General features: G+C 42.2%; 1 protein-coding gene across 4 annotated transcripts; it reads right to left on the reverse strand.

Moving 5' to 3' along the window:
- Window positions 1-39,067: 39,067 nt before the first annotated feature.
- On the reverse strand, window positions 39,068-51,553 carry PPP1R3B (protein phosphatase 1 regulatory subunit 3B). Of its 4 annotated transcripts, XM_074329700.2 has the most exons (4): window positions 51,413-51,553; window positions 50,359-50,476; window positions 49,685-50,161; window positions 39,068-43,705 (listed from the first exon to the last, which is right to left on the reverse strand). In XM_074329700.2, the coding sequence occupies exons 3-4, from the start codon at window positions 50,110-50,112 to the stop codon at window positions 42,823-42,825; spliced, it is 1,311 nt and encodes a 436-aa protein (XP_074185801.1). In that variant the 5' UTR covers window positions 50,113-50,161; window positions 50,359-50,476; window positions 51,413-51,553; the 3' UTR covers window positions 39,068-42,822. The 4 variants fall into 4 exon arrangements, with proteins under 4 accessions (XP_074185801.1, XP_019606108.1, XP_088649538.1 ...); XM_019750549.3 differs by lacking the exons at window positions 50,359-50,476; window positions 51,413-51,553 and adding an exon at window positions 48,864-48,966 and having other exon boundaries at window positions 49,685-49,922; XM_088793412.1 differs by lacking the exons at window positions 50,359-50,476; window positions 51,413-51,553 and having other exon boundaries at window positions 49,685-50,308.
- Window positions 51,554-72,089: the final 20,536 nt, after the last annotated feature.

Below are 72,089 nucleotides of genomic sequence, written 5' to 3' on the forward strand. Positions count from 1 at the left end.
GTTTATGCATCAGACTGCAGTCTTCTAGAAGCCAGAGACTAGGTTATTTTCATCTTTTCATATAAATGCACATTCTCAGGCCAACCCCAAACCACCTGAATCAGTGACTCCAGCAGTCTGTGCTGACAAGCCCTCCAGGTATTCTGATGCGTGCTCAAGTCTGAGAACCAAATCTGTAAGAGAAGATTATCCTTTTTTGTGGGGCCCTTGTACTTCAGAGGCTACAGGAGCATTATCGGATCATTAGCAAGTACACAAACCTAAATTCTCAGAGGAGAAGATGGCTTATAGTGCTGAGTGAGCAAAGATTTTATCGGTGATAAAAAAAATAAATAAATAAAGACCGAACTGGCAAGATTATGAGCTCTAAAGGGTGTTGTCTTACCTGGAAGGCAGGTGTCAACTAAAGCTTTAAGTGGAGGAGGTAAGACAGGACTTTGAAAGGAAAATTCTTCATGGGTGTCAGAAAAGCCATGGGGAGGGGAAAAAAGATTTATTATGGACTTTGGATTTGGAAAACAAACGACATTAAAAAAACAGTTTGTTTTTTTTTGTAAACTGCTGACAATAGGCCTTTGCTAAAAGGGTGGAACAATGCCAGCGGATCTCCAAGTGTAGACAGCACGTATGAAGTATCCAAGCACAAGGTTAAGCCCTTAGTCTGGACTGTGACCATTTCATTTTGGAAACACTAATGTGAGTTCAGGTATAGACTGTTTTTTTCCCCCCTAAACAATGATTGTTCTAAAGAGGAAAAAAAATAAAACTGTAAAAGTTTCCTGGTTTCCTTAAGCTATTTTGAATAATGCAAAATGTTGGCTGTTACTCTCATTTTGAATTGTGTACAGAATTAGCTAAAAAGTGGAGCTTGCTGCAAGTTCGAATGACTGTCTAATCCAAGTAGTCTCTGCCACCCGAGTGGATGTGCCCTGCACTTCAGGAGCCTTCTGGTGTGAATTTTCATTTAATGTCCAACAATAGCACAGCCCAGAATAGGCTACTATGTAAAGTTGAATGCTATACTAAAATGTTTACCAATGAAGTATGATGTCTGGAATTTCCTTCAAAATAATTTATGTGGGGGAGGGGGTGAGTTGGTGCATTTTGGGTGAAACAAGATTGGCTCTGAGTTCCTTATTGAAGCTGGGCATGGTACATGGAGGTTCATTATACTAGTCTGTTTACTTTGGTATATACTTAAAATTTTCCATACTACATCAATTTTTTTGAAAGTGGATGCTAGATATCACAGTCTTAGAATCCCTCAGCCATCCCGGCATGGGCAGTTTCTCTCTGGCCATCCTTTCCTCTATGGCTCTGCTTTGTGATATTTCTGCTTGGATCCCCTTGCCCCTCTGCCACCCATTGCTTCACCTCTCCTCTCCCTTTCTATTACCCACTAAAACCCTGCCTTCCCTACCTAAGGAGAATGCTAAAAAGTAAGAATCCTGTTCTGTGCAAAGCAAACCATTTAATTCTTCTTTGTTGAGACTTCTCATCAGCCTATGCTGGAAGTATCTACTGTTTTATAACTGAACATATCCATTCATATTGTTTTTCTGAACAAAAGCAGTTCTAACCTCATGAAGAATTCTGTTTTCCTCCTAGTCTACCTGGATCCTGCAGCCAGCTTTTAAAAATCACTGTATTTTCCCCACTGGATCTCTAAAATGTTTCACCTATGATTCCAGGAAGGGGAATTTACTCTGTCTAGAAACTTCCATCAGGAAAGGTCCAGCCATGAGACTTGATTGACTCTTCATTTGTCTCTGATTTAGAGGAGTTGGAGAATAGAAATTCCCATAATCTTCCAAAACTCTTGTTTTTTCTACATCTTCCTCTTCCTTTAAACTCCTCTTACTCCTTTTACCAGAACTTCTGGCAAGTAACATGTTGACTCATGATATTTTATCACTTCTTCCTCTGTCTCACTTCCAGTGGAGATGCTAATGAGTTGTCAAATGACCAATAGGCAGGGCGAGACAAGAGGGCCTTCCCTGCTACAAAAACTGTGCGATGTGGAGCTGGCAATGACAAACTGAGACAGTTAGTTTGGGTGAGGAGATATCTCCTGCCTTCCAGCATGAAATCACTCTTTCTTTGCTTCCTTTGAAGTTCAGAGTCTATGGTACCCCTCTGGATGTATAAAGGTTGCAGCAGCAGGAATGACCCATACATCTCAGGGATCTTCATCTCAAACACGTTGGAAGGATATTGAAAGGAACTCGTGGGATAGTTAAATCTGGCTTCCTCATCTTAGAGAGATAGCATTTGCTTGGGAACATCTAGACAAATGACTTCTCTCCTTCCCACTTCTCCTCAAGGGACAGAAGGTCAGGCTGGCAGTCCAGCTTGAACTTGTCTAGGATTGGAAAGAATGCCTTTATAAGAATATAAGGAAAGTTAATGGTGAAATACCTGGAGACTCATAATTATAGGAGTCGAATCTAGTCAGTTTGGAGAGAGGTAAGGTATAGCGTGAATTGGAGAAGGGTAGGGAAGAGGGAATCTCCTCATTGTATAAGCCTTAGAAGTAGAGTTGCCAGATAAAATATGAGACACCTATTTGAGTTTGAATTTTAGATAAAATATGGGATACCCACTTAAATTTGAACATCAGATAAACAATAAATACATTTTTGGTACAAGCGTGTACCAAATGTTGCATGGGACATACGTATGCTAAAAAATGTATTTACTGTCTATCTGAAATTCAAATTTAACTGGGGCCCTGCAATTTTATTTGCTGGTGACCCTATATAGTAGTCTAGTCATTCTGACCTGTTTTTTGCTCCATTGAATATAACATGGTGTATTTTTGTCAGGGTGAAACAAACTGGGGTAATGATGGCTTGTATTGACCTACTTTCAGCGAAAACGTCTTTTTTTTTCCTTTGAAAATGTTAAAACAATGATTGTACTATGAAAATAACTCCTACCCAAAGGTCTTTTATTACATCCTACATGCTCTTTGGAGAGAACATACCATTAAGAGTTCAGAAATTGCTGCTTAATTCCATTCTTTCTTTTTACTTCTGATGGCTTTTTAAGTTTTATTTTTTATTATGAAAAATTTTAAACATACACGAAAGAAGAAAGAACAGCACAGCGAACCTCCATGTACCCCTCACCCAGGCTCAACAGTCATCTACTCATACCCAGCACTGCCTCATGTAGACACCCATATTCGTTCCATCATAACCCATTATTTTGAAACAAATCCCAGATAGGTGGAGCTTTATTCTTTTATGACTTCCTGTTTCTCACTTTACCTTTCTTTCCCAGTAATGGAATTGTATGCATAATGGCTATCCCAAATCTTCTGAACACTGCTCTGTTTTCGTAATTCTCTAGTTGCCTGCCTTCCCAAATATAAAATCCAAAAAAATCTACATTTTCCAGCCTCCCTTACCCCCCAAGGCCCATACATGAGACCTGAGTTTGAAAATCAGACCTTGGGGGGACTCGAGCTATGGGAATAAACAGGTAGGAGGGTGGTAGTACTGCTCTGCAGTACTGTTCTGGGAGCTGTTTCTGGAGGCTAATCTGAGGGTACATTCCTCCATTTTTCCAATGAGTCTGTGAGCTCTCTAACATACTTTAATACATCCTTCCTTCATACATCTGCTAGAGAGGATTCCATTGAATTTAATTTGGTAGCCTGACTGATACCAAGTAAGAATGATGAAAGCTAATCATTCTTACTTTCAAAGAAGCAAGAGAAGAGGGCACACTGAAGAATTTAAGTCACTCAGAAGGAAAATGTGATGATTCGTGTGAGTTTAATAATTTATTCAACACTTTCGGCTTATGGGACTATCCTAGAGCAGATGGTCTCCAAGCGTGGCCTCCGACCAACAGCATCAGCATACTTACAGACTTTAAAATTCAAATTTTTGGGTCCACTCCCAAGATCTAGTGAGTCAGAAACCTTGAGGGTGGAGGGAGCCCAGCAATCTGTGTTTTAACCAGCTCTAGATGATTTATATCTGGAGTCAGCAACCCACTTTCCACTCCCTCACTAAATGAGCCCTGGGGTAATACTCAGGAAGCTGTTTTCTGGGTACCACTGATCCTGAGCAAGTGTTTTTCCTCCCTGGTCCTCCTAGTTGTCTCATCTGGAAAATGATGGGGTGAAACCAGAGGATCTCTGAGATTCTTTGTAGTAATAAAATGCAATCATTGCTATGCAAATGGTCTAATGCTTCTTCTTGCTCTAATTATAGTTTCTGAGATATGTCTTAGAGACCATGCAGTACTCAAACTTAAGCTCTTCATGGAATAAGGAAATAGTTATTCTTATACAGTGCTGGTGTGATAACTTTTCTGGAAGATGTACTTATAATGTATGTCAGAAGACGTAAAAACAATGCAATTACTTTGACCCAGCAATTTCACTTTGAAGAATTTATTCTAAGAAAATAAGAAAGAATGAGTTTAATGATATAGCAACAAGTATGTTGGTTTCAGCACTGTGCATAACAATGAAAAGTTGAAAGCAGCCTAAATGTCCTATCTAATCAATTTGGTTGAGTAATCTTTGGTGTAAACATATTATGGAATATTATGAGACTGTTGAAAATAATGTTGTAAAAATATACCTATTGTCATGTTGATGATTCCTCATACTGTTGAGTGAATGACAGCTTCAAAGCATCATTTTTTGTTACTACATTTTTCTGGACTGGACTTGCTATTATTTATACCTATCTGTATGCCTACATTATCATTTACAAGGATACACATGAAAATTCTTAACACAGTTAGTGTTGGGTGGTAGTATTATGAATACTTTTGATCCCCTTGTCTTATCTTTGTTTAAATTTTTCTACAGTGACAATATATTACTTGTTGGTGTATGTTAATGCACACATATGCATATGCATGTACGTACACACATCTCAGTTCAGAGAAGTGACAGAAAATTTAAATGGATAAATTTGGACACCCTATCCTCTGCCCCAGTTACCATGACTGCCCTCCCCATGCAGCTAGAGGGGGACCGCAGGCCCCACCAGGGTTACAGGTTGCTCTGCTTTTTGTAGAGAGGGAAAGAGGCAAAGTCTGGCAGGTATGACACTTGCTCCTCCCTCATTTCCTGGCTCTCCCAGTTTGCTGGGACTGAGAGATTTCCCAGGATGCGAGACTTTTGTGCTAAACTGTCAAAGTCCCCAGGCAAACTGGGACAAGTTAGTCAGCCTATGCCTGGCAGACTTGGGAAGAATAGCTAGTCACTCCATGGTATGTGGTCTCTCCAGCGATTACTGACGAAGCTGTTGCTGACCTCTGGGTCTCCTGGCCTGGACAGGCTATGAACTCAGCAGGGCGGGGTGAGTACTTAGAAGAGGCTTTCTGACCCTGAAGAAAGCAGAACTCATTTCAGGTGACACCTTCTCTTCTCTGCATTTATCCTAGTATATACATCTGCTCTGTGTCTGAGCCCTGTAAGTAAAATGTAGTGTTATCTGGATAATTTAGGCCAAATTAGCCATTCAGTGACTTAATTTCCCACTTCAATTATTATTAAACATTGAACTAATTAATGTTGCTGAAGCTGCATTTATTTTATTGCAATAGCCCAATTGTGCCCATTCTGCTAAGGCTCTCAATATCCTTTTTATGAAAGTGAAAGAGGAAACGAAGGGGTCAGGAGTGGAGACCAGCAAACCACAACTGGTGTGGAAAGGAAATGTGACCTGTGATGAAAAGGGAAGTCTGTGTAAACGGATGGGAGATTAGTGTTGAATATCTCTCTCCGTGTCGCACATGCACACATCTGTAGGTGGGCGAGATGGTGCCGAGTGGGACCAAGGCCTGTTCCATAAATGGAAATTGTCGTCTCCTCTTGCTACCTATCACCCTTTATTTGGAAGTAACACACCTTTTCTAGCAGCTGAGTCAGGAGACATTCCTGGGTAACTTCAGGGAACCTGTCTCATTGCTCATATTCACATCATTCTTTTTGGGTCTTACTGTGCTAGAGTGCTCTGCTGGGGACGTGTGAGGGGGAGCGTCTCCACAAAGCAGACTGGGCACATTCCCGGGCCTGGTCATGCCGTGAGTTAACAGGTGTTCCCCTTGTCTTCTCCCCCGAGGCAAAAAGTACGTTATTTCCACACAGTCAGTGCGTAGAGTGGGGTGGAGCAGCCCAGACTGTGGAATTAGCCAGACTTAGGACTGACCTACAGCTCAACCACTTATCAATGATGTGACATTTGGCAAGTTATTTAACATGACTAAGTCTGTTTCCTTCAATGTACAATGGGAAAAATATATTTCCTACCTCATTTTCATTTTTCTCCTCCGCTGATTTTCTCTGATTCGTGCCCCTTTTGATACATGTAAAACACACAGAAAGAGGGTTATTCCTCCTTATTCTTATCTTCTGGCACACAGGGGCCGTCGGCATGGAGCCTGGATCTTACCCACAGGGGGCTTTGGAGTCTTCTTTCCTTTCTGAGAAAGACTTGGATGCAGGAGTTTATAAAGTGTGTTACATGGACCATTGGTGGGTCACTGTGATTCTCCAGGTGTTGTGAAATTCAGGCTGAGAAAGCTCACATTTCCCTACAAGGAAGAAACATAGAGAAGCCCCTCTGTCTCTGGGTGGGACTCCTGGGTCTACTTTCAGAGCTCTGGGAAGATCAGACTTTTTCTTCTCCCAGTCACCATCTAAGTCCTACCAAGAGCCCACGTCATCGAATCCTTTGTTGTTCTCTGCACCTCTTCTTAACCAGCAGCACAAAATGACAAGGTTTGGGTCGCCAAAGCAATCCTGTGGGTTTTTGTTGTTTGTTTTACACCATTAGGAAGAATAGGGGGGATTAGGTAAGAGAGTCCACCTAGGTTTTTGGTGAAGAAATAAGAGGTGTGGTGATATGGGTTTAGGGGCATTTGCTGGTGGGAATGCAAATAAGATCCAAAGGAGGGTGATGTGAATGTATGAAAACGTCCTGGAAATTACCCATGAGTTTCCTGACATGACGGATGGAAAGAGGATTTGCTACTTTCAGATGAACGATGACTGACAGCAAGGTAAGGTCACAACTTGCATTTTATATTTAATTAACTTCAGTCTCACTCTATCTCATATGTGTGCATGTGTGCAACACAGAGCCATCACATACACTACAGAATGGTAAGGAAAATTGCACCTCTTAGTAAGCAAACCTAATCCAAGGGCCCAGGACACTTGCTTGACCCAATTATCCACGGACAGCACTGCTTCATCCTCCTCCTTATATTTTGAAAGAAAAGGTGGGTGCTGGAGCAAGGAGAGGCCAGGTAAGGTGAGCTCAGGTATATTTGGCTGGTGGGTGGGTATATCAGTGCCCTATTTAGAAAACAATTTGCATGAATATGTAGCAGCCTTTAAAAGTTCTCATTCATTGATCCAATAATTTTAGTTCTAGAAATCCAGCCAAAGGAAATAATCTGTGATTAGATATATTAAGGTACTCTATTTAGTATTATATGTTATACTAAAATACTGGGGAAAAGATCGACCTGACTAAGGATGGGAAATACCTAAATATGGTTAAGTACATCCACGGGTGGAATTACACAGCCATTGAAGATGATGTTTTAGATGCATGTGTTTTCTAATTGGAAAAGTGGTACATGCATATTGGTTAAAATTTTTAAATAGTGTGAAAGAGAAGAAATGGAAAGGTCTCCCTCTCACATCAGACCCCTGTCCTTCTCTATAGACACAACTACTACCATCAGTGATAGACTGTGCTTTAGAAAATAAAGGAGTGAAATAAGGAAAGGATTCAAAGTAATGATAAATGGAAGAAAGACACATTAAAAAATTATTGACTTTCAGTAATTACAACTTGAGAGGGGTGGGATAAAAGAAACATAGAAAAGAAATGTTCCAAATTATTTCTGAGCGGTGAAATTCAGGATAATTTTTTTATTTTCTGTCTTTCTAACTTTTTTATAATGTGTAATATTGCTTACTAATAGCATTTAGGGAGCTAAAGATTGTATTCAAGTTCAGAATTCAGAAAAGAGCACAAATGATCTTTAAATAATACATTTTTTTTTCAAAAATCAAGGATGTTTATATTTTCATGTTTATATATGTTCCCCTGTTCTCTTGTGTAAGTTTAAAATAACACTGCAGGCCAATATGCTTTTGTTCTAGAATACCAGAAAATGAATTTTGTCTTCCCACCAGCCCTTCTCCATCATTCCACTGAATCAACACACATTAGAAAGTTAGAAAACACTACAAGAAAGTCTGAGTTCTTGCTGTTAATTGCTGGTCTTGAGCTCAAACAAAAAAATTTCCTCATATTTTCCATTGGAGTGCCAAATGCTGAAGTTTGAACTTTGCTTTTCTATAAATGAATCCATTAGGGAAAATAAATTTGACACTGGTTCTTAGGTCAAAGTCTAATGTTCTGAGATTTTGCAAAAGAATCCCAAGGGAAAATATTTGTCTGGTTTGTATATGACAGCACTTAGGAACAAACTCTCCCAAGTTCCCCAAAATGTTAAATGTACATTTGAGAGTCAAATGCAGATTTCCGAATTTACAATGGTATTTCAGAATCCAAACACAAGTTTTAAAGAGGCAGACATTCCTAAATACCCGCAAAAGGACCAAATAACGAAAGTGTTCATTTCTGATATTGGGAAGGGCTTTCTGTACTTATATTGAAATATGTGTATGTGTTTTGATGATGAGATTCCCATGGTGCTGTGAAAACCCTTCTTGGAGAGGAATTGGAAGGTTATCATCGTCAGCTTCTCATTCTGATCAGAATCTTCACGTCTATACCATTGTGCCTATGGCCGGTGCTCAGGTTCACCACTGAACCTATGGCCTGTAGAATAAGCAAATATTCTATTTCTATCCACAACTGGTTAATTGGTCAAGTAGGTGATGATGTTAGTAATTACTGAAACTAAGATTTGCTCTTGCAATGGATAAACAGATATAGGGCTTTACCGAAGATTGCTTGGTACCGAATGAGCAATTTTGTCCTCGAGTCCTTCCCGCTTTTATCATCTGATTAGGATAAATATGACAGCTGTGAACTGGAAGTGCTAGAGCCAGTAAAAACCGCGGCTGCGGGCAGTGCTCTGCCACTAGAACGAGATTCAAATTTTTACTTCCCCATATTCTGAGGTCTTGAGACTTGGCAATTTATATATTGATAGATGTATTTTGCATTAGTTTGCAAGGACTCCTGTAACAAAGTAACACAGACTGGGTGATCTAAATAACAGAAATTTCTTTTCTCACAGTTCTGGAGGTTAGACGTTCAAGTTCAGGGTATCAGCAGGGTTGGTTCCTTCTGAGTGCTATGAGAAGGGACCTGTTCCATGCCTTTCTCCGAGCTTCTGGTGGTTTGCTGGCACTCTTTGATGTTTGGCTTGTAGATTCATCACTCCAGTCTCTTCCTTCATGTTCACGTGGCGTTTTCTCTCTAGGTGTGTGTCTGTCTCCAAATGTCTCCTTTTATGAGGACACTAGTCATATTGGAATAGGGTTCCACCCTGTTCCACTATGACCTCATCTTTACTAGTTACATCTGCAACAATCCTGTTTTCAAGTAAGGTCACAATCTGAGGTGATGGGGGTTAGGACTTCAACATATGGATTTTGAGGGAACACAGTTCAACCTGGAACAAATACATAAACAGATAAGTGCATACATGTGTGTATATATAATATTTTTTGATGAGAGATAAGCACAGTAAATGCCAATTTGGCCTGCTCTGGACACTGCTTGCATGATGGAGTCTTACTTGAATCCTACAGCATTCCTTAGAAAAATGTGTGCATGTTGCCAATTATAGCAGTTATGCATCACATAAATTTGTGGCATTGCCTTTGAACTTGATAGTAGAAATTAAATAATAAATTTGATGGGAGACCAGATGTTTCATGTATCAGTAGTTTGGGGGGCAATAATAATAATAGCTACATATGCACGCAACTAGCATATGGGCCAATTGAAAAGCATATGAGATGTGGTTTATGATTTCACAGAATTTCTTCCGTTTTTCAAGGTGAATGACATCATTTTGGTTTAGAAACTTATTTATTTATTACACTAGTTTAGCTTCAACTTGGGCAATTGTGCATTGTCAGAGCTGACACTCATGACCTGCAGATAGTACATGATAGCATTGAATGATCTAGAATTTGAAGACTTCTACAGGCTTGTGGTGGCAGAGAAACCAACATTTAGGTTTCCCTCATCTCAACAATGAACACATGTATAACAACAGAATTTCTGTGATATTGCCCTGAAGATCAATCATCTTATCTTTCTTTGAAGTCAATCATGGAGAAACGGATGGCTGCTGAGTAACTACTTTGAGTTCTTTGGAGAACAGATCTGGATTAACCTCTGACCGGGGGTCACGAAAATATCACATCTGTCCAAGACAGCAAAGCACATTTCAGGAAACAGCACCTAAGTCTTTGAGTTCTAGAGCGCTTTATTTACCAGAAGCTATTTGCTGAGTGTAGGGTATAGGTATGCGGGCACCAAGGGACTACAGAATGAAAAGGCACAGCCTCTAATAAATAAAGTTTGTAAAACAACTTCAGAGTTTAAAAATACGTTTTTCCAGGAGAGAGGTAGTTCTGAGTTTTAAGGTAGGATGCTAACATGTTTTAAATGTTATTTATCATTCAAATGCAGGCTTAAAATTTATGGTACCCCACATATCCATCAGCTAGCTTCAACAATGATTAATAATTGGTGTAAATTGTTTAATGGTGGCAATTGCAATTATTAGCAATTTAAAAGCTCTGCTGGAGAATATTACAAATAGACAAGGTATTGAGGAAAATGAAAAAACTAGCTGAGGTATTTCTTGACAAGCTCCAATTCCTAAAATAATAGCCTGTTCCATATGGATAGTGAGGACCATTGCCGGCTCTCATGATGAACCCAGGCAGGCAGCAGAGTCTCCAAGGGTGGAGGGTCTCACCCCTTTTCTTAGTGCTGACTTGGGCAACATCCCAGAGGCCTCCCTACAAGTTAAGGGTTGATATTTTGCCTAGCAAAGCCTCTCTCTGCAGTCGCTGTAAGCACCAAGTCTCTCAAACATTGTCAATGCGTGAATGTTTTTAATGAGGCAAAACCCCTCTAACCATCTGCCCTACCTGTTTGTTCTGACCACGAGGGAAAGCTTGCCTCTACTCACTCTTTCTGTCCAGTGTTTTGATGGATGATGAGTTTCTAGCAACCCAACTGCTCAGAACAAAAAGACCACATCTCCTTTTCTCTTTTTTCCTTTGAGCTGGTTAGGAACATAAATGTGTTTCTCATTATTTGGTCTGTTTTACAATGTGAGTTCCTGCTGGGGTTCATTGCTTTTGGGATTACTAGATATTTCAGCTAATACCAGACTGGCCCTTCCCTAATGTTTAACAATGGCAGTCTGTCTGAAGACAGGAAACTCTGAAGTGCTTTGCTAAATTGAAAGCCTCAACCAAATATTAAGGTTCTGGATATTTTTCCTGTTTTAAAGAACTCGGAATTCCCTTATGGCTTGTGTGTATATGTATTATGGGGGGGGGGGGGACCTGGAATGGGGTGGCGGATGGTAGGATGGACCCGAAGGTAATTCACAGGTTAAAAGCCATCATAGTACAATGGAAAAAGAACAGGCCTTGGAGCCAGAAGGTCTGGTTTGAATCCCAAATCTTTTTTACTGGCTGTTGGAACAGCTAGTAACTTTGAGAAAGTTAATTTCTCTTGCTGAGACTTACTTTCATCATCTGCAAGAAGACGATAATATAACCTACTCCTTGGCATTGTTGTGGAGAGTAAATGAGTTGCTAATGAAATAACCCGGCACATTACGGGTGTTCAATAATTGGTGCCTCTTATTATTATCTTCCTGTGTAATGGTGAGTGTCAGCATTGCAAACACAGGGCCCGTGACCAAGGGCTAACCAAATCCACGGACTAGAGGTTTATTGTCGAGCTTTGCTCTGTGTTTAAGGCTCATTGAGTGGGCAGGGGGAGAACACTGATTAACCCAACTCCGTGACTGGGCAAGTCACTTAACCTTAGTAACCTCATGAAAGAAACAGCTATTCAGCCCCTGCCTCCAGCTCCAGGGCATTGGGTCATCTGTGATATGGAAATCATAAGAATCCCTGCTTTCATCATAGGTTGCCCTGGGGATCCAGTGAGATAATGTCTGTGAAAGTACTTGGTAAACTTCAAGCGCTATCTAAATGTACAGCTGTGAACGTGAGACAGAGAGAACATTTACTCTGTCCCATTCATGAGGCTCAAATACAAACTTTTCATTCCTGGGTATTCAGCAGAGAGCAAACACATTCTATTTGACTTTAGCATTGAATGAAAAGTAAACAGTACCTTTTCAGTTGCTTTGCTTCCTCTCTTCTCCCTTCAAAACAAAGCCAGGCCCTTTAAGTGCTTCCTGCTCAGTTTAGAAAGAGATGCTGAGTTATAAATCCAGCCCCCCATCTCCACCCCCCACAGGGCCTTAGAAGATGGGGAAAAGAGAGGTATCAGAACTGGGGTGTTTGAAGTTAATTAAGAACCTACACTTGGTTCTTAATTAAGGGATTGGCCTTTTTTTCAAGCCCCAAACCAAGGCCTCGTACCCCCAAAGCAAGCGCCTTCCTCTTCCGTGGGGGTCATCTCAGGAGAAGTACAGATGAAAGCGCTTGGACCATATGACTTCTGGGTTGTGTAAAGTGTTACTCTGAAAATGATGAGTAGGGAAAGCTGGTGGCCTGGGCTGACCTGGGAAACTTGGTCCAGCAGCTTCACTTTGATGGTCCCTCTCAGGGTTACTGGGAGAAGAGTCCTAAGTGAATCCAAAGTCCTGTAAGTTGTGACCTTGAAGGGTCTGTCACTGCCCTCTATTGCCACGCTCCACCTGCCTTCCTCACTAGCATTCTTCCCTTCAGTCTCACCAATCCATCCTGCCTGTCCTAAATACTGCCTTTGTGATGGGGAACTGAGGGTTTTCACAGTCTAGACCAGCCTACTTTTCCTACCTAAGTCCCAAACCAACTCATGGCCCCATCACATTTTTACCTTCGTTCTGTCTCTCTCTCTGGAGGCCTTCCCCGCCCTTTCTTCTCTCTTCCTATTTATACTTTTACCACCCTTCAGGACACTGCGCTTTACCTCCCCGTGAAGCCTTTGTAGCCGTTAAATTCCACAGTTCCTTCCCCCTCCGCTGGCCTCTAGTATAGTACATATTTTCCATACTATTCTTTGGCCTTTAATGATTTTGTGTTCCTTATTCATTCACTAACAATTGCCCTTGTACCAGGCACTGTGTTGGGTGCTAGGAATCCAATAGAGAACCAAACAAGCATGGGCTCTCCCCGGAAGGAATTGATCATTTAGGAAGTAAGAAGGGAGATTACAAAAGAAAGAAAAAAGAAATAAGCAATACATAATACATCGGGAGCGTAAATTTTCTTATGAAAGCAATGAAAGCCATTATAAAGGGTTTTTAAACAGCTTTATTGAGATATGACTGACATACAGTAAGCTGCACATATCTATTTAAAATACACAATTTGGTAAGTTTTTTGACCCAGTAAACCGTCACCACAATATAGTGAGCATATTCACCACCCTCCGAGAGTTTTCTTTGCCCTCTCCTTCCCCTACCGTGTGACCCAAGCAAGAACTGATCTGTAACACTACTGATTAGTTTGAATTTTCAGAACTTTTATATACATGATTATACAGTATATATCCTTATTTTATATGGCTTCTTTCACTCAACATATTTATTTTGAGGTTCATCCAAGTTATAGTATATATCAATAGTTCCTGCTTTTCACTGTAGAATAGTTAGTATTCCATTGTATGATATACCAGTTTGTTTATTCATTGATGGACCTTTGGGTTGCTTTCAATTTTTGGCTATTGTAAATAAAATTGCTATGAACCTTTGTGTGTAAGTATTTATATGGACATATGCTTTCATTTTTTTGGAGGTAGACAACTAGGAGTGGAATTTCTTGGACACATGCTAAATTTATGTTTGATTTTCTAAGACGCTCCCAGGTCTGTTTGACCTTGGGGTCACCATTCTGTTCGTGTCAGCTCATTGTAGAATAATGGAAGCATAGACAATGACTGTAAGAAGAAAAATAGTAGCTGACAATCATTATATGTTTTTCACATGCCAGGCGTTTGTGCTAAGAATTTTAAATACGTTCTTCTTTAATCCCTCCAACAAACTCTCTGAGGTAAGCACTATGATTATCCTCATTTATAGATGAGGCCACTGAAACTTTTTGAAATTAAATAACTGGCCCAAGGTCTCTTATCTACTGGCAAAGAAGCCAGAATTCAAACGTAGGCCTTTCTGACCCCAAAATTTGTATTCAGAAGCACTGTGTGAGTGAGACTGAGCCAGTGGATGCTAAAAGGAAGACATTTGTCTGGTGTTTTGCTTTCTTCTCAGATTGGTGGGGAAGGCAGTACAGCATTCTGTGCTCATGACGGGGGTTCTGTTTAGTTGAGATGTTGGTTTCATTTTGTTTTAACTGTTAGTCTAAGAATCTAAGCAAAATATAATATGCAAGATACATTTAGAAATCATTTAACGAATTTCCCTAGAACGCTATAGAAATCATTTTTCAAGTTGCCTATCCAAATGTATGACTGTATTTAAAATATATTTCTTTTTTTGCTAGGTTTATAGCATAGTTCTTTAGAGGGCCTCATTCATGAAAACACAATATATGGGACTTGACTGTGTGAGGACTCCTGAGACTCTGTAACATGTGGAGGCAGGATGATGTAGCAGAAAGCGCATGGGTTTGGGAGTAAAGGAGACTCGGATTGAATACTTGATCTGATATTTTGCAGTGGAAAAGCTATTTAAATTTCATTTTGCTCATCTATGGAATGGAGATAGTAGCATTTGTTTTAAACGGTTGTTTTGAGGATTAAAGAAGATTACAAGTCAAAGCCTTAGGTTCTTGGTGAGTGTCAGTTAGTTCCTAGTTCCTTTTTCCACTTTACTTTTTTTTTTTTTTTTCTAAAGGGCTCACACTTTTTCACCCTGGCTTAAAATCTAAAGCTCTTCCTGCTAGAGGTTGGTGATGCTTCCCAAACCGTACACACAATTTTGTATGTTTGTACATGAACATTTTGGTGGGAAAATGTCCCTGGCTTCCATGAGATTTCAAAGAAATCTATGATTCAAAAACAATTCAGAACCACTGTGAGGCTGTTTTTCATTCGTTTACTCATTCATTTATTCCACAATATTTATTGAATACCCACTATGGGTCAAGCATTTTGCACAGATAAACCGTCCCTCCCTGCCTTTGAGGAGTTTACAGCTTGGAGTTGTGAATAAAAAACGGCAGTGTTTTGTGAATTTGTGTGTTAACACACAAATTACATATATCAGACAGAAAGCTTGGTACACGAAGAAAACAAGCAGAAGAGTCCTAGGGTGGAGGTGAAAATACCATGTAAGCAGGTTGAAAAGACTCCGGATTCAAGGACACATAAACCTTCCTGACTTTCTCAGGTTACTTGTAGCCAGCTACTGGATCGCTGTGGAAAATGGTACAGGTTCTGTCCTGGACAAAAGTGCCAGCTGTGGGGTGAGGGGTAGTGTGCAGGGCGTGGAAATGCGGCTGAGTTCCCCTCACCCAGTGGAGTTCTGCCGACCTGGAGGGGGCCCTTTTTTTCTAAGTTGCTCAAAAGAGTTGTGTGGACTGCCAGCCTCAGGTGGTAATGCTATATAGTGTAAACTTTTCCTTTCGTAGTTTAGCTGGCAAACTTTCAAATGATCAACTCTAGTCCTGGGCGGGGGGAGTGTGTTCTTTGCTCAATTGTTGTCTTAGAAGTCTTGACAAACAGTTGGGTCACTATGTCAACAGTGTCCTGGAAACAAAGATGGTGTCTTTCAGCCTCAAGTCATCCCAAGCAGTTAGCAAGGTGAGTTGGAAAACTCCTAAAGCCCGAGGGCAATTTGGGTATTATGTGGCTCATTTCCTTCATTTTATAGGTGAAGAAACCAGGGCCCAGGGCAACTGTGACTTCTCTGAGGTTTCTTGGCCTGTTCTGAAGCCCGGGCTGCTATCAGTAAGGGAAGCAGATGGAGGGTGGATGGTGAATGAAGGTACATTCTGGAGGATTCGTTTTCATTGCTGTAAGTGATGAGAACAGTGGGAAAAGCCCCTCTGAGGTCAACCTATTTGTGCTGACCTTGCCCACAGTGACCAGCTGTATCTCAGGCCAGAGCCTGTGCATATTTATTCTTTGGAGTCGTGTACTTTGCTCTTTTATTTTTATTGGCTCTGCACTTGTGTTTGTTCTTGGTGCTCTCGTCATGCCTAGTGCAGGCAGCCCCATGTTTAACTTGAGCTCAGGACTAAATATAGCCATGGCTATCGCCAGAGGCACCCATACATGTCAGCCCCTTTACAGTGTGTTTGTAAACTTCACCCCAGGTCACAGGCACCAACTCTTCTTTCATGGGAGTTCCTTTTAAATGGAAACTATCCCTGAAACAGGGATGTGTAGGTTCAGGAAGATATCAGTTCTTATCACAGGCTGCACTCATGCTTTATCTCTTGTGTGTGGAAAGCCTCGGTCTCCAAATCATAGGTGGGAGAGCCTGCAGGGAGCACACTTAGGGCCTCGCTTCTCCATTTAGCAGCACGGCAGTTGACCCTCTCCCCGACTCCATCTCCATCCTGTGTCTTTTGGAAGGAAATTAAAAGTGTCTGCAGGAGGACTTGTCATATCCTTTTCTCCTCAGGGCCTCTGAAATATCCCTGGGGGAGTCAACTAATAGCTTCACGTAAGGCCCCAGACCTGAGTGAGACCATAGCTTCTCAGGAAATTGCTACCACCATCCACATTGCACCAACACAAGCTTCCAATCTCATCAGCTTCATGAAAGTTTCCCTAACTCTGCTATCAACCATGCTTTCTCCTGTCAATAGTAATTATTGTGATGGTCAAAATTGTCTGTATGGTTCATAAATTATTTTTGTGATTTTTAATCTTGTCAAAATGAGAGGGAAAGAATCTGGGTCTGTGTCTTCTATTTACCTTTTCCCATTCACTCTACTTTATGCTGAAAAGATATTAGGTGCTTGCCAGTGTTTCACTTTTTTGAGAGCATGGAAGAGCATTCAAGCTAACATTTCCCTTCTTGTCTGAATATGGTAGAATCTGCTGACCTGCATTACAACACTGGTGAGTTACAGATAAGAGGTGAACTAGCATGACAGCAGTAACTCTTATACAAATATACTTAGTGAGCGAGGAAAGAGGACACTGACTCAGCCAGCTGAATCAACCTAGGAACAATGAGATAGCAGAACTTGAGTTCACATTGTCAAAGAGGGTCTAAAATCAGCTCCTTTAAAATTTCTCCAAGGACCATAAGGTCGAAGATTCACTCCTTTGAAAAAATACTGTATGCAACACCATCATTTCCCAAACCAGTCCCTTTTTCTCTCCCTCCCTTCTTGCTAGCAATTATTGAGCACCTACTATGTACAAAGCTCTCATTCGCTAGGAAGACCAACATGTTTTCCTTATACTCATGGAGCTTGCTATGTAGCTACCACAGCTACATTGAAAGGACTAAGAAAGGACCATTAGATAAGATGTCTGGGCTGCTTTTGGAGGCTGTCAGCAGAGCAATTCAGATGTTTAGAAGCAGAGGTCATTTTCACAGAGGTTTAGGGGAAACTAAGAAAGCACAGAAGGAAGATGGTAAGAGAGGACAAGAGGAAGGTTTTGTGTGTTTGTGTGGTTTTGAGCTTGTGTCCATCCCAGGAAGGAAGCAAGTGGAGACCATACTGGAGAAGTCATTCAAGGGACAGCAAATATGACCCATCAGAAAAGGAGAACATGTGTGGTGGGGGATGGGGGAAAGGACGTGAGGTCACGCCTTGCGTATGTCTCAATCAGGATATTTCTCATTGTCTTACGAGTATCAGCCTATAGATGTATAACTAGGGAATTTTCTACATGGCTGACAAGCTATTAAGCTGTTTTCCAAAAGGTCTTCTCCATTTTTGTGTTGACGGTGAGGAAGGGAAATAATCCTTGCTCTTTGCCCTCAATTCTGTGTTTACAAGGTCACCCTCATACTATCAGGACTTTGAATGAGGACACAGTGTCCGATAGCATTCGTTAGAAGAACGGTTCTGGTCATTGTGCATCTACACCTGGCTGCAAGGTTGTTGTTGGGGGTGGGGTGGGTGCCGCTGATCAGAACTGGAGAGTTTTTCTGGCTTTGACAGCGGGCCTGAGGGGCCCTCATGGTGCAGCTGAGAATACAGAGGATGGGGAGCCTGTTGACAAGGGGGTGGGGTTGGCTGTGAGTCAAGTTGGGGCCTTCTCATTTTCAATGATTCATTGTTAGAACCGGAATTACAGGGTTCCTGCGGTGTGGGGTCTACGTGGGGAGGTGTGAGAAAACTGGAATTACTAGATCATTAAGTGGCACTGAGTGTGGATATGTCCAGCGTGTGAAAGCCTTACCCAAGAACACAGGGCAGAGTCTTATTTCCACTGTCCAGTTGGACACAGGATATTACACTGGACATAATATCACAGCCGGCATCTCCCTTAGACACAGGCAGTAAGGTGTATAAACAATAAATCGAGATGAAACCACTCAGCTCAGGTTTTAACTCAGATTGAAAGACCAGTTCATTTTGCTCAGTAGCATATGGGTTTTGTTATTCCACAGCCCATGTAAAATGAGGTAACGTGTGTTGTGTGTAGTCCAGGGCCTGAGAGATGGTCGTAAGCGCTAGGTTCGTCCCAGCCACATCCCACCTGTTCCCCAGAGAAGCAAGTCTGGACTCCAACACTGGAAGTCTTTCTGCACAACCTGGCTCCCTTTCTTGTGTTCAGTGATACATGAGCATCAACTCTGTGCCAGGCTGGGGACTACAATAAAGTCCCTGCCCTCTTGGAGTTTAGATTCGAGTAGGAGAGAAAGTCAAGAGACACATAAAACAGAGGGTATAATGTCAGGTAGTGAAAAAAGTGCCGCAGAGTAAGGGGAGAGAGCATCAGCCCTTATGTCTTTATTTCACACTTAGTCACAGAGGGAACCACTGCTAGAGCCAGACAGACACCCCACTGTCTCAGCACAGAGTTCCTGGAAGGACAAAGTGAGTGCATTTCAACACATTTTTTGACCAGAAATGCCCTCCCCTTACCCTTATCTTGCCCACCTGTTGTTGTGTTTTCATTGATTCAGCTCTCGATGCCTTTTCTATTTGGGTTCAATTTTTTTCTTTAAGTATTCCCTTTTCATGAGGGTTTCTGAGTCATATATTCTCTCGGTCTTTGAATATATCTTTATTTCACCTCAACTTGTGTTTAACAGTTTGGCCCTGTAGAGATTCTAGGTTAAGATCATTTTCCCTCAGCACTCAGAAATATTATTCCACTGTCTTCTAGAGTCTGTTGTAGCTGTTGAGAAGCCTCCTTTTGTCAGAACTTGGTATAATTTCTTTTTCTCTTGTTTTTCCTTCCCTCCCCTCTCCTCTCCTCTCCTCTCCTCTCCTCTCCTCTCCTCTCCTCTCCTCTCCTCTCCTCTCCTCTCCTCTCCTCTCCTCTCCTCTCCTCTCCTCTCCTCCCCTCCCCTCCCCTCCCCTCCCCTCCCCTCCCCTCCCCTCCCCTCCCCTCCCCTCCCCTCCCTTTCCCCCTCCCCTCCCCTCTCCTCTCACCCCCTCTGATTTTTCTTTTTCTCTTTCTCACTTTGTCCTTAGCTACTTTTAAAAAAATGGTGTGTGTGTGTGTGTGTGTGTGTGTGTGTGTGTGTGTGTGTTTTGTAGCTTTACCATGGGCTGTGTTGCTACAGATTTATTTTTGTCTGTCTGGCTGGGACTAATGCCTCCATATCTTCACAAATGAATTCTCACTCATTCTCCTCAAACTTAAACTCCAATTAAATATAGGTCCTTCTTTTCTATTTCTCTTAATACCCTTTAATCTTTTCTATCTCTCTGGCTTCATAATGGGTAGTCTGTACATATCTATTTCACAATTATAAATTATAGTCACCTTTTTTACAATTCACATATTCTCTCTTCAGTTTTGCTAATCTGTAGTTAAACTGTACATTACATTTTAATTTTAATGACAACGTTTTTTGTTCTTAGAAAAATTTTTTTCAGTTATTTTTTTTTTCATATGCCGTGTCGTTTCTTGCAGTTTTTGCCTTTCTGGGGGTATATATTTAATCATTTCAAATATTTCATTTATATTCTTTTTCAGACTGCCTATTCTGTTCTATCAAATGTAATTATCCATTTTATTTTGTCTGCTTCTTCTTGCAAACAGTGTGTTACTTCCTTATGCATTTTATACTTTTTTATTTGTGCTCTAGTAGAAATTGTGTGTATGTATCTGAAAAGCTCCTGTGGCATGGGTTTTGAGAGCACCCTCCCAGTGTAAGCTACCTCTGTTTCTGCCAAGGATTCCATGGGTACCACCAGGCCAGGACCAGGTTTTTACATTCATTCCTGGACGTAGGGTTTTCTCAACCACACAGGTAACACTGATTCCCTCCTCCATGCAAGATATAGGCCTAGAGTTCCTATTTTTTAAGGAATTCTTTATTTTCCCACCCAAAGTCCAGTCAGAAACAGAAAAACTTTCTTATAATATCTTGGTACTGATGGGTGGAATTTTCCTAGTATATCTTTTAACTGAGGAGGCAGCTCGGTGGGGGTCCCAGCTTAATGGAGGAATTCAGTTCCCAGCTCCATATGGCTGTCAGGCTCAAAGCCTTCCTGAGGTCTAATACTCAGGCTAAATGCTTACGTAAAACCTAATGCTACCGAGATCCTAAGTGTGGTCCCTGGCCAGCAGCACCAATGGATGCTGTTAGAAATGTAAAAGTTCAGCCCCATCCACATCTATAGAATCAGAGTTTTCATCTCAACAAGACCCCAGGTGAGGCATGTTCATGTGAGAGTTTGAGAAGCACTGCCCCTGATCACCATGGTATAAATGCTCATTCTTCTGTCATCTCCACTAGAGAAAGTACAGGGTCAGCTCATGGGTTTTCTGGGTTATTTGTTGTGGTGATGTTTTTTGTGGGTTTTTTTTAAAGTGTCCTCTTCACTTTTGGGACCTGAGAATTTCACGTTTTTCCTTGGGAGCGCGTCTATACATTTAAAAATATTTTTGTTAAAACCTCGTAGTGCCCCGTGTCACCAGGCCGGGAAGGCCAGTCCTACTCATTCTTCTAAGTCCAGCTTCAAGTCTTTAGCCGCTTCCTATGGCAGCCCTTCACTTAGTGCTTTGTGTATACGTACACGCAATAATCATTTGTAGCTTCTGTGTTCCAATGATAGATTAGAAGTGTTCTTTTGAAAGTTGCACAGGCAAGTGCATAGTTTGTTCTCCCCTTGCATGGTGGCTTTTTTTTTTTTTTTTTTTTTTTTTTACATACTGATGCTTTGACCCATAGCATCCTCTGGTCCTGCTCTATGCTTTTTACAAAGCTGGGTCTGGCGCAAGGCTAGGCCTCCTCTCTTGCACCATGGAATTTCTGTAGTGAGATAGGAGAAATCAGTTGTGCTCTCAGAGTTATAGACACTGAACAACACAGCAGGGGCCAGTTTATCAGTGGACACCTCTTTCAGAGCCCCTGTTGAATAGTGGTTATCTCAGCCCATGCCCAGTCAGCCTCCATGTGGAGGCCTAGGTAGTAATAGCTGTCGTGGAGGCAGCTCTCCCCAGACTCATTAATAGGCATTAACTATACATCCATGCATGGCATTGTAGTATCCCGAACCTTAGGGGTACCTGAAGGGGCAGAAGGAGCAGCCTCCGACCTGGGGAGCTTATAATCAAGTAGTAGTGAGGCACCCTGTCCAAAAGAATGACAAGAACATCCTAATATGTTAGATAAGCAGATGCCTGCTAAAGAGGTAGAGACTGTACAAAAATGCTGAGGGAACATAAAATGAAGAGAAAGATCCACATAGAATGGGGCAGGGTGACATCTTTCTTCATTTCCTTAAATTGCCACTAAATCCTATCCCCTGCCTGCTTCTTGGGGCAAACCATTCTCCTTTGTTTCAAAGAGAAGAAAAGACCTCTGCCCTCTCTTGCCTGAGAAATCCATCATGCCAATCACAGAAACCTTGCCATTTTACATCATTTTGGGGGCTGTGCTTGGCATAAAAAAATACATCTTCCCGGCATGAGGAGAGGAGGGATTTCTGCTTTCTTCCCACCTCCTGTAGGGTACATCTGGCCCACAGTCCCCGATCACTGTTTGCAGAGCTGTAATCCAAACACGTACATTTTTTTTGAATGGTGAAAGACTGAGCCAATAATAACCCTGTTCATCTGGAGGGCAGGATTATTATATGAAGCTCCCTTCCAGCTGGTCTGCTCTCCTCTTTGTTTCCCGGGAAGCCAAGATCATTGCTTTTAAACCTTTCCCACAGCACACCCACCCCTGGAAGCCCTTGCCCCACTCCTTTCTGAATCCTACCCGTTCTTAAATGCCCTCTTACCTGGGTGATTTTATGCCGACACTGATGATGTGAAACTTCAGTTGTGCCTTATGTTGTTAGGAGTTTCTTTCTTTTTTCTTCCTTCCTTCCTCCCTCCCTCCCTCCCTCCCTCCCTCCCTCCCTCCCTCCCTCCCTCCCTCCCTCTCTCTCTTTCTCTCTCTCTCTCTCTCTCTCTCTCTCTCTCTCTCTCTCTCTCTTTCTTTCGTCTTTCTGATTTATATCCCCAAATGTATTTTACCGTTTTGAAGGCAGGGAGGGGTATATGCCTGTGTGAAGTGAGAGAAACAAACCCAGGCTGAGGACCCGGGTGACATTCTGCTAAGGTGTTCGTAAGGTCCTATGGAAATCACATCTCAGGACACTGGCCCCTGTGGAATGGGGCGCAACCTTCGAGGCAGCTCGAGGGGAGATGACTGGCCATGGCCAACTAGCATACAGATGTCAAAGTAATACAATAGCTCATATATTCTTTACAAGGCACAGTGCTACATAGTCCATAGACGTGATCTCATTTAGACTTCCCCAGAAGCTTTCAATTAGGTATAGTTATTATCCTCATTAGGCAAATGAATTGGTGACACCTAAAGAGATCAAGTGACTTGTCTCTCAGTTACACAACTGACAGTATGTGGAAGAAGGACTGAAATCTGGATCTGCCTGACTTTAAGGCCTCTTTTCTTATAAGCAGAGCGTACATGGGGGTTTTGCCTGTCCTTCCCTGTAGACAAAACATGGTAGCATAGTTCTTGGTCATGGAAATACATATCCTGAATATTTACCTTTCTGATTCCCTTGTCTCCTTCCTAGAAAAGGAGAACATCTAGGTCCTCAAGGCCCTGCAGTGCAGGAGCCACCTAGGGAGGGAATCCCTGTGGCTGTAGAAGACTTGCTTTTTATCTGAGAGTCAAGGGGTCTGACCGCAAACCTCATTGTTGCCAACTCCTGTTGTGATGTTGGGCAAGTCACTCTACTTTTCCTTACCTCTCCTTGCTTATCACTAAGTCCAGATGAACTCCGATCTTTTCCAAAACTGCTTATCATCCTAATTCTAAGGTTTAATTTTGGTGGCCAGGAACTAGAAAGAAGTCTCTTGGCAAAATTTTGATTGTGGACCATGAATGTAACAGTACCCATGGTAAGCGTCATTGATGTCTTCAATCCCCAGATATCTTCCAATACATAAACTCAAATAATAAAGCTGGGATCTTTCCTTCTGAACAAGATGTTCTTCCATCTTTAACACCATCGGAAGCCCTCCCCCCAGTACACATCTATCACGTTCCAGTTAGCTCTGTGGGCCTGTCATTCCTCAGGAATGCCTTGATCCTGGTTGGGTCACTTTGCCTCTAGGGCTCTAATTCCTACAAAGGGAGCAAGACTCAAGGGTACAAGAGTCATCTATCTTGGTGGCCTGTTCCCTCGGGCGGATGATTAACCTTTTCTACCTACAGAAAGATTCTACCTGCTTAACCTGTTCATAGTGGGAAAAAAATATATTGACATTTCTAATTCCTTTGTGGAACTCAGTCTCCATGGCTGCACTTCCTTCAGCCGCTGTACTTAGCCCTACACTCAGCTCAGTAGGTTGGATGTGGGACCTGTTCTCTGAGGAATTCATCCATCTACAAGTTTTCATTAGGAAAAATTAGAGAATTAAAGTCCTGACTAAAATGCCTCCTGGCACGAGAACTGTGTCAGTTTCTGGAATCTCAAAGATCCATGTCTCCCCTCCCCCACCCCACCCCACTTTGATCCCTCCACTTTTTGTTTTTTTTTAATTATGCTGGGAAAATCATCCTGTTTAAAAGAAAAAAAGTGGAGTATGGTGCAGACTCACCGTGCTAGAGCAGTCTTTTTTTTTGTTTTAAAGATTTTTATTAAAATATAGCAAACAGGGGCCGGCCCGGTGGCTCAGGCAGTTAGAGCTCCATGCTCCTAACTCCGAAGGCTGCCGGTTTGATTCCCACATGGGCCAGTGGGCTCTCAACCACAAGGTTGTCAGTTCAATTCCTCGAGTCCCGCAAGGGGTGGTGGGCAGCGCCCCCTGCAACTAAGATTGAACACGGCACCTTGAGCTGAGCAGCCACTGAGCTCCCGGATGGCTCAGTTGGTTGGAACGTGGGCTCTCAACCACAAGGTGCCGGTTTGACTCCCACAAGGGATGGTGGGCTGTGCCCCCTGCAACTAGAAAACGGCAACTGGACCTGGAGCTGAGCTGTGCCCTCCACCACTAAGACTGAAAGGACAACAACTTGACTTGGAAAAAAGGCCTAGAAGTACACACTGTTCCCCAATAAAGTCCTGTTCCCATTCCCCAATAAAATCTTAAAAAAAAACCCCAAACAAACAAACAAACAAAATATAGCAAACATACAATATATTAGTTTCAGGTGTACATCAGTTATTCAACAGTACCCACCTGGCACTATACATAGTTATTACCATATTATTGATTATATTCCCTATGCTTTACTTTACATTCTCATGATTATTTTGTAACTACCAATTTGTATTTCTTAATTCCTTCACTTTTCCACCCTGCCCCAACCCCTCTCCCATCTATCACCTCGATAAATCTAGTACCCACCTGATAACATACATAGTTATTGCAATATCATTGACTATATTTCTTCTGCTATACCCTACATCCCCATGACTACTATGCAACAACCAATTTATACTTCTTTTTTTTTTTATTAGTTTCAGGTGCACAAGAAAAAGTAATACTTAGATGTTAATCATTTATATCCCTCACACTGTGTCAACCCCCCATCCACTACCCCTCTGACATCGCACAGAGCCATTACATTTCCATTGTCTCTATTCCTAATGCTCTTCTCCACTTCTTGTAAGTATATACATACATATATATACACATACACGTACATATATATATATATATATATATATATATATATATGCATAAAATTATAATTGGCATTCATTATTGTTCAGCTTCAGCTTCAGGTGTACAGTGCAGTGATCAGGCATCGAGGCCGACACTTTCCGGGTCTCCCCAGAAAGGGCTTCAGTAGGAGATTGTGAGTATACACTGTACTGTCCTTTTGACTCACTGTGTAACTTTGGGAAATGAATTGAACGTTTCAATGGTCCATGTGTGAATATAGCTAGATGCTAAGGTGTTGCCTCTCATAATTTTGTAACAATGAAGACCCTTGAAATATTAGGAGAGTTTTGGAAAAATAAAGTGACCTTACAAGAGTGACACTTCTGGTCACTGCTAAAACTATAACAGTATTTAAAGGGAGCTCTGTTAAGCTTTGTCATAAAATGGGTCCTTAATTTATTCAGACTGAACTCTCCAGTTTATTTGGAGGATATCTATATCAGATGTTGACATTTATAGTCTGTGTGCCAAACATGGCAGAGGCCAGATTTTCACTCCTGGGGGCGGGAGGGGAGAGATCTCACCACTTTTGCTTAGGACTTCCGTCTGCCTCCTCTCTCTTTATACTTCTGCTTCCAAGAACAGATCCACATTTGCTAACCTAGACCTGGTAGAGGTTAGAGTCACCAAGCAAGAAGAGAAGGCCTTGATCTTGGCAAAACTTTTGAAAAGTTAACACTTCCTTACATAAAGGGGAAAAATATTCATGCCTTAGAATGAAGATTTAAGTTTTTCCAGGACTGCTGAAGTAATGACTGATGATAATTAAATGCTGTCAAATTCTCACTGCAAGAATTTCCCACAAGGACAGCAGGTAATGGATTTTGTTTCACTTCTCTGTGCCTTAGTTTTCTCATCTGTCAAATGAGGCAATAGGAGTCACAGGTGGTCCAAGGTTTTTTCATGTGTCAACAGTCTGAGTCTGTCTTTTTACTGTTATTGTGTTCAATCATCTCTATCAACGCTGGTGTTGCCTAAAATTATTCATTTTATTACCTTTTTTTCATAAACGGAAGAATCTGCAAGCTTCCCCCTCCCCTTTCTCAAACTTTATAAAGTATTAAGATTAGTAAAAGCCTATGACTTCTATCGTGTCCTAGCTCAGAAAAAGACAGGATTTCACTGTCCTATGGAAGCATTTCAGGTCTCATCATTGACTTGACTTTTCTTTGGTATATGTAGAGTAGTATCTTGGGAGAGTTGTTATTTCTACCTAACACTATCCCCTCTATGCTGGTGACCCACTCAAATATTCTAGCCTTTACTTTTCAGCAAAGTTCTATCCTTATATTTCCAGCTACTCATAGGGGATTTCCACTTGGGAAGGACATCTTACCATGAGTTACTTAATAGGTATTTTTGAGCAGCTATTATATATCCATCTATTATATATGCGTATTCTAGAGGAAATATTAGGCATTATCCCTGCTCTTAAGGACCTTGAATTGAAACTGATGAGAAAACAACTAAAGTACTGTTTTTGTAGGACACCATAAAGCCTGATGGGTAGTGTGGTGATACATCTCAACTTTCCAGGGATTGTCCTACTCTAATTACTCCAATATCAATCCCTCTGACTTCATAAGTGTTCTAGTTCGGATAAAGAATTATAAGGTTGTCATAAAGATGGGGTATGACAGGTACCCCATCCTCACTCATGGCAGTCAGGTCAACAGAGAAAATTACCATAGCAACTAAGAATCTTGATAATTAGTGCTTTGTTAACACAGGAATAGACACTGTCACGCTACTGGTATTTTGTTTGTTTGTTTGTTTGTTTGTTTAGATAGAGCAATTCCTTTCATTATCTGGGATATTCGTAGAGGCTGTGTTGTGCTGTTGGTTAATCTAGTGCAAAGCGTTATTTTCTCCAAGTTAAAATTCTGATCAGCATCTATGTGTCTGAGATGGACTTAACCTACTTCTGAGACATGTCAGAGCTTTCATTTATGGGAAATAAACCAAGAAGAAGCCTTAGAGAATGGCCAACAAGTAAACTGTAGCCACTTGTGTAGTTGACATAAAGAAAAGGGGCCTGAGGTCTCAGTGGCACCGTTCACAACCAGGCCTGAGTGTCTATTCCAAGCCAATCACTGGGCCTTTAGTCAACAGGGCAGAAGGAATTTTAGAGCAAAGCACAGAGGTAGGAATGAGTGTGGGGTATGTGGGGACCACATGCAACTTAGCATCGGTGGAAGGGGAATCAGTGGCTGGCAAGAGATGTGACTGTATAGATCAGCAGAGGCCAGATGATGGAGAACCTACATTAAGAAGTGTATTCCAGTAGTAACAAGTACCTACTTTTCTTTCAAGTGTATTTCTCACCTATCTCAGCTAGGTCACCGCCTGAGCTATGTTCTTCACCATCCTCTTCTCCTTGCCAAATAATATTCAACGTCTGAGGAAAGAAAAAAAAAGTGTAGTGCTTTTTAAGTTTGAGAATGAAATGGTACCTCACATATAGTTCCATCCCTAGGGCTCTGACTACCCTGACAGCTACCACATGCGTTCCTCCTGATGTCTGAAAATCCTCTCTGCCCCCACATGTGAGGGCTCTGTTCACATGTCATGCGTGCTGCTCACATTTTCATACTTATCAGTGCTAATAAGACAGTTTCTGGAGATCTGGGACAAACAATTCTAGCTCGAAGGGAACAGCTAGCTCGGGGCAGTCATCCCCATGTTTGGTGTCACCTCCAGGTGCTGCAGAGGAACTGGTGTAGCCAGGACAATCGATTTACTAGGTCAAGGTCATGGTGTTTATGTTCTGCCTGAATGTGCAGCAATTGCTGACAATGCTGGGCTGGCATCACAGATCCTGCTGGTTCCTTTGGTTGTTCCTCCCACGGGTGGACCTGGATGGCCCAAAAGGCCTTATGACCCAGCTTGGTGTACAAACCCCAACCTTCTGAATCCTGAAGTTCGTGCCACTCTGAATTGCAATGTACCAATCAGGTGATATTATTTACTCTGGCAACGCATGTTCTTGGCAGCAGAAGCAGAGCAGTATGGATTGGCGCATAAACGCAAGAAGTGTTTTTTGTGTGTTTTTTAAGGCTCATACCAGTTTGGAATAAGCAAGGAGAATCTACCAAAAAGACAAAATATAAAGCCAGCAGGAAGAACTATCTCCAACCATGTGAGAGGGACATGCCAACAAAGAGTTTGTTCAAATAAGAGAATTATTAAGAAATAGATGGCCAAGAACTTTTAAAATCAAGGGCAGATGTTTGCTTTCCAGTTTGCTAGACACAAGCGCTAAGCACGCTACCTGCAAGAAACATCTATTTTAGGTACAAGGGAGACCTTCCCTAACATGAAAACTTTTTCCCTTCACTAATTCACTTAAACATGTTTTGTCAATTATCATAGTATTTTCTTTCTCCATTGCAAGCGTCGACCAATGTTCATTTGGGGAAGAATCAATGATGAGCTGAAGGAGAGTGAAGGCATGTTCCCCTCCTTTGATGCCCAGAGATGGAAACCATCTTGAACAGAAAAAGTCCATGAGATTTTGGGGCTGATACTTGTAGCTTGTGCTGGGTCATGTGAGTGCTGCTCACTCATCCAAAAGGCAGGGAGGAGCACGTTCTGAATGAAACACGCGATCAGATGATTATGACTGTTTTTAATGGTGACTCACAGGAGAGAACTCCAATTTAATAGCCTCCTTTATGAAGTTTCAGTCCAGGTTTCATTGTCACTTATATCAGGGCTACTCTAAGTGTTGGTCACTGGTGACATGAGAGGCTTGGTCCAGAAAGTAATCAACGTACTCCTTCCTTTATGGAGAAAGTCGGGCTTTAAAAAACCCATCAGCAGAAGCACAGGGTACTTAGTGAGGCGGTTGACATACAGTACAGCACAAGCTTCTTCTCCGGATGCAGAATGTTAAATTTGCAGACCATCGTCTGTCTGCAGACTGCACCTTGAGAAGCACTGACATACGCATTACTGTCACTTATGCCATCTTCCTGAATCTGTCTTAATTACAACAAATACATTTTGAAACAATCGCAAACTTCAGAAAAGTTGTGCGAGTAGAAAAAGGAACTGAATGGCTTTCACCCAGACCCCCTCCAAGTTTTCCCCATGACGTCCTTTCTAGCAAAGACTTCAATGCTCGCTCACATGATCTAGTCTCTCTAGAATGAGTTCGTGCCCTTGACTTTTGTGAAGATAACACTTTGTAGAAGGACCCTCAACTTGGGTTTGCCCTGTGCTTTCTCACGATTTGCCCACTAAAAGTTATGCGCTTTGAGCAGGAATGTCCTTTTGTGTTTTTATTGCAGCCTATCAAGTGACGCCTGATGCCACTTTGTCCCAATACCTTTGTGTCCCAGTGGTAGCTTTGATCACTTCATTAAGATAGTGCCTGCCCCATTTCTCCACTGTAAAGTTACTGTGTTCCTTTGTAATTAGTATCACAGATATCCCAGTACTCACTCCACTTTCACCTATTTGTGTTAGCACCCATTGATGTGTCTTGCCTGAATTTATTATTACTTTGATGTTTGCCAAGTGGTAATTTTCCAAGTGGGTCATTTCTTACACATTTATTAGTTGGCATTCTACATAGTAAGGAGAAAATGTCTCATTTCCCATTTTTAAATTCATTTGTTTATAAACAAATGAGTTATTATTCATTATACTCTCTTATTCAGTCGGTTATAACCCATTATCCTTAATTAGTTTGATGCTCAAATTGACCCAGATTTTGATGGTTGGACCCTGGTGAAACTGACTTCTGTGTCCTTTTGCTATGTGCCCATCCTTCTTCCTCCACAGCAAGCTGTCTATGGCTTGTCTTGTACTTTCACTGCCCCAGCCCTGGATCAGCTGCTCTCCTAAGGAGCTTTGACTCCTTTTTATGGAGAGCGATAGGTAGAAGCCAAGGTCTGGGCACTAAGAGTGCCTTTGCTACTGGAATTTTGCTTCTCTCAGGCCTTTTCAGTGGACAGAACCAGGAAATACATAGATTTTTATACATGCATGTGTGAGCATACACACATATGTATATATACATGCATACTTTTACATCTGTCTTCTGTCTCCAGTTCGCTGGGTCCCATTATCCTTAATGTTTATTTGCTCAGTCCCTTGCGATGACGTGAAGCTGCCTCTCCACTCTGCTCTGACCTTATCCTTGTAAACGTCAAGCTGCCCCTGCCACCTTGCTCCAATATCATCCTTGCTCAGGCCCTGTTACCTCCTGCTTGTGCCTTTATAATACCTGTTGGACTGAATTAGGAAGGCGAGGCAGGAAGCCAAATTTCTGTTTGTCACTTAGAAGAAACAGTAAGTAAAGGCTACATTGGGATTCTCTGCAATGGTTCTCCTTCGTTCACTGATATACCTTAGGATTTAAACTATAGGACAGTCCATCTACCACTGTGGTATGAATATTGATACAAAAGGGTCCAATGTCTCTCAGTCTATGTCAGGACTGTGATATGTCCAGCAGGGTGGGAGGAGGAAGGAGCTCGTGCAGCACACTTGGGTCTTCACAGCAGCAGCGGGGATAGGGCTGTCCGCGCTGATGTTCCCGTTGCTAAATCACAGATTGCTTTTCAACCGGTCTAGACACGCATCGTGCCTAATGAAAGAGGAAGAAACAACAAGCCACATTTCTCATCACTTGGGCAACAAGTATTTGCCAGCCCTCCTAAGCTGATGGTAAGCTCCTTGAGGGCAAAAGGCAGGATGGTAGACTGATGTAATCACCACCACCCCCCCACCCCCCCCCCCACGCCCCGGTAACTTGCAGTTAGTGGCTGATTAGTAGTTGGCCCCACCCCCACCCCCGTTAGACCACTAATCATAGCACCAGGTGAAGACTCATCTATTTTTCTATAGTGTTCTAGTCATTTCCATTGTTCACATTTTTGGTAGAACTGAAAGCTGTGATCTTCTGAACTGGTGAAGAGAGGCAGAAGCAGAAGTAAAGCCCTTTTTCTTTTCATCTTCTCTCCCTTCCTTCCTCTTTGCCTCCCTCCTGCCTCTGATTTAAAGGCTGCCAGAAGTTGATGTAAGAATGACCTTGATCGAGGTGGGCAAATGGCTCTGCTGCCGAACTGTGCTACTTCAAGCTCAGAGCCGAGTTGTAGGACCTCTAGGCTCCGGACTGCAGTTGGGGGCCTGGTGTAGGCTGGCTTCTGCCATGAACTCTTTGTTCAACTTTCAGCAAGTCTGCTAACCTCTTTGGGTCTCTGTCTGCATCTGTGAAACCGGAGCTTACGCCTTATGATGTCTTAACAGTCTGTGTTTCTACAGTTGTTTTACCTGGGCCTTATGAGGGACTCTGATTCATGGCCACATCCTGAACGATAGCACTAGGGTGGTAAAAGCGACAAGAAACACTGAGAGTGGAAGCATGGATAGCCTATGATAACATTAGGAAGATCATTCTCTGGTTACTAAATTTCACACCTCTGTGTGTGTGTGTGTGTGTGTGTGTGTGTGTGTGTGTGGTGTGTCTCCTTGCAATTACAGGAAGAATAGCATAATCCCATTTATAGTTACTGCTATTGATTATTCTAAAATTTATATGAAAAGATAATCCCTAGAATAGCTAAAACAATTGTGAAAAAGAAGAATAAAATGGGATGAATAACTCTACCTGATATTAGGTCTTATTATATAGCTATAGGAATCAAGATTATGTGGTATTGGCAGAGGGGTAGACACATATATCAATGGAACAGAATAGGGAACCCAGAAATAAACCCACACAAATATGCCCAACTGCTTTTTGACAAAGATGCAAAAGCAATTCAATGGAGGGAGGACAGATTTGTCAACAAATGGTGCTAAAACACAGGCAAAAAAGAAGGAAACTTGACCTAAGCTTCTCACTTTGTATAAAAATTAACTCAAAATGAATCATATATTTAAATTTAAAATGTAAAGCTATAAAACTTTTACAGGAAAACATAGGAAAAAAATATTTGGGACATAGGACTAGGCAAAGAATTCTTATATTTGACACCAAAAGCCTGATCCCATAAATGGAAAAATTAATAAAATGATGAAAAGTAAAAACTTGTACTCTGAAAACATCCATGTGAAGAAGAGAAAATGGCAAGCTATAGATTAAGAGAAAATATTTTCAAACTACACATCTAACAAAGGACTAGTATATAGAATATATATAAAGAACTTGCAAAAACTTGCAAAAAGAACTAGTATATATATATATATATATATATATATATATATATATATATATATATATAGAACTTGCAAAAAACAACAGTTAAAAAAAAATCACTGGGCTGGCCCGGTGGCTCAGGCGGTTAGAGCTCCATGCTCCTAACTCCGAAGGCTACCAGTTCGATTCCCACATGGGCCAGTGGGCTCTCAACCACAGGTTGCAGGTTCAACTCCTCGAGTCCCACAAGGGATGGTGGGCTCTGCCCCCTGCAACTAAGATTGAACAGGGCACCTTAACTGAGCTGCCTCCTGGATGACTCAGTTGGTTGGAGCGCATCCTCTCAACCACAAGGTTGCCAGTTCGACTTCCACAAGGGATGGTGGGCTGTGCCCCCTGCAACTAGAAAAAACGGCAACTGGACATGGAGCTGAGCTGCACCCTCCACAACTAAGATTGAAAGGACAACAACTTGACTTGGAAAAAAGGCCTGGAAATACACACTGTTCCCCAATAAAGTCCTGTTCTCCTTCCCTAATTTAAAAAAAAAAAAAAAAAAAATCACCAAACAATCCAATTAGAAAATGGGCAAAAGCCATAAACAGACATTTCCCTATAAAACATACATAGATGGCAAATAAGCACAAGAAAAGATGTTCAACTTAATTAGTGTTAGGGCAATGCAAATGAAAACCACAACAAGTTATCTATCAGAATTGCTAAAATAAAAAATAGTGACACCACCAAGCTGATGAGGAAGTGGAGAAATTGAATGCATTGCTAGTGGTATTGTAAAATGGTACTGCCACTCTGGAAAACACTTTGGCAGTTTCTTATAAATCTAAAATGGTATGGGACTCTCATATGACCCCACAACTTAACTCTTGGGCGTTTACCCCAGATACATGACAACTTATGTTCACATAAAATCCTTTACGTTTATATCTGTAACAGCTTTATTCGTAGCAGCCTGATACTAGAAGCAAGTCAAGTGCTCTTCAATGTAGTACTTGTTAAACAAACCAGACCATCTATACCATGGAATAATACTCAGCAATAAAAAGGAACAAATTTGACACATGGAACAACTTGGATAAATCTCCAGGGAATTACGCTGAGTGGAAAAAGGCACCCCCAAAGATTATGTACTGTATGATTCCATTTATGTAACAGTCTCGAAATAACAAAATGACAGAGGTGGAGAACAGATTAGTGGTTGCCAGCAGGCAAAGACGGGGTGGGATGGCGGTGGGGGAGGGAGGGAGGAAGGGGTAGATGGAGAGAGGCAGTGTGCCTATAAATGGACCAGGTGAGAGAGATCCTTGGAGTGGCAGAAAAGGTCTGTGTCTTGACTGCATGAAGTAGACTTTAGTATAGTTTTGCCAGATGTTACCATTGGGAAATCTTGGTATCAGTACACGGGCTCTCGCTATTATTTCTTAAAATTGCATGTGAATCTACATTTATCTCAAAATAACAAGATTAATTTTTTTTTTTAAAAGAAACATTAGAGCTCTCTGTCTGGGCTTAGTTTGATGCAAGTAAATGGAATTTTAAAATGTACAATTTGGGAGAAGAAAAGACTAAAATAACCACTGGAAAGATTGTAAATAGCTTGGTGACAATGATATGTCTTTTTCCTTCTTTGTTCCCAGAGTACTTGGCCCCAATTATAACCTTGCCCATAGAAGCACTCAGTAATTTTGTTTAATGTGTTATTGTTTGTATGGAATAGAAGTTGCCTTGTGAAGCAGTTTCAATTTTATATGTAAATATATGCTACATGTGTACAATAATAGGCAACTCAAATGTGGTTCTGTGTGAACAAGCTGATGATTTTTTGTGAAAGGAGATGATAATTATCCTTGATAACATAAACAAACATAACCAAAGCCTTTTTACATAATATGGGGTTAAATGGTTGTGTTTTTCTCCCATAGAGCTTTTGTTTGTTAGCTGGCTTTTGTTTTATTTTACAGGATTTCATTGAACTACATTCACTAGCATAGGAAGCAGGAGCAGTGTACTTCTGTGTTCTCAGGAAGAGGTTCTCACCCACATTTCTGGAGGAGAGGGCTCTTAGGAAGTGTCTCAGGAGCCTGGGGAGGGGAGGAATGGGTGGGGTTCTTTACTTGCAATTTCTACCTCAGGCAGCTCCTGTTCTTTTGATTTTGCAAATTGGGTTCACATAAGATTTGGTTTAAGGACAGACTCCAAAGTTCATAAACCATTTGAAAACCCCAAGCTGCTCCTGTCTGAGTTTACTGTCCCTCAAGGCTGAAGTTGCAGTTAGAGACCCAGTCTGTCCTCACTTCCTGTTTGGGGAGCTGGTGGAGAGGCTGTGCAAGTGAGAAGTGAGCCGTGGGGTGCAGGGTAAGAGAACCAGTGCCCTGTGTCACTCTGTCTCTCACGCTCCACACGCTCCAGCCATAGCTGCAGAGTGTTCTCATTCAATGCTGCCTTTTCCCTGGTGAGGACAGAGAATGTCTCTCCTGAAGAATCTCTGGGCCAGAAACTCCCCATTTCAAAGCAAAAAAAAAAAAAGGACCAATGTTGAGAAAATAATTTTACTTTGCTTTTTCTTTTCAAAGTGTGCGTGTGTGTGTGTGTGTGTGTGTGTGTGTGTGTGTGTGTGTCTAATAACACATGAGGATATAAGGCATGAGGATCCAACATGGCGAGGTGATTGATCAAGTGATGAGAAAAAAGCAACTGGAGACTGGAGAATTCATAGTAACAAGGGATTATTGCACAAGCAAATGTGCAAAACTGTCTCCGAGAAGAATTTATGAAAATATTTGGGGGATATTTCAGTGTTTGTTTCAATAGATAATTAATAGTGAATGATTAATAATGAAATATTTTTTAAATAAAATGACATGATCATAAGATCAGTGAAATGTCACCCGGCTAATCCACATTCAAATGTGGCCAAGATGTCCACCAAAGAGCAATTAAGTAGGTGGCCTTGGGAGTGAGGCCAGAAGTAGTGAGTTATTTCTCTTCCTCATCAACTCGAGCAGTACAGACAGTAATATGTGGTAGGCGCACTTTCTCTGAAAGAGGGGTGAACCCTAGAGAGCTTAACACCCCTCTGGTAGCGGAGAGCTCTCCTTGGATATGTTAGAGCTTCATCAAATCCTTTCCAAGTACCCACAGCACTTACAGTAGGGCCCCTCCTCCAGCACCAGCTAATGGAAAATGCCAGCAGAAGGAGGTGACAAAACTGAAAAGGAAGAGAATGGGTGTCAACATCACAATGATGGCTCTCATTGTGCAGGGAGAGGAGACCTTCAGGGCCAAGGCCCAGAGTGCTTTGGAGATGCACTGTCAGCTCCTTAGATTCCTGTGATGCTTAAGGCCTCTCGAACTTGCTGGGCCAGAGAAAGACGAGCTGAGACCCTGCAGTAGGCAGAATTCTCGGGAGCACTTCAGTGTTCCTTTCTCTTGCCTGCGACTTGGAACATTGTTCGATGCAGCCTGTGGCTCTGCCTACAATGGACAACTTTTCTCAGGGAGCTTTGCCATGCCCTCTTTGTTGGGGACAGGGGTGGGGTGGGGGAAGAGTAGTAGGACATAAGCCCAAACCATTAATAACCCCTTTCCTCCTAAACTTTCTACCCTTAAGAGTGAATTGACTGGGGTTTCCAGAGGGTTTTTGGCCATCAGCACTACAATTAGGAAGCAGAAAACCTAACCAACAAAAACACATCTAAACCACAGACAAAATTACCACTCTGTTATAACCCATCCAAAAAAAAAAAGGTACCATCCAGCCAGAATTGATTCTGGCCCATGACTGGCCTGGGCTTTCTGAGCTCCCAAAGGTCTAAGAAGATTCCAAGGCCGAGAGGAAGTGAGTGCTGCCAGGGCTCATGCAGTCGGGTTTGCCCAGACTGCTTCTAGTTTACACCGAGTGCCCCAGGATAATTCATAGCACCCCTATTCATTCTCAGAACATCTCAGTTTGGACCATCAATTATATGGTCTTTAAACAAACAAACAAACAAACTGAAAAGTTGACTCTAGGCTTCAGCTGAGGGTCTGCAAGTTGGCTCTGAAGTCTCACTCTTCCTATAGGACTCTGCAGCCAGAGTCAGCAAGCTACAGCCAGCAGGTCAAGTCCAACCCCTGGCCTGTTTCGTGTGGCCCACAGCCAAGAATCGTGTTTTAAATTTTTTAAGGTTTTTATCATTTTTTAAAGAATACGTGACAGAGACCCTACATGGCCTCAAAAGCCTAAAATATTGACTGTCTGGCCCTTTACAGAAAAGGTTGCGGACCCCCCCTGATCCAGCCCCCTGACCTTGCATTTATGGGTAGAGGACCAGGATCATTATGAATGTCTTTGGCCCCAAAAGTGTGCTGTGTATCCTCATCCTACCTTTGCCGAATTCACATCCAACCGAGGGCCTGATGCTGGGAGGCGCATTGGTGTTTGTGGAAGCATGTCACCTATCACTCCGTGTGGACACAAAAGGCATCAGTTGAGATTCCCCCTCTATCTCCTCTCCAAGGGTTAGCGACGATGAAGGGAAAGGAATGAGGGCTAGGACCGTCCTGTGCGACAACAGGGCTTCTGTTCTGGTGGAAGGAAGGCCAAGCTGAGGCCTCCAGGCCTGCCTCTCTCCTAGAATGCCCCTGCAGCCACAGGCCCCTTTGCTGGTTTCCGACCATCAGTCACATCCTGCTGTCCGATCAGGCCCTTGGATGCCTCACTTTTGTGCAGATGTGCACACGCGTATATGTGTGTGTATGTGTATGTATGTCCCACAACTTGTTTTTAAAATATTTGTTTGAATTAGTTGTCAACTGTTTCAGAGATTTGCATATTTAAAACCCTGTATCTCCAGCTTCCCCTTCCACGTGGTCTATGGTCCTTGCATGTGCTGAGGAAGCCTGGTGGGGGATGTGCCTTTTGTGTATAAAGATGCGTGTGCATCTTCACGCCCCTCGTGGGGATTGCATCTGCAGCATGAGGGTTTTCTTTGCAGAATCACCATTTTAGTCACAGTACTGTGAGAGTGATTCCAGTTGAGAGGACAGTTCTTGGGCAAAGGAAAAAAGACCCACGTGGCCCTTGCAGCTTTGTCCCTGACTACGTGACTTTAGGAAACACACTCAAGTGCTGCATATCTTTACCCATCAGAAAAAGCTCTAATATCCCTTCCGGCTTGAACACTGATGATTTTGTGAAGTCCACGTTTTTGTCTGGAATGCTATTCATTCCTGTGGTTTTATGAAGAATGCAAATAGTGTACATGGTACTTCTTACAAGTTTATGTTTGGAAGTATTTTAAAAATGAATATGTTGGGCAACTCTCAAAAGTATACAGGGCACTGCTAGAGCCCCTGGTTACCATATGCCAGCTAGAGACACTCAGAGGCCTTTCAGTAGAGCAGACGATGGGTAGGCAGGGTCAAGGCCAGAACCAAGTTTCCTGATTCCTAATATCCCTAAACAGCAGATCACACTGATTTTCATGGCTACCAGAGGATTTACCTAATGTCATGAATGTCTCTTACGGGGCTTGGGTAGGAAAAGCACCTCGCACTGCCTTGCACATAGTAGATGAGCAGTAAATATTCAACTGCATTATTCAGAGAGCTGGATATTAGTTATTCTGGAAACATTGCTCTAGGAACATGTTAATTTTTGGTTTTTATTTTTTTGTTTTTTCCTTTTTACTCAAGATAACTCTGAGATGTCTGTCTCACAAGTCAGAATTATAGGATTCTGAAAACCATACTGAATCTCAAGTACACATTCATTAAAAAGTGTTATGTTTTTGTTCCCCCTTCCCATTTCTGCGAAGGCAAATTGTGGAAAATGTTTGTTGGTCTTGGGAAAGGCAGTTCTCTATGTAGCTCACTTTTTGCAGCTATTTACTAGGTGCTAAGCTGTATGTGCTCCTCTTTTCCTCTACTGCCTTGCCTGTGATGGCAGAGAATGATTTATAGGAAACATCTGGCAATAGTTTACCTCTCCCTCCACGCTACCTTCTGAACTTTGAAATAAAACATGCTGGAAGTCTTACTTAGGGTGAATGTCGGATGTCCAGTGGGGAAGGGGGTGCCAGTAGGTGCTGGCTGTTTGTGCTGGTCACAGAGTTTGATAAAGCTGTGATAGCCCCTTACAGTTCTCCGACCTTTGAATACACAAAACCAAAATATGCTTTCGGAGCAAGTGAGAGGGTAGGAAGCAACATGCCCTTGGATTGTTAAAAATGGACTCAGAACAACACTGGCCCGCGTGGTTCTTCCCGAGCTCTTCTTTTCTTAGCCACAATCAGACTTCGCTGCTGTGACAACATAAAAAGCAATTACCCTCCTTCCTCTGTGCCTTACAGCTTTGTCAGCTCAGCCATTGATTGTGAGCTATCCCTTGGCAAACCTGCATTCTATATGTAGAAACACATTGTTTGAGAATATTTCTCCCCAGCCTCTGACTCCAAAAATAGAGTCAGTTTTTAAAATAGGACAGTTTCAGTTTTGTTTTTTTCTACCTTTATTACATTTTTGCATTTGAGATACAAACCACTCTCTTACACCACACAAAATACATCCATTCTTGTGATCTTAAAGTGCATTTCCCCTTTAACTTTGTGTACAAAAATATTTATTTTTAAAAATGTGGAAATTTCTTGACAAGGCACTTTTAGGCATCGAATGAAGATGAGTCTTCAGTTCTACATTCACATTGAAGTAAAAGTGAAACAATATCATCACAGCTGTATTCTTCAGAGTCCTCACAGGTCCAGCAACCTCTAGCAACTGATAAAAACAAAACTGTAAAAAACATTCACAGCTTTACAACCTGGGCTGCAATGCTTTGCAACCATAGGAGGAAAAGCCACACAGAACCACAGCTATCCTTCCCAGTCCCAGATGTGTCCTATTTCCGGAAGTAAAGATAGCTGCCAAAATGTCTTTGGATGACCCTGTAAGACCCCATTAACTTCTTCTCCCCAATTTCAGTGATCATATCGGAAGAGATATAACTAGATCAGGACCTCCTGGAGCAAAGAGCCATGAGGCCTACTCTGGCAAACCATATCCAGTCAAGGAATTTTAAAAGAGGAAACAAATGAAAAACAACCAGGTTTTCATTCACTGTCCATTGAGAGCCAGAAAACGGACATTTCTAAAATGTAAGCAATCATTTTTTGGGCTCATAAACATATATGTAACCCATTTAACATCCAAGTGACTACAAGTGATACTTGTTTTTAAAAAGCAAATTATATGCAAAGATCAAAACCACAAATATTTTTTAACAGTTTAAAATTTACATCTTTAAAAAAATCGGAAGAGTCATGTTTTGCCACCATTAACATTAAATCTCAGAGAAAAAAATAAATTCTACCTTGAATGTGAAATTGTTTTCATTTCTGGAGAACAACCTTTTTTTTTTTTTTTCACCACCTCTCCTATAACCAAAAAGAAAGAAAAAAAAAGAAACCCACTCAAATGCTTCATCTCTTCCAAGAAACATTGAAAGCTTATTTATTATATATCTTTTTCTGGTCCAGCTTATTTATTGCACCTAACTTGCAAATGCTCCCCAGGGCATTCGGAGGAATAAATATGAAACAAAAATGGAGCTGCTTCCCCATTCCTGGACCACTGCCTCAGTGGCAGGAGGCTGAGCCTTCTGGGGCAACTCAGGAAGGACCCCAGGACTGGGGCCATTCATCAGCATAACCAGGAGCTGTCTGGGGGCCAGACCTATAGGTAGGGCTGCAGAGAAGTCTCCAACTGAGAAACCTGTCCCTCTCTGAAGTGTGTAGACCTATCTGCTTATGGTGAGCTACTAAATAAGGAGAGGTTCTGTCGAGGCCATTCCTCAGGCCATCTGATGATACCCTGGGACAGAACTGGGCAAAAAGAGAAAGACTACGTGGTAAAGAGGAGACAGTATTCTTCAGATGCTCCTGCCTCACTGATTGGCAATGCTGACAGGGAAGTCGGCCAGCCAGATTCCTTAGTCAGAGAAAGGTCTTTGCAAGCGGGTGAAGACTTGCCTGGTGGGGTGAGCGTTCCAGGTGCACTAGTTGGGGGCTTGCAACCAGTGCCCCCAGCAAAAGAGCTGGGGGAGTTGGGAGTAAAGAAGGGTAAGGGGGAGGATTTATGGCTGGTTTAATAGAGATACTTATCACTGAATTACCCTATTTCAAATTTTGACACAGGAATGTCTTAAGATCACTGTTACTGAAAACCATACAGGAGTCACTTGAGGCAATTTTCTTCTGAATATAGAATGATCTCGTTACCTTTAGTCTGGTAACATGTAAACGACAGTGCACCTGTACCTTTCCTGAACTGGAGGTCGAGGGAGGGGACTTTTAAAAACAAAATCAGTTCATGACCTATATAAAATCAGTTTCGCTTCCATTTGATTTAGATTTACACTATTAATAATTTTGACCACCAGAACACTGAAAGTGCTCTCTGTGTACTAGATGTAGCATGTGCTTAGATAAAACAGAATTCCCCAACTTCAGCACAAGATAAAAATGTAATTTTCCCATATATTATATTATCATGTAATCCCTCAGTGCTGCCCACCTGGGAGAGGCATAAAAAATAAAGCACTAGATTGCAGACTAGTAACAGCTAGTTTTAGGAACAAGAATTACATCAAACACCACTTAAAGAGCATTTAAAAAGTCAAAACATTTTAAAGTACACAAGGAAAAAAAAAAACCCACAAAACTCCAGGAGCCAAGACACTCCATACCTGCCTGACACTGATTTACACAGAAGCCGGAGGTCTTTTCTAATTGATTTGGAAAATGCAAGTGAAAGAAGACTCTCTGCTTGCACAGTCCAGTAGTCGTGCCCCCAAATGCTGGCAGCTCTGCATGCCTCTTCCTGCACCTCTTAGGGAAACCTCACTTTAATAAATCAGGCAAAAGGAAAATAAGACAGTTGTTTAACTAATCTCCAAAAAACAAAAACAGAAAAAAAACCCACCTTCTACAAATACACGTGTGAAAATATCTTTAAATACCTCCACGTACAAACCAGTCTTGCCGAAGAAAAATCACAGGGTTTGGGGATCCATCTGACAATGAAAGTTTCAGGAGTCTCACAACAGTATGAACCATAGTAATTCTTTAGTCCAATGTGGTGAAGAACAATTAATCTCTGATATTTCAGAGTTGGCAAACACTGAAGATAAAATATGAGAACTTAGTGAGATTTTTCTCCCCTATCCCTCTAAAGTACACCATAAATAAGAACACCCAAGTCCAAGTCCCTGGGTATTTGTAAAGTGTCCTGGAGATTGTAAATCACAGTCAGAATAAAAGCAAACATTTCTGGAAGGATATGCTGGATCCAGATGTCCTGAACACAGCATAAAAGATGAGTCTCCAGGAAAGGACATCTAAAATCCTTGCATGAAGAATGAGACGCCTGCACACCAGCCGAACAAGTTAAAACACCTCTTGTAATTGAGCCTTCTGGTGACTCAGGGGAAGTGAGTTAGTGCTTAGAAAGCTCCCTCAAAAGCCAAGAGGAGAAGCTAAAATTGCTGCGTGACTGTCCTGCAGCAATCTGTAACACTGCACAGGGGCCAGTTACTTTCAATCACTGGTGTGGTGTTCCCTGCTGGTACACATATAGGGGGGTCAGAAGCAGGCAATGCCGTGTCTCACAGGCTGATTTGCCTTTATTATCTTTTCCTGAGCATCAGTGAACTGTCAAAAAAATATGCACAAAAAGGCATGGACATAAAGTATGAAGTATGCATAGACATGGAACAGCAGCGACAGGCAGGAAGGGCCTGGCTGGGTGGACAACACCCAGAGACAATGAGCCCAGTCAGTGGAAGGTGGTTGGAGACGGAGTGACATGCAAGTGACTGACTTCCCATCCAAGGGAAGAGGAATGGCTCCTCCAGACAGGCCGGGCACCCTCCCGATTGTGTCATTATGAAGCCACCATCCTCCAGCCTCGCCAGCACTTCCTGCAGGCCTGGTTCCTGTCCAGAACCTTTCTGGCACCATCCTGGTCAGACCCTGTGGCCAGCACACCACTGCCACTCTGAATGTGGAACTGGTTCTGTGATCTAAGCCTAGCTGGATTTGTTGGTTTAAGGAAAAAGTGAATAGGATCCTTTCTTTTCAAAAGCTGTGCCCAGTGGCAGTTCAGCTATTCTCTTGGCTTCCATCTCCATCCTGTGTGACTACGGATAGGCTTGTCTGCACCCACTCAGCCATGCTCTGTCACATGCAGTCACTAATAGTAGGGCCCTAGCTTTTCGTATCCTAGATAACTCGGCCACTCCGGAAATAGACCATAGGAACACCGAGGGCTTCCAAATTGGTCAAAAGATATTCCAAAATCTGGTCCATTTTGTGACTCGGCTGTTCCCTGAGTGGATTTTAATTCAGCCCGGATGATCCGATAGTTTTTGCCTTTGTTGCTGTCCCAGTATGTCTGTCCATTGCACTCATAGCACACAGCAAACTCCATTCTTTCGTAAGATTGAATTTTCTCAGGTAAGCGAATCTCAAAGGAGAATGTGTCCCTGTCTGAACTAGCGTAAGTGTCCTTCACGTACCAACAGGGAAAGTCTGTGAAGCTTTTCCAAGTGTCAAATGTCATTCTTATTTTCACCATCTTCTCAAATGCAAGGTTCTGCACCTTCACTGTGCCTGCAATGGCTTTGTCCTTCAGTACACAGTTTTCAAGGCAGACATGGTCGGTCTGAAGCCTGTTTCTAAAGTCTAAGTAATCTGCAGAAGGCTGAGAAAAATCCAAAACAAAGCTCTCGCTCTCTGCTGTCGTCAGACTCACAATGTTGTCTAGGAGCTCAGTGATGTTAAATGGAATATCTAACGGGTCATCAAATTCTGAGAACACTTTCACCATTGTCAGGGCCAGCCCTTGGTTGTCTGCGAAGGACACTCGCTTTTTCACCTTCTTCTCCTGGACGGTTGGGGACACCACTCCACTAGCTTCATTCTTGCTGCTCAACTGAATACAAGGCCTCAGAGGTTTGCTTGGCTTTGGTGAGATCTTGAAGGCGAACCTCTCTCTCCGCAGAGAAGGAGTCATGCAGCTGTACCTGCACTCTATGTCCACAGCCATCGTTGGGTTAGATGAATAGGCTAGAACCCTGGCAAAACGGGAAAAGAAAGAAACAGCAATGAGATCAGATTGATGTTTAAATTCAACAGGGACCGGCAAACAATGCTTTCTTTCATCTCCACCCCCATGGCTCCCCTTTAGTAGTAACTCAAGTGTGGTCCAGCGTGACCTTGGTTTCAGGGAAGATTAAGAGTGTAAAGTGGGGTGGGGGGGGAAGAAGTTCAAGGTTAAAACAAACAAACAAACAGAAAAGTATGGACCCACTGGTTTTAACATAGGTTTTTCTGTCAGGATTTCTTAGGGCCTTAAGTATACCAATGTGCCATGGGGATTAATAAAAGAGCACACTGTTTGCAGAATTTCCCAAACTTATCTGACTAGGGAACCCTTTTTTTGTGTGGAGCATTTTAGAACACATGTTCTGAGGAACATACTTTGGTATATATTGCTTTAATAAAAAGAAATTAATTCATCCTGTAAATACTGATTGGTGTTTGCTATATGCCAGGCATTTTGCTAGACACTGGGAGTCAATAGTGAAGACAGACACAAACCTGCTTTTATTAAATGTATAATAGATTTTTACATCCCAGTATATCTTTCTTTAAAAAGATCCAGCAATTTAGTATTTTTAAACTTTTCTTATAGGCGAATATTTGTTTTTTCTACAGTGAAAATAGCCTCTACAAAAATAAATAGCAAAGAGAATCATTCTAAGGATTAAGTTAAATCTGACTTCATGAAAACTGTATTTTTCTTCAGTGAAAAAAATAATTAAAACTAAAAGATTAAAGACAAACTGGGAGAACACTTTACAAAAATCATGACAGCAAAGAGTTAATACCTTAATATACAGAGTCTTACAAAACAATAACCAAGTCAAATATTCCACATCAAAAATGCTCAAAGAGCATGAATAGAAAATTCATGAAAGAAATTTAAAAGTGACCCATAAATATGCAAAATGTCCAACTTTATAAGTAATTTAAGAAATTTAGATTAGAAAACAATGCCTGATTTTACCTATTGAGTTAGGAAAAAAATTTAAAAGATAATACAAGTACTTGTATTAGTCCAAATTGGCCCAACTTTTCTAAATGTTCTTGTCATTTTTGGTTCTAACATCGCATGCAAGTATCTATCTTAAGGAAATAAGTAAAAATGCATGGAGGTTAATGCACTAAAATGTTCAGTGCAAAGTTATGGGGGGGGGGAAAGGGTGAAAAAATAATCTAAATGATCAATAGCATGTATCTGGTTAAATTAAGTGTACAACATTCATGTGATAAAATTTTATATCATCATAAAAAATATTATTTGGTAAACGATTTGAATGGCATGGAAAAAATTAATTGTTGATACAAAAAATGGAAAGGATAAAATTGTACATAGAGACCAGATTTGTGGCGAAATAATTATTATGTATACGCACAGAAAAAAGACTAGAGACATACTTTAAAACTGTCAAAATATCTAGTTGATGGGATTTCAGGAAATTTGTTTTCCTGCTTTGTATTTTCTAAAATAATATCCATTCTATATTCATAAAAAAAGTGAATCTTAAAAAAAAACACCTCAATTATTTTAAGATTTGTCAAAAACACATCCAACATGCTTGCCTCACTAAAGCTGAGCAAGTTTTGTCATTCTAACTAATTACTATGGCAAATTTATGTTCTGATTTGACAGTTATAATGGGCTAATTGAGAAGTCAGTGATAAAACCAGGATTAAAATCTCTAATCTGAGAATCACAGAACATGGGATCGAGATTAGTTCCCAAAAGTATCTGCTTGGGATATGTTTGGAAACTAATGTGGCAGTGTGTTGGGGTGCTTACTTTTCAGGCCTTCCCTACTTCCCACCCTCTGCTGGGGGTGGCAGGGTGATGGTGGTAGTTAAGGAGAAGTGACAGGGAAAAATGTTGCTCATCATCTGACAAGAGCTAGGACCACTGGTTTGGTCCAATAAACAGTATCTCCTTTTCACCTTCTGATTTTGGTTAACCAAATATATTGAAAAAAAATGAGAAAGGACAAAGACATAATGGGTTTGATTCTATTTTCCAAAAGAAGTATAGCATTTCCCTAGGATGCAGGAATCACTTAGTGATGACCAGTTGGAGAAACGCACCCATTCAGAGACAAATAAAACAATAATTTATAGCCATAATGTAGTTATCTAAATATTCATTTTAAAGGATATTTGTCTTACTGTTTCCTCTTTAACAAAGTCAAACAAGGGGAAATTTTAGGGACAAATTTGCTTTCTGTGATTTGTTCTTATACTTGTGCAATTGTTCTGGAAAGGAGAATTGTGACTGAATTGGGTAAGATAGCTTCTAAGAAAGTCAGTGGGTTCACCAATGAGTTCAATGTAAAAAAAAACACCCTAAACTTACCACGTACTTGAATTTTAGTTTTTCCTGTCCATTGCAAACCTTCATTAGAACGTACTAGAATTACACCTTCAGCTCTAACTTTAACACAGGTAGTTTGATTATTATTTATTAAATGCAGATGAACAATCAAACAGGGGGCAAAGCCTTGCATCGCGGCCCCTCCTTCTCTGTCCACCCTTGACAACCTCCGTGTGAGCTGAGGGAGGAGGGCTTCCTCCTGGGCCACGGCCGCTTCCTCCTTGCCTGAGTCAGCACAAGGTCAACTGCAAGTTCTCTCTGCCTGGCCAACTAGCCTGCAAACCAGCCTCATACGTGCTTTCCTGCACATTAAAACAGCTCATTAGAAAAAGGCTGGGAAGCTCTCAAGATATTGTGGAAACAGAATTCTAAAATAAGGGAATCAGTTAAAGACTCTGCACATTTGCAACTGACTAACGTCACCCTCAAGTTCTAATCCTGCAGGTTAAAAAGACTTAGTTGAAGACTTGGTAAAGTTACACTGTTTGGACCCAGTGCTGTAAATTTGCCTAAGATCCCTTTTACCACGAAGCTGTGAGTACAAGTGGAACTGGAGGTCGGGAGGTGAGGTTCTAGTAAGGGCCAGAGCTAATTAAACAATTCCACTGGCACTTTCTAGAGCCTCATCAGTTTTGCAACATTCTTCCATGAAAGGCAAAGTACGGTTAATCACCTGGAGGCCTAAGGGTTACTGCCCTGGGGCATTGATTACACAAGCAACTCCTGCTTAGAATCCCTTTACTGTCTGTGTGTCACCAGAACTGGAGGTGAGGACATTAACCTCTGGGGCCTCAATCTAGGATATGATCTGTCAACCACTTCGCCTATTCTCACATATAGATTCCAGTTTGTATGAACTGGGACATTCTCTGAGAATCGGTCACCTAAATGCTGGTTTGTTGTAGGCCTTCCTGACCCTCTTCTCAGGAATTCCCCCATGGCCTGTGACAGGGATGACCATCACCCAGCAGGAGACCTAGCAACAGAGACGGACAAGGTAATAGTTGCCTAAGTTCCTGAAAGGAAAGCACCTAGACATGCATTTTATCTTCAAATGGCAGGAAAATGATCAGTTCCAACGCAGAATGCACCAGGCTGTACCTCCGGCCCCCTCTCCTGACAGACTCTCCTGCTGCTCCAGCCCTTTCCCTTGCCTGGACCAGGGAATATGAGTCCCCAAGGCGGGCCAAGGTAAAAAAGAGAATGAGAAGATATGGACACACATTTTACCCAGCAGAGCATGACAAAGGACTTGGATACCAGTTCGCTGAAGGACAGGATCATGAGAATATGAGTGGCTGTTCCTCAGACCAGTATGGATGCTCAAAAACTTTGCTTCCAAATAGATGCTGGAGATGAGTGTGGCCTCATGAGGGACTGGGCCATGCCCAAGGCTAGATTACAGCGTTCCTGGTCAAAAGAGGACAACTCTAACACTCCATGAAAATTAGAGAGAACATGGATAGTTTTGCATAAATCTTTCCTTGTTCCACTAGTGACAAATAACACACCACCTCAAGACAGCTGGCCAGGGCTAGAGGTCATGGTGCTTTATCTTGTGAAAATTATATAGGCTTGTACAGAAAATAACCCTATGACCTTCATTGTTTCAGGCAGCTGAGCTGCGACTTTCTGGCTGTGCCTTTCACAGGAAATAATTTTATTTTATTTTTTGTATTGAGACCAAAACATTTCCCCTTCCATTCTCTTGTACTTTGATAAACAAAGACATAAAAATAAGATACACCAATAACCCCCCCCCCACACACACACACACTCCCCAAGAACACTGAAACTACACTAGGTAAGCAGTCACAACCAGATTATTTTTTAAAGACATGGCCATCTACCCTTTCAGCATTCTTTTATCCCCTCCCAAAGGTTTGGTTGACACAATATGAATAAAGTTGACATTTTCCCCTTTGTACTCAGACAATGGGGCCCTTATTCACAGTCTTAAAAGCCACTTGTACTCCTCTATTCTGTCACCATCATTTAAAACATCTGAGATAATTATCTGTGGATGAGACTGCATATTACAGAAAAGAGATAGGTTAAAATGGCACAGTCCCTGCTGTCTAAAAATGTCCAACGTGAAACAGAGCACTGGCCTGGGCATGCCTCCACCTAGCTGTGCCACTTGGTGCAAGTCACTCAACCTCTCTGGGCTTGAGCTTTCTCCTGCGAGGTCCCTACTAGCTCTGACATTTTTGGTTGCTCATAATACCTGATGGTTTTTCTCTTCCCACTAACTTTCCCTAAATACCTCAACTTTACTTTTGTGGGAAGGCCTCCTACTGGCTTGCTTCAATCTTGGCTCCTGGACAACCCTGCCAAATGAACCATTTCCTCTTCTCCTCTGCATCCCAGCCCAAAGCCCTAATGCTCTCTTCTCCTGGACCCTAGGTCTTCCAAAGGAGGCGGGGCCACACAACCCACGGGATCCAACACCTTCTAGCACCGCTTCAAGTTCCCACGTAGTCTTTCCTCAATTTTCTCCTCTTCTGCAGGAAATAATGCCATGACGGGCCCTAAATCTTCTAGCATGTCGTTTTGGGCCCTCTAACCCCTCTTTTGCAGAGTCCCACACGACCTTCTCCGTGTTCAAAAGGGTGGCATGAATAGGGCGCCAGGGGCAAGCCTGAGCGTCCAGGCTGGAAGATCCCATAGGTCACTCCGACCCGGCCCCCTCTCTGACCCGGCCCCTCTCTGGCTGCACCCCGCCCCCAACCCCTCCGCGAGCCTCCTTCGCCTGGTCGGGCACCAACCTTTGGGGCCGCGGGGCAGCCCCCTCCCCAGCTCGCTCGCTGCATCGGAGAGCCTGGAGGGAGGTGGCAGGGGAGGACGCCGCCACCGGACTAAACCCGGTTCCTGGAGGAGGAGGAGGAGAAGGTGTAGGAGTAGGAGTAGGAGGTGGAGTCCAAGTTATTACACCAGGGCGGGGTAAGCCCTGTCCGAGCGGCGCCGCGTGAGCGTCCCCGTGCGGCCGGGCCGCCTCGTCCCCGCCGACCCAGGACAGCCCCAGTCTGGGGACTGGGATCTGGGGGTGACCCGGCTCCTGGAGCCCACGGTGACCGTGGCGCTCTAGGTCCCATCGCCTTCGGGGGCCTGAGAGACTACCAAGGTGTTTCCTTGAGGTTTATGGGGAAACCAAGGCCGGGAGAGAGTCGAAGCAACTTTTCCTTGTGCCCCAGATCACCGCCCAACTCCGGAGACACCCTCCAGAAGTGTCAGGCCCCAGGCTGGAAACGCGTTGTGCCAGGTTCGAACCAAGGACAACAGGGAGCAACGGTATCTGGGGTCCCAGCCCCAGACCCTTCCTCCCTCCCCCGGCCCCCTAGCGGCCCCGACCACATCTTGGTGGAACACGTGGGGCCCATCCCACCCCTCGTCCCTGAATTAATTGCTCTTCCCACGTGGAAGCAACAGCTTCCTGGAACCAGTCTAGAGTGTTCCACTCCTGGAGTATAACCGCAAGTTGGACGGAGAAAGTGTAGATGGCAGGAACCAAAGAGGGTCTTCACTGGGCGCCCCTCATCGCGGATTCCGCGGTCCCGCACTCGGACTCCAGGGCTTGGGGAGGACGTACCTGGTAGAGTTCATAAGCCCCGAAGTGCAAACGCGCCAGCCCGCGGCAGCATCCGCGCGGGGATAGCAGGGGCGACAGCAGGAGCGCGGGCCAGGACTCAGGTCCGCGCCCTCCGCTGGCAGCCGCATCCGTCCGTGCGCAACAGCAGCCCGCTTGCCTCCTCCCTGCGGTCCGCTACCCGGGACTCGGGCTACCCACCGCCGCGCTGCTCCCTTTAACTTTTTGGCCACCTCTCCCTTCTTGGGATGCCATCCCAGACCCCCTTTCACGTGAACGCCCCCCGCAGCCAATGGGCGTGCCCGGGACGACAGCTGTGGACCAATGGCGGTGGAGCCGCGGTCCTGGCGAGCACCGCTCCTCCACGTGATCGGCTGAGAGCGGGGAGTGATAGGGCTGCAGTCCAGGGGCTGGGAAGGGCGGCAGGTCATTATTTCATCAGAAGCCCAGGGACGGGCGCCAGGGAGCAGAGGCACTTTCCTACAGAAGAGCATCCCGTTACAGCGAGACCTGGACACAGGCGTCCCGCTACGTACGCAAAGCCCTAGCCGGCAAAGCCCTTCTGTATTGTCCCGCTGGCCCCACCTTCATCTACACTTTAGTTGGGGGGGTTCCCAGATGAAAATGACCCCCCGCCACCACCACCTGCGGACCCCGGAGAAGCCCTGAGAGAATACTTGTGTTTCCCTCCGATTTAGGCGGCCGTTTCTCTCCTGGATAGGTGTTCCTAGCTCCCGAGATAGTGTCAAAACAATTATTATTCGCTTGTTTTGTGCAGTCAAGGTCCAGGTGTTACTGTGAAAGGAATACAGTAAAATTCTTTTTAGAAAGTTGTTATTGGGGCAAAGGACCAACACCCATCTCACAGAGTACAGCATATATGTAGTCGAGGGTTTATTATGTAGGTATATTTGAAAGGACTTGAATCTGTTATAAAAAACGACCTGGATCTAACCTCCATGATCTCTAGGATACATCTTGAGGTCTGTAGAGAATGGTGAGCTTAGAAGAGACCAGAAGCTCCTCCTCTCCTATGAGATCAATTTAAATATATCTTTATACAGTCATATATTATGATCTCCTTTGTGATCAGCCTTGAGCTACTCACTTTAAGGATGAGGATCCCAGTTTTCTAATTTTAATGAATTTTGGAAGTTGATACAGGATTGCCAGCTATTTAAAGTGCAGAGTGAACACATTAGAACAAAACCTTACCATCTTCTGTTACTATCATTTTATTTTTAAAAAAGTTCTCTTTAACAGTAATAATAACAAAATGCAGGAAGAACCTAATCTTGGAGTAAAAGCCACTTCTTTACACTGGATACATTTAGCAATATGAAAATTCATCATGTTGAATATGGTATTGCGGAATTTCTGCTTAAAGGGATGTAAGAGCAGATTCTATTTTATTTTTTTACTTTAAAAATACTATTGTATTTATACTCATGTATAAAAATGGCTGTATTATCATGTTTACATACATACCAATATTGAAAACAGACTTTGATTATGAATCACATCTAACTTTTATAAAGAACACACAAACATTAAAACACTGGTTATAGAAAGGAGAGTGGAAGAAAAAACATTAGCTATTATTTTCATTTTCATTAAAGAGCAGCACCTTCTGAGAAGAATCAAATTAATCTAAGGATCTAAGACTAAAAACTCCAGTCGGTTACAATGATCTAACACGGCCTCCAGCTCAGAGAGCTTCCCCAGACATACGTAGTCTCCCTGTGTGAAGGGCGGTCGGCAGTCATCTTCCTTCTCTCTCAATAGGCAAATCTGACGAAGGACCACCTGTGAAATCAACTATTGGTAGGCGGTTGGCAAATAAAGTTTCTATGCAATATTCCCTTTCCCAACTCTAACTCCCCTTTTATTAGCTGATGAGTACATTGAAGATTTATTAAGCCAAGTATTGGCTCCGTTTCTCAAGTGTAGTGAGCATGCTGCAGGAGTGGGCAGAGACAGAGCCAATAGGTCTTGCAAAATGTGTCCAGGCAAAGGGTGATCTGAACCAAACTGGGAAGAAGTTGGGACAAGTAAATACAACTTTATAGCATGAGGGTTTGGAAGCATCTTCCTTACATAGATCGAGGAAACCATGGGTAATAATTTCCCCTGCGGTTTAGGTGACTATTTCAGACCAGGAGTGTGGGGCTAAACTTAGTTGTGGCATACCACAGCCTTGGTAGGTAGGAGTGTGGCGTCTATGAGTTTGAAAAGAGCACAGTCTCCTTTGGATCAGAATAGAACTGGGGTGCAAGCTCTGGAGGACTGTTCCAGCAGAATTCATAGCAGGCCCAGAGCCCCAGAACCTGACAGCTGGACTGGTCCTTGGACAGGATCTTGCCTCACACTCTCATTTTATAGCAGAAAGTAAAAACGGACAATTTCAACCCTTTAGTCAATGCATACCAAGTTTCTTTTATAATACCTGGTACTTTAGTTATAAATTTCATTGCATGAATCAGCCCTCCTCCCTCCCCCCAACTAAACCAAAAAGATTGGCAGTGGCTAAGCATAGCGAATTATCATTTTCCCATAAACTTTTCCTTTTTTGTGTCCATTAGTGGTAGCACTGTCTTCTTCTTTGCATGTGGGCTCATCAGTGACTCCTTCAGTCCTCTGTTAACCATTTGTTCATTCATTCAACAATACATTGAGTAACTACTGTAAACCTGGGTGGGTGCTGGAAATGGAAAAATGAAATATAATCTTACTCTCGAGAAGCTCTTAGGTTAAATAATGATGTGGGATAAATATATGGAAGGTAAACCTCTGTGTTTGGGGAGCTAAGAGGAAAACTGCGCATGTGTGGCCATGGAGGTGGGGGTGGGGAGTGGGGCACGTCCGAAAAGGCTACTGGAGAAGTGACCATGGAGCAGTGTCCTGAAGGGGGAGTTAGAGTTTAGGGGTGTGACAGTGTGACAGGAGAAAGCATGGCAGGAATTGGCAAAGGTGCAGAGCTCTCTATGTTCCCACAAAGAATTTCTACTCTGCTGATTAAAAATTAAGTCCTCTTCCTGGCTTTAATATTAGACAGTGTTTCTTTATGCATGTGTTAACATTAACTTTTTGCTCATTCAGAAAGTTTTAAAAAATATTGTAAATGATTTTTCTCCTTCTCAACACATTTCACAAACAACCCAAACCGAGGTCCTATCTTCATCCACGATTTTAGAAGAGAAACCTGTTTTCTTTTTTACAGTTACAACATTGCTTCTCTTTGAATAAAAAGTATTGCAGAGCGAATCTAAATAAAAATAACCAGCACCAAGAGTCAGGACTAAAGAAGAGAACATTCTTGTGCCTGATGAGAATAGAAAGGGGGAAGACTGTTTCCAAACTGCCCGAGTTGGTTTATATTTAGACAAGTGGAGTTGTTTGCACCTGTCAGAGCTACGGACTTGTTCTGGGCGCATCAGGTTACCTGGGGCCCTCTGCCCCTCTTTCAGATTTGATGGAAAGTGACTTGCTAGATCATGTCTTATGGGATAGGCAGATGAATACCAACCGAGGGATTCTGTAAGCTTCTGTCTATGGGAGGATGTGTCCTTAGCATGGGAGAAGACTTTGCGTGGTTTACACATCAAAGCTCTGAGAGTCCAGCTGTGCATTTTCCTCACTGTTGAGGGCTTTTGAGTTCCTGAGTGAGGTTGATCTAGGGACCACTCTTTTAAAAGCTACATATACAGAGCAGCATTTATTTCATAGCTTCATACCTTGTGCAGTGCTTTGTACAAAACTGGTATGATATCTTTCATTTGTATTTTAAAATTATTTTTATGACTATAAAACGAATACAAGATCATTGTCGACATTGTGAAAAATACAGAAAAATATAGAGATGAAATAGAATCAGCGCCACCCAGCAATAACTACCAGTATAATTCACTGTCCTTTTTTCCAGTATTTATTCTATGCATAAGCATTATAGTATCACGACCATAGTACATATAAAGTTTAATTTCTGAATTTTTAAACTCATGATTGCTTCTCATCTTGAGTATGTTAGTATTATTATAATTTTTTGGACATACTTTTTAATGACCGCATACTATTCCTTCATACAAAGAGAACATACTTTAACTTCTCTTATGGTGGGGCACTTAGATTTCTTTTCCCAAATTTTCTGTACTGTAAATACACTTTGATAAGCATCTTTATATTTTTGGGGTGGTGGTGGAAGGAGTATAAACTTCAGAATTTTTTAGTCTTGATGTGGCTTCTCCTTTATATCCTTAGTTATAGGAGTTCTGCTCAGCTGGTCTTCAGCTAATTCTCCAGGTTGATTGTTCTCTAATTTAATTGTAACTTTGATGTGGTCATGGGAGAAGGTGAGCACAGTGTTTATATACTCTGCCATCTTGACTAGAACCCTGATTATTTCTTATAACCCTATTTCCCATAGAATATAGACCTTCTTTGGACTTTTGATTTATATTACCAAATTGTTCTCAGAAGGATTAGTATTGACTTTTTATTCCCACTACTGGAGAAAATTAAGAGTTAAATAATCCTAATAAGGTCCTGGTTTGTGGACTTTAGGCAAATTATATACCTCATCTTACAAAAAAAAAATGAGAATTTTGACTAATGAGTCATATACTCTGTACCTGGGTGAAAATAGCTGCGTTCCTTGTCTTTTGCTTTAACTTTGAATCTCAAAGTACATAGCCAATTTGTGTTATGAATGGGGACTTCATAACCCGTATTATTGACTTAAATGATATTAAGTACTGCTGGCCAGAGAGAAGATGTGGAGAGACTGGGAACGAGAGAATACCGGTTGGCCACAGGCTTAAAAGGAATTAGGCAGAAACCAGTATATATTTATATTCTTTGGTTATTCATCCCCTGTTCATGACTGCTGTGGTCATGAATTATATTTAAACATGTAACTATATACATATGATGCAACGTATAGCATTCAGAATTTCATGACAAGTGGCATGCATTTTGGGGAGGAGAACAGCATGTCGAGTTGCCTTTAGGATTGGGACAGACCACTTGGCTGTTGCATGCCATGTCCCTTAGGTCTGTGCTGTTTCTGCTGCGTGCCTGGAGGCAAATGCTTCAGATACAGCAAGCATTTTAGGGCTTTGTGTAAACAATTGTATTTCAGCCGGTTCTATCCTGATATTTACAATGCTTCCTGGATCTTACTCTTAGAAACAGGCAATGATATAATTCGTATTAAGAAAACAATGACTCACTTGAGGGATGAGGTAAAAAACGAAGTATTTATGCACAGTGATTTCCAAATGTGTGCCACTATGTTTTCCAGCAACCTTTAATTTTCTATCACTCCTTTTTTTTCTTTGAAATGTGGAGTCAGAAGCTGAGCTGACTTCATGGTTTCCCTTATGATCATTTGATATCCTCTAGAGAATTACGACTTAAAGACTGCATTCTTCCTTCTCGAAACTCATGGTAACGATTTCTCCACACAGAGCCACAGGCCGTTTTGGAGCTAGAAATCGAGCAGTTAAATCTGGGAAGTCACCACATGTGGAGAATATTCCTTCTCTGCCCCTTGCCTTGCTCATGTTTCCAAGGAGGCACAAATCTCGGGGTGCAGTGAGGGAGCCATTATCTAATATCGTTATTTTACTTACTGCCTTATAAAAAGCAGAGGACAATAGTGCATGTGTTATAAAAGCTACTCAAGTTTGTTATAAAACTACACTTCCCCCGAAACAACCACCTGATAACTAACCATAGGATGAGTCTTACTTGGTAGGTAGCCAGGACTATAAAATATGCAAAGCCAGACTTGGACATTGTTTTCATCTAAGTTTGGGGAATGGATCTAACCATATATTAAACCTTAGCAAAGATATTTGGCATCATTCGTATTTTCTTCTGTTAATTCTTTGGTCATTTTCAAACGTGAAGCCCCCCTAGGCTCTGTTGTCTCCTGTTTTTCTCAAATCTCATTGACGCAAAAGTGTAGTTAACTACTTCTTTCTTCCTTGATTTTGACCCTGGTTCTTTTCCTTCCTTTTTTATTTTTATGTTTGTTTGTTTGTTTATTTATTTGGTCATTATTCGTGTGAAATCTAGAAATGTCTCTCTCCTAAGATTAGTAAATAAGTATTTCTCTTTCTTATAGATCAGCATTACCTATCAACTTTCAGGGACAATCCAAAGTCATATGTTATGAGAACAAACATATTACAACATGGAAGAGGTTTGTGGTTTAACTTCTTGCTAAAATTATTAGGAAGACACATAAAAAGATGACGGGGTTGAACCCTAGAGATAATGAAATGTAGTGGTTAAGAGCGTGGTCATCTGGTGTTTCTGGATTTGAATACTGACTCTGCCACAATAAACTATGGACCTTTGGGAAAATTAGCTTCCCAATTTTGTGACTATTTTCTTATCTGTAAAATAGGAATGCTAATATCTGCCTGGCAGTTACCCTAAAGATTTCGTAGAACACTTTGTGTGGAACTAGGATGACTTGCTCCACAAAAACCCAAGTGCAACAAAAGTCACATTTCTGGATTATTCTAAATATAGAATATGGATAAATATATTATTTATCCATAATAAAATATGGATCTTAACCCTGTATTTTCTAAGACCAGCAAGAAGCTTAACACTACTTGGCTTATATGACTCCTCCAAATTGGGAACAGGCCCTTTGTTCTTAGACTTTGTGGCCATCCTCTGTGGAAGTCCAGCCCTCACCGCCTAGTGCAGCTGCTGCTCAAGGCAGGTTTCGGTAATGCCCCCTTCCAGGCCTAGAATGAAGCTCAGGCAACCACAATCTATGCCCTTTCTACCTGAGAAGTTTCTGTCTCCTATAGAAGCTTCAGATCCCACAGCTCACCCCGTCTCTGGGGTTGATCTTTCTGCAAACCCATAAAAACACCATGCTCTATGTCCTCCCAATCTTATATAGTCCTGGACCCTTTCTGGAAGGACCCAGCATTCCCAAACAAATATGGGGACAATTTCTACAGATGCTCCTGAAACACGAAGGAGCTGATAGAACCTCATTAGAGCTGAAAGAGCCAAGACTTTAGAAAAAAAAGGCCTACCTCTCCCCTTGGTGTAAGGTGCAGGGTGTATGAGAATAAAGCACAAATTTAAATGTGACATATTTGTAATCCATCAAGCACATGATAAATATTCTGAGGGCATCACTGGTGTACCATACACCCCCTCATTGGACGATAGGTAAACAGAAACAACAACTAAGATGTAGCTTATAAAAAAGGGAAAAGGATACTTCTAAAAACTGAAAAGGAACAGACCTTTGAAACAGGTTTACTATAGGAAAGAAAAGAAAAATTGAAGACATCTTTGATTACAAGGAGACATGGTCTTTATGAATTACAGAAAACCACACACAGAGAAAAGACCTAGATGCAAAGTTACCAAGTTGATTCCTTTTTTTATTTAGAAAATTTTAACTAGAAATATGTACATTGATCCAACATGATTCATTGCTTTCATAGATAGTTCTGTTATATAATAATTTTTGTAGTAAACCCTTAGAAAAGTCTACGAAGCATTTTGAAAAGTGAACAAATTTTAGGTATATAGTTTCATAAATTGTCATAATATCTATTCACTAGCACAATAGAAGACCCTTTTATTCCCAATTCCTGTCACCCTTCCCCATTGAGGTAAGAATTATACTGAATTATACTGAATCATACTTTTCCCATACTAAACACACTTTTCCCATACAATCCAGCAATCATGCTTCTTAATATTTACCTAAAGGAGTTGGAAACACATGTCCACACAAGACCTCCACATGGATGTTTATAGAAGCTTTGTTCATAACTGCAAAACTTGGAAGCAGCCAAGATAGCCCTCAGTTGTTGATAAACTGCTGCCTCCAGACAGTGGAATATTATTCAGCACTAAAAAGAAATGAGCTATCGAGTCATGAAAAGACATGGTAGAACCTTAAATGCATACTGCTAAGTGAAAGAAACCAGTCTCAAAATGCTACATACTGTATGATTCCAACTATATGACATTCTGGAAACAGCAAAACTATGGAGAGAGTAAAAAGGTCCGTGGTTGCCAGATGTGGGTAAGGGAGACCTGACTAGGCAGAGCCTAGAGGAATTTTAGAGCACTGAAAATACTCTGTATGGTATTATAATGATGGAAATATGTCATTATACATACATTTGTCAAAATCCATAGAATGTACAGCACCAAGAGTGAAACCTCATGAAAATTGACTTTGGGTGATTATGATGTGTCAATGTAGGTTCCTCTTTGGTAAAAAATGTACCATCTGGTGAGTGAAGCTGATAATGAGAAAGGCTGTGTACATTAGGGGGCAAGGGGTATATGAGAGCTCTCTGCACCATCTCAATTTTGTTGTAAACCTAAAACTGCTCTAAAAAAAATAAGTTGTTCTTTTTTAAAAAGTTTATAAGATGAGATATGAAGAGAGATGAGAAGAGAATGGATGGCAAAAAATGCAATTAAAGAATTACAACTCCACCGTGGAAGTGGAAATAAGCAAAATTGACAGTGTAGAAAATGGAATCAGTGATTTGGAGGTTAATCTCGAGAGGTCTACCAGAGAGGAACACTGAGTTAGAAATGATAAAAGAGAGAATTACTGAAAAAAGAGATAGAGACTGAAAAAGGGAATGAGAATCCAATTTAAGAATTATAATATTACTAATGAAACAAGCAGAACAATAGAAACAGAAGTGATAAAAACTGTGTTGAAGAAAACATTTCCAAGACAGAAAGAGACCAGAGTATATAGATTGAATGGGCTCACATATTCCAGATAAAAGCAATTTAAAAAGATCTGTACCTACACACATACTGACAACATTTTTTAATTACAAGGACAAAAAAAAGTGCTGCAAGTATCCAGGTAGGAAATAACTCTGGCCCCATCCCACCCCCCCCAAACAATGTATTGATAGAAGAGCAAATACCAGATGATTTCTGATCTCTTTGGAGTACCGTCAGAAAACCATGGAGAAGTATCTCACTCAGAGACTTTTATACTCAGCCAAGTTGACTTTCATGTGTGTCTGACCTCTCTTCCTAACGTCTTACCAAATTTCCCCCATATTACAACAATACAGCAATGAGACTGACTGATACTCAAAATATATATTTGTATCTTATCCACCATGCTAGTTTTGTTCCTTGATGAGGTCCTAACATTACATTTAAGTCTATTTTATGCTGCCCGTTTCTCCTTGGTTTTAAAGATTATCTCATCTGGCAGCGGTAGTGTTATTTGCTGCTGAGAAAAGAGGTCTCCCTCCCAATGAGGTCTTTAACCTCACCTCTCCCACTCCAAAGGAGGTCCTATTGTTTTCCTTGCCAGTGGGAATTTACACTTTGTGGGCGTAGTATTTGCTCAGGTGGAAGAGCTCAACATACCAAGTCTTCTCCTATATTTCACTCCAAATGCCAAGACTTTATTTTATAAATTATACTGAAAAATCATAGACTACTAGAATTCAAAGGACTTTGTGTCTTCTAGTCTAGCATCTTCAATTTGCAGGTGAGGAAAAGGAGATCCAGAAAGGTACCATCACTTGTTTAAAGTTACAGATTCAGATACTGTTTGAGTTGGTAGTACCTAGTCTTGTGGTTTTTCTGCATTCACCACCAGGCAGACTCTGATGGGCCAGATCTATGGACAGGCCCACACGAGTCTGTCTTCACAGTGAGGGACTAGTTCAGGAAGGCCAGAGCCCAACGCCCATGGAGTGGTCAAATGCCAAGCTAATGCTCACTAATCAAAAGACTAGTGAATTTCCAACAATAAATGGAGACACACCTTCAACACGACACCTCGAAGCAACTGAAAACCAAAGATATTCAGTATGGGGAGTCTGAGGACACAGGGGATATGCCTCCAGCCAGTTTTTTTTTATTTTTTATTTTATTAAAGTTTATTGGGGCTACAATGGTTAGTAAAGTTACATAAGTTTCAAGTGTACAATTCTGTAATATATCATCTATCCAGCCAGTTCTTCTTCAGAGTTCTTCAAAGTTTTAACTGTTAAGGGCTCTAGTAGCAAGAAAATATCCTTTCTATAAAAGCTGACTTGGCTCATACTACCTGATTTCTGTCATCAAACATTGACCAATTCCAGGAGTGACGGTCACAGCCTGCATTTGCAGATTTCATAGATTTCCTTCTTGGTACTTGGGTGAGTCAGGAACTCATTAGATTGCAAAAGAGAGAAGCCCCGCTCCAACTAGCTTATTAAAAAAAAAAAAAAAGAGAGAGAAGAAATACATTGATTCATATAAATAAATGCCAGGAAGGCAGGGGTGGGGTTGGTCCTGGGGTTAAGTTCTCCACATTGTGGCGGGAACATGGCTGCTTGCTTCTCTGGGCAACAACAACCCCACTTAAGAATGTGGAGAGGAAAGGAAATCTCTCATCTGATGTTCTGTAAACAAAATTCCCAGGATGGAGGCACTGATGGGCTTAACTGTGGCCAGGGTAATGGCCCAGCCTGGTTCCATGCTCACTTCTATGTTGAGGAGCATTTGCTGTCACTAAATCAAATGGTGTGGTCAGGAAATGGGTACAAAGAAGATATAAGCAATAGCCGTGGTTTCTGAGCAGGTTTAAGGTACTGGTACTGCCACCTTGTATTTCTGAGAAACAAGGAAAGAAATGAATAATTAGCCTCCTTTGCCTTTTCCTTCACCACCATCACCAGACCCATTTCTGGAAGGTACAGGGTGCTGTCTCCTGGTCAGGAAGGATGGCCAAGGCGAGCGCACACTTACCACCCTGCAGCAGGTCACCAGGAGTTCACTGTGCTTCAACCAGAGGCGGATTTCTACTCTCAGAGCTCCTCCCAGGGGCCATGGTGGCACCCTCTCCCCTCCCCTAGAGGTGAGTCACCAGCGGGAAGGGCAGGAGGACAGGTTTACATGGTACCACGCAAGAAGCAAACAGATGGGGAGGAGACACTCAAGATGAGTCTCCAAGCTGCTGCCCTCATGCTCCAATAGGTGGGCAGCAAGAATGTGGGCAGAGCCCAGCAGATGCTACTGTGGGCAGCGTTCAGTGATCAGGTTAGCCCTCGGCTCCATCATTGTCCAGTCGGCTGGTGCAACTCGAGCAAAACGAAAGCCCTCTCACCAGCTCCTTGGCTTCAGTTCTGTATTTATACTCCACAGGCCCAATCTAAAGGACTTTCATTTATTGAGTATTTACTCAATACCAGGCACTTTACACACTTTATACCAGTATCCTGAGGGGTAGGTATTATCATGAGCCCCTTTTATAGGTAAGAACACCAAGAGAAGTTAAGTTACTTGCCTAAGATCACACAGCAGCAAATGGCTGAGTCTTAATTTAAAGTCAAATCTGTCTGGCCCCAAAGTCCAAGCTGTTTGTACCATATCAGGCTGCAGCTCACAGCATCTAGATGGAAAAGGCCGATAGTCCCACCTCGGGGACTTTTTGTCTTGCTTCCCTAGTCTGCTAAATTTAATTTTAGGGCCTTAACTGGGGCCCTAGCAGAACAAATTTTGGATTTTGCAAGCATAGCCCTTAATTCGATTTAACTGCCCGGACAACCATTTCATTCACAGGCAGGCGGTAAGGAGAGGATGATTAGATTACTCGTGGCTGTGGCCCTGGCTGGAAGAGAAGTTCGCAGCCTCCCTGGATGGCTGCAGCAGAGTGGGCAGGAAGGAAACATGAATATGTGGAGGTGGAGAAGGAAACCATAGGGCTGGAGGAAAGGGAGAAGACGGGACACGTGGGGAGGAAAGTTTCTAAGGCTTACGCAGGGGAAAGGGCACACAATGGATGAACAGATGCCAAATATCTTTGTTTTCAGGAGGAAACCAGACATAGAAAAAGTCCTCCTACCTCAAACAATTAAGTACACCCCACATCCTGAGACAGCAGAAAAAATCAATAAATAAACAAAGCAATCTGCTGTAAATGCATGAAGGTAAAAAATGCTATAGTAAACCAGGAAGAAATTAATTTATTCAGACCTGCACTGTGAAAATTGTGTAGGATGGTGAATACCTTGGGGCCAGCGCAACTAGAAATCTTCTGGCATCTTTGGCTTTGTCACAACTGGGGTGCACAGAGCTACAGTGTAAAAAACGGGTGTCACACTAGGGTCTGTGGTTTGTGGTAGGGGAGAGGAGGCTCCTGAGTGACTAACCCCTGTCCTCACATCTCTGGTCTCTCTCTCCCATGGCCCCCAGCCAGGGCTGGCACTTGTCAGGTGTGTGAAACTAATGACTCTTGTAAGATGTGGTAACTAGGAGAGGGGAACAGCTTGCTGGTAGATAATCTTTTTTTTTAATTAAAATTTATTGGGGTGACAGTGGTTAGTAAAATTACATAGGTTTTAAGTGTACAATTCTGTATTACATCATCTATATATCACATTGTGTGTTCACCCCCCAGAGTCAATTCTCCTTCCATTACCATATATTTGACCCCGTTTACCCTCATCTACTACCCTCCTCCCCCCTTACCCTCTGGTGACCACTAAACTGTTGTCTGTGTCTATGAGTTTTTGTTTCTTTCTTTCTTTGTTTGTCTTGTTCCTTTGTTGCTTTCAGTTTTATATCCCACATATGAGTGAAATCATATGGCTCAACTTTTTCTGTGTGACTTATTTTGTTTAGCATAATAACCTCAAGATCCATCCATGTTGTCACAAATGGCAGTATTTCATCTTTTTTTATGGCCGAGTAATATGCCGTGTATATGCACCCCATCTTCTTTATCCAATCATCTATCGAAGGACACTTTGGTTGTTTCCATGTCTTAGCCACCATAGATAAAGCTGGTGGGTAACCTTGAACATGAATTTTATTTTTCACTGACCTTTGTGCCTTGAGGACTCCTGGGATCTCAAAATAAACAGTTTTCTCAAGGGGGTCATACCAGCCTCAAAGACATCTTGCCAAAACAAAAATTAACTTTAATTCTAATTCATTCCAATTTAAAACATGAATTTGTGCCATTTGGCATTTTTATGAATAAGAAGAAATATTGCAGAAGCAAGTAATTAACATTTCAAGGCTCCAAAAAACATTGGGAAATCACAACTCTAGGGTTATAAGCATTCTGGAAAAACCTTTAGTGGGATAAGTGTTCCTAGTTCTTTCTGATCACTGCCAGCTGTGGATCAGTGATGCACAAGCACTTTCAGACCCTCAGTGAAGCCCCACTGCCGGGAGCTCATTTCACCCGCTCCCGGAGGAGGTAGAGCAGAGGCTGTAACCCAGCTTGTAGCAGTGCTCAGGAGGCTGAGATTTCCCACGCCTCTCTATTTGCCAGACACTTAAAGGTATTTAATTTTAATTTCAAATGTATTTAATACCTATTTGTTTGAATCAGACCTTTTGCCGAAGGGACAGCCAAAGTTGGATAAAGGAAAACCCAGGAAAATAATTTTATATTTAGAGAAAAGCTCAAGAGAGAAGATGTGATAAAGAAACAAAGAAAAACAATAAAGAAGCTATACTCTGTTGTTCCCAAAAGTGCCTTGGGTGAAATACTAGTTCCTCGAGAAATTCATCACTAAAAGGTTTCTGGGGTCAAATAAATCTGGAGACAAACTGTAGCCGCATTTGGAGAGTCCCAGAGCTTGAGGGCATCCTGAAGTTTCTGACAAACTGCAGTGAAGAAAGCTGGCTATGTTTACTTAACCCGGCATTTCCCAGACTGTCCGGAGAACTCCTGCTTCCTGCATTTTAACATATGGAAAGGAGTGAAAAAAATTAAAAAAAAAAAGTGAACATAGGTGAGCATGACTGAAATTTTAGAAATGAAATTCTAACAGAATTGGGACATATATTATGCGTGATTTAATTCTGTGTAATGTTATTCCTCCATAGACAGCAAGGGCAGAAACAGTTCCAACAGACAGGCACTGAACACTTTTTCCTAGAACAGGACAATGAGAAGGATGCTTTCCTCTGCCCAAGCACAGAACCAAGCCACAATGGAAGAAAGAAAAGTCAATGAAAGAGATTAAATCAACCAGCTCAAAGCCTATCTGTAAGGAACAGAGGCATACTGAAACAGCCATCCTTGTACCATGCAGACACATAAAGACACAAGTTCTTTACCTGATACCAGCACTGGTTCTAGAAATACACCCACCCACATTAATGTTTTTTGAAGGTTTGAAAGGGAACACTCTTATTATCATTATTATTATTTTTTTTTAAATAGAGGCGTTTTGACAGAAACACAGAGAAGGCCATGTAAAGATGGAGGCACATCTTTACTTTGAAGTAATGCAGCCACAAGTTAAGGAATACCTACAGCCACCAGAAGCTGGAAGAGGTAAGGAAGGATCCTTTCCTAGAGGCTTTGGAGGAAGTGTATCCCGGCTGACACCTTGATTTTGGACTTCTGGTCTCCAGAACTGTGAGAGAATGAATTTCTATTGGTTTAAGCAAAACACAAACAAACAAAAAACAGCAAAAAAAAACCCCAGGAGTTTTTAATCTTTGTAGGATCAAAATTCATTCATTCATTCATTCATTCAGTCAGTCAGTCAGTCAGTCAGTCAGTACAATGATCGATTGCTTAAATGTGCCAGTCAGGGCTGAGGATGCAGAGTGAACGAGCAGGGTCCCTGCTGTGTGCGTGCTCACCATTGGACAGAAGTGACAGAAACAAATAACTACAGGCCAGTGTTAGGTTCTTTAATAATGTGATGACTGGGGCTGCTGGACTGAACCCAGAGTGTTATCGCCCCAGTATACCTTATCGATTTTGATCCCTACAGCAATTAAATGGTGCTTTCTTAGTCACTGAAGCAAACCAACAGATGGTTGTTTAATTGTTTATGAAACCAAACATTAACTACCGGGCTTGGCAAGATATCTCTTCTCCTGAAAGCTCTGGACGCAGATATCAGACAATGCTCTCGAAGATGCTGAAAAACATTAAAAAAATAAAATGTGCAAATTTGGAATTCAGCTCAAGCACTGCCCCACTTAATAACTTGTGTTGCACAGTACTATGAAGATCGTGTGTTTCACAGGAACATTGGGCAGAATGAAGAATTGATTCTTATAGAAATGGTAAAATAGAAAGCTGCTCACAAAGCCCCTTCCTGGCAATGAACGATTTCTATCCAGTTACGTGTGTCAGCCAAAAATGTGTGCAGGGAATTTGGCCCCCTCCACAAAGGGAATGTATACTTTCCTTATTTCTGGCCACATTGTAATGTTGCCTGCATTTTAGCCTATGAAGCTCCCAACTCCATGCAAACATTGTTAGTTTTAATAAGGCGCAATTGAAGTAATGGGCAGGGCACTTATGTCTCTAGTAATCACATCAACACCACTTGCCCTAATTTTAAAAATGGACTACAAGCTATTACTAAGCTATTAAACTCTCTAACTATGCATGCTGACTACAGACACCCGCAAACAATGAGAAGGAGCCTGAGAGTCACCAAAGAGACCTTGCTGTTCAACTGTCATGAACATTCCCCAGGAGCCCAGTTGCAAGGGTCCCCATTTCCATCCATCTGCCTCTCTGAGGTGCTTCCACTTACACATTGCGGGAGCTGGACATTCAGTCTGTTTTGGAAGGACCCGGCTGACGTTTCCACTGCATGTTCGGTAAGTATGTACTGAGAAATACTGCGCACACAGCCCTGGCAGCCTCTTCCTTATTCTCCTGGGTTCAGCTGAAATGTCACATGCCCAGGAAGCTCCCCTGATCAGCCCATACCCCAGCCAACCTAGCTCCCTCCTGTTTGTTCCCTTCATAGTTGTCGCCGTCTGTCATCATTTCCAGTTCTATTTCTTTTTTTAAAAAAGGTTTTTATTAAAAATATAGCTAGCATACAGTATTATATTAGTTTCAGGTGTACACCATAGTTATTCAACATTTATATACCCAAAGAAGTGATCACCACAAGTCCAGTGACCATCAGACACTGTACCACGCTATCACAATATTATTGACTATATTCCCTGTGCTGTACATTACGTCCCCATGACTTACTTGTTTTATACCAGTACCTGGAAATTTGAACTTCTTATTCCTCTTCACCTTTCACCCCCTTTTTAATTTTTCAATTATGGTTGACATTCAGCATTATTTTATATTAATTTCAGGTGTGCAGCATAGTGGTTAGACATTTATATAATTTAAGAAGTGATTCCCCCCGATTAGTCTAGTACCCAGCTGGCACTATACATAGTTATTACCATATTATTGATTATGTTTCCTATGCGTTACATCCCCATGATTACTTTGTAACAACCAATTTGTACCTCTTAGCCCTTTACCCTTTTTTCACAACAGCCCAAAACCCCCTCTCATCTGGCAACCATCAAAATGTTTTCTGTATCTATGAGTTTGGTTCTGTTTTGTTTGTTAATTTTGTTCTTAGAATCCACATGTAAGCGAAATCACATTGCATCTGTCTTTCACTATCTGACACTCCACTCAGCACAATTCCCTCCAGGTCCATCTATGCCACCACAGTGGCAAGAACCCACTCCCTTCCATGGCCAAGAAATATTCCATTGTAGATTCATACCACCTCCTCGTTATCTATTCTTCCATTGATGGACACCCAGGCTGCCTCCACATCTTGGCCATTGTAAACAATGCTGCAATGAACACCTGGATGCACCTGTCCCCTTGAAGTAGCGTTTTGGGTTTCTTCAGATAAATACCCAGAAGTGGGATTACTGGGTCCTTCTTTGTCTCTTGTTACAGCCTTTGTTTTAAAGTCAGTTTTGTCTGGTATAAGTATTGCTACCCCAATTTCTTTTTTTTTTTTTTTTCCATTTCCATTTTCATGAAACAACTTTTTCCATCTCTTTACTTTTACTCTGTGGTGTCTTTCAATCTGAAGTGAGTCTCTTGTAGGCAGCATATGTAAAGGTTTTGTTTTCTTATCCCTTCAGCCACCCTATGTTTTTGATTGGAGCGTTTAATCCACTTACATTGAAAGCAGTTATTGCCATTTTACTATTCATGTTTTTGATCATCATCATTTTTTTTATCATCTTAAAGAAGTTCCTCTAACATTCCCTGTAATACTGGTTTCATGGTGATGATTATCTTTAGCTTTTTCTTGTGTGGGAAGCTCTTTTATCTGTCCTTCAATTTCAAATGCTAGCCAATTTTAAATGATAGTTTTCATCGCTTTGAATATTTCGCACCAATCCCTTCTGACCTGCAAAGCTTGTGTTGAGAAATCAGCTGAGCTCCCTTATAAGTTACTAGTTGCCTTTCTCTTACTGCTTTTAGGATTCTCACTTTGTCTTTAACCTTTACCATTTTAATTATAATGTGTCTTGGTGTGGGCTTGTTTGGGTTCATCTTGTTTGGGACTCTTTGCACTTTCTGGACTTGTATGTCTATCTCCTTCTCCAGATTAGGAAAGTTTTCAGTCATTATTTCTTCAAATAGGTTCGCAATCCCTTGCTTTCTCTTGTCTCCTGGTACCTCTATGATGTGAATGTTGTTATGCTTGATGTTGTTGCAGAGGTCCCTTAAACTATCCTTATCTTTTATTATTATTTTTTTCACTGTTCCAATTGGATGTTTTCTGCTACCTCGTCTTCCAAATTGCTGATTTGATCCTCTGCTTCATGTGGTCAGCTGGTGATTCATGCTAGTGTAGTCTTCATTTCAGTTGTTGTATTTTGCACTTCTGACTGGTTCTTTTTTGTGGTTTCCATGTCTTTTTTTATGCTTCCTACCTCTTTTTTTGCGGTTCTGACTAAGTTCCTTGAGCATCTTAATAACCATTGTTTTGAACTCTGTCTCTGGTAAGTTCTTGTCCCCATTTCATTTAGTTTTTTTCTGCAATTTTCTCCTACTTTTTCATTCGGGATGTATTTCTTTGTTTCCTCATTTTGGCTGCCTCTCTATGTTTGTTTCTATGTATGAGGTAGATCTGCTGTGTCTCCCAGTGTTGCCCAGATGACCATATGTAGTAGGTGCCCTGTAGAGGCCAGTGGCACAGTCTTCCTGGTTTACCAGTTCCTGGTGCTCCAGGAGTGTCTCTTGTGTGGGTTGCGTATGCTCTCCTGTTGTAGTTGAGCCTTGATTGCTATTGGCACATCAGCAAGTGGGATTAGCCCTCAGGCTGATTGGCTCTGCGGTTTGGCCACGTCCACAGCTTACGGGCTGCTGTGTGGGGGGTTTACCTCTCTGAGTGGGATTCACCCCAGTGGACTCTGGTGCCTATTGAGACTGCCCTTTGTGTGTGCCACTTGTGGGGCTAATTGGGTGGGGCTCTGTTGTGATCTGAAGCCAACCTCTAAGTATAATGGTTCTGGGGCCTCTTGGGAGGGTGCCCATGCAGACCCAGGTCACTCACAGCCTGTGACCCACCAGAGACTACCTGGGAGGAGCTACAAAGTGATTCACAGTTGTTCGCTGCCTGTGCTAAACCTGGAGTTTCATGAGATAGGCCACGCTGTGAACCAAGGATGGCTGCTACCAGTAAATACCAGGCCTGGGGTAACTCCACAAAAAACCAGGATACCCCGAAGTCTGCTGCCACCTGCCGGCTCCCTTAAGGTTTAGCTACTGATAAAACTTTGTGAGGTACACAATTTGGGTGAGGTGGAGTTTCAGTGAGTCACTAGAGTGGGAAGAGTTGTGGTTACCAGGTCAATGTAGATTCTGGCTTTGTGCCAGTGCTGAGCCTGGAGCTACTCAGCAAAAGTCTCAGAGCACACCGAGGCTAGTCGCCACCTTCCTGGGGCCCATGGACTCCGATAGTTTTCTAAAAAAGAGTGCCATGTGGGCAAGGCTGGTGGCCTGCCAACAAAGTGCCTCTGGCATTGGGGGAGTTGGGTAGGGTGAGGACCCAGGGAGTCAGCGGAGTGGAGCAGCGGAGCTCACCAGGCCCATCTGATTCAGATTTGGATGTTTGGGGAAGGGCTCAACATAAGAAAGATGGTGCCTGCCTGCTGGCTGCATGAGGACCCCACACAGGAAAAATAGCGAGTGTCCTCCAGTTCTCTTTCTGAAGCCACACACCTCAGTCTGCCCCCCTGTATGCCCCCTGAGTCACCATCCCTCCACCGGAGCCCAGGGTGAGTGCTTGCGAGTGAATGAGTCTGTGTGCAGGTCGTTTAAGAGGATGTCTGGGTTTCCCACAGCCTTCCATCCCACCTGGATGTTTGGAAGCCCCACTGCTTTTCACCACCAGACATTGTGGGAGCTCCTCTTCCCAGCGCCAGTACTCTGGGCTGGGGTCCCTCACTCCTCCAGGGGGTAACCTCCATGGCCGAGATAATGCCTTCTGATTCTCAACCACCACACAGAGGTGTGGGGCCAGCCTGTTTCGCATCTCCGCCCCTCCTATCAGTCGCGACGTGGCTTCTTCTTTCTGTCCTTAGTTACAAAACCTCTGCTCATCTAGACTTCAGATGGTTCTTCAGGTTGATCTATAATTTAGTTGCAATTTTAATGCGTTTATTTACTCTGCTATCTTGGATCTCTCTATTTATTTTCTTACTTGTGGTCTGTCCTCCCTAACTATGGAGTGATCCCTATGAGAGAAAGAACATGGTCTTCTCCTCTTACTTCTGTGTGTCCTAGAGCACAGACAGGGCCTGTTGACTGAATAAAAAAGAATAATGTGAAAACAAAATCTGAGACAATTTTGAATGACAAAGGCAAAGGAAGATCACCTGCTAGTTTTGTTTATGGAAGTTCCTTTCTTTCTGTTCTCTCTTATCAGTCACACAACTGACAACTTCTGGGTCTCACTGGATCAAAATGTTGGGGCCATCACCAGAAAAGACACCTACCTAGGTTTTTGAGTGTTAACCAGAGCCAGGTAACACATCTATTCTAGGTAGTGCCTTCCACCTTGTCATGCTGTACAGGTGTTAACAGAGACCAAGAGTCAGGAATGGAGTATATGAAAAATAATAGCTGACAATAGTGACCGTTGAATCGAGAGTGGCCCAGAGCTGAAAGTAGTCTGTCTGCAAGGCAAGCAGGCAGGGGCCAGGAAGTATGTGAGTTAAAGGGCAGATAGCAATAAACAGAATGCCATACTGTCTTAAAGATTCCTGGTCCCTAGAGTAGTACTCCATCCTCCATCTGGGCATTGTCTGGGGCCCAAGTGGCAGGAACACACTCTAACAGAAATAATTAAAGTCCTCTAACTGAGACCTTGCAATTTGCAACATTTAGCTAAAGGTAGGGAGGAGATGGGAACATATCAGTGGAGGGCAGAGAATCACCAGCTACTGATGAATGAGTATTTTTATGTCATTGGAAAACCAGCAGGCCAACCAACTAGATTAACATCCATCCATCCATCCATCCATCCATCCATCCATCCATTATCCAGTTGGCATATTGTGATGGACCCTGGGCACTATGCTAGACCCTGGGGATACAGGGGAAACAAAGGCTCAACACTGCCTTTGAGGGGTTCATGGTTAATGAGAGAGGCAGGCATCTAAACAGATAAATACAACACAGCAATCTGTGCTGTAACAGAATCTGTGCTGGGAACTGGGAGTACAGAGGAGGGAGCCCCCCTGCCCCAACTCCAACTGGCCAAGGAGGTGAATTTGAGCTGATCCTTTAAGGAGAACAAGGAGTTTTCCAGGTGTAGAAAGATGGATGATAAACTTGCCTCAGAATCCTCCCCAGTGCTGCGTTCCAGGAAGCAATACTAATCCATTAGATTCGGCCCTTCAGAGAAAACTCTTTGCTTTCATGGAAGCCAAGAGAGGAAAGGCTTGCACAAAGGAGAGGGTGAGTGGGGGCCATTTTTAATACTAGAGAGGAAGAAGAGAACAAAGCCTGAAAAAAGCCATTTGAGCTAAGTGACTAGGAGGCCTTGTGGGCAGTCAGAGAACAGGATTCCTGCACATGCAAGAATCAGCTGCCTGCCCAAGGGAGCATTGTGCTGAGGGCAGTGAAGTTTAGGTTGTAGTCACCGAGTTCCTAGTAACCCACCATGATGCCATCATCTTTACCAAGAAACAAAAAATTATCCGATTCTGAGCAGCAATTAACAATTACATTTTCTTTCTGTGGATAAAATTTTACTTACTTTTCCAAACCTGTTTTAAGGATATAATAAGCACCTTATGTCTGAGATACATTAGATTGGCCCACATGCAGTGTGCATTTTATTGGCATATTCCACAGTTGCATTTGGGGGACATTGGAAAAGCTTTTTTAAAATCCCAAAATAGAAGTGGCTGCTAATGTTGGGAAAGCATTTGTCAACAATATTTTCTGCTTTCTATATTTATGGCATTTGACATAAAACACATAAGACAAAACAAGAGATGGCCTGGAGATGGCCCGGCAGAAGGAAATGGACACTGCAAGGGACTCAGCCCCAGGAATCATCTGGCTTTGGCTCTAGCCTGGGTTTGACCTTGGACGAGTTGCTTAACTTCTGTAGTCCTTTGTTTCTTCATCTGGAAAATGAGAGGCCTGGCCCTAGGCACTCTAGTTGAAATAAAGTCCATGATTCATCTCTGGCCAACCCACCTTTACCCCCAAATTCATCAGGCGGCATCCACATCAATAATTTATATACACCTGCAGGTCAACTCTGCATAGAATCAAGTTTCCCCTACTTTTCTGCTTCCAGTTGAATTAAAACTCCCTGTCCCCTGCCATCTAACGACACCACCCAGAGTCTGTTGAGGTCAGAGTTGATGACATCTAAGGTGCTTTCAAAGTCCAGCATTTCTAGGAAGGGACCATCAATATTAATTAAGTCCTGGCAGATCTCAGGATTCCTTAATATTCTCAAAAATGTGCAAGCTCACCCGTCCTGTGTGCCCACAAGGAATCTGGATATACCTGAAGATCTGGTTACTGTATCAATTGGGCCACATCCAAAGGCCACAACATACTGCTTCCTGCATTTCAAGTATGTTCTTACTGAAAATTCTGATGAATACCTAAAGAATTAAGCGAATTCCTGGCCAAAACCATTCAAGTCATTGGGTATTGTTATTATTACCCCTAAATAATAAATTAAAGATCAGGGTTTTGTGCTGGCCCATGCATTTCTTCAAATGTTATGCAATGAATAGCTGTGAAAGGACCCAGAGCAAGGAGAGGTGGGGGAGCGCTAGACTCCATCCAAAGACAAGTATCCTTCATAGCTGATAGCTTAGCCCAGGGATAGGTAAGCTCTCAGACCTTTGGACTTGTCTTCTGCTTCTGTACCCTTTCTCTCCATTCTCATTTCCAGGTTCTGCCTCCTCTGTCCTTCCATCAAAGCTGGTGTTCCTCAGGATTCTGTCATCCCCCTCTTCCTTCATCACTGTATTTGCTCTCCCAAGGCTCACTCATTTTCTGGACCTAAAAATGTGTCTGTTGTTGATGAGACCTGTACATGTTCCTGGTCCCTAAGTGTCCCCACTGGGAGCACAGAGCCATGTGGAA

The sequence above is a fragment of the Rhinolophus sinicus genome, chromosome 16 (genome assembly GCF_057876585.1).
Source record: "Rhinolophus sinicus isolate RSI-liver-muscle chromosome 16, RSI-T2T, whole genome shotgun sequence".
In the NCBI taxonomy this organism is placed as follows: Eukaryota; Metazoa; Chordata; class Mammalia; order Chiroptera; family Rhinolophidae; genus Rhinolophus; species Rhinolophus sinicus.

Bases quoted from the DNA above. Each gene is read 5' to 3' on its own strand.
- PPP1R3B (XM_088793412.1), bottom strand. From the start codon at position 50,175: ATGCTCTTCTGTAGGAAAGTGCCTCTGCTCCCTGGCGCCCGTCCCTGG. The intron at 43,706-49,684 runs GTACGTCCTCCC...CCGTTTTGCCAG, and splicing joins GGGCTTATGAACTCTACCAG to GGTTCTAGCCTATTCATCTA.